Source organism: Saccostrea cucullata, unplaced genomic scaffold (genome assembly GCF_032062105.1).
Source record: "Saccostrea cucullata isolate Sc308-1 unplaced genomic scaffold, CSIRO_AGI_Scuc_v1 ctg649, whole genome shotgun sequence".
NCBI lineage: Eukaryota > Metazoa > Mollusca > Bivalvia > Ostreida > Ostreidae > Saccostrea > Saccostrea cuccullata.
Window position 1 is genome coordinate 54,839 of NW_026919021.1, and position 72,089 is coordinate 126,927.

Sequence of the window (72,089 nt, forward strand, 5' to 3'; positions counted from 1 at the left end):
ATAATTCTTAACACATAGGAGTGAATTGTTTCGAGTTTTACCCCGTACCGTAACCAATTTTTTAAACATATTCTGTCTGTTAAGAATCATATTTTAACATACTGTTTCATAAGTACTGTAAATTTTATGAATATGCAACATGTGTATTCATTAAGACAAGGCCTTTTCTTAGGTTTGATTTTTTAATTTTTTACCTTGACATTAGAGTTTGTCCCACTTTTTTTTTAACTCTTTATCCTTGTCCTGAAGAATGATTAGTACTTAGAATTTCATGTTTCACAAATGAATCCGTAATTGTGACAAGTCCTTTCTTCGGATATCAACTTTTGACCTTGACCTTAAAGTTGGTGCTAGGGCTTTAATATTTTTACCTGTATATTTTTTGTGACATGTCCTTTCCCAGGATATGATTGATTCTAACGCTTTGATCTTGATCTTAATGGAGTTTAACCCACATTTTAAGAACTTCAATCTTGACCATAACTTTTGAACAGTTTATGCTTAAGCTTTCTTATTTCACAGGTATATTCGTTAATACAAGTCCGTTTTGGAAAACAACATTTTTGATCTCTTGACCTTGAACTTGGAGGATACTAGTAATTTGCATTTGAAACTTAACCTTTGTCATTGCCATGGGCTACCATTCAGGCTCATCAGTGTGTCACAAACACGTGTTGTATATCAAGAAATCTTGTGTTAGTTCATGTACAGTTAATGCAAACGGGAAAGTAACTGAGCTTCACATGGATGCTGGACATTCATTTTAAAAATATTTTCTTCTTTTGATTAGATTTACATTTGACTTCTGAAATTTTCAAATACATGTACCGAATGTTTTAATTAGATTTATAATTATAACCTTAATTTCTTATATTTAATAATTTTTTTCACAATCGTATATGACAATAAAAAAATTAAATATTTTTAGAATACAATGTGCTAATTGATGCCCTGAATGGGGAGTGGTGGAGCCTGCTATCATCGAATCTGGGACGAATTCAGTGGTTTATCGTCGATATTTGACAACTCAAGTAAAAACATGACAGTTAACGCATGGCAACGAGTTTTCATTCATTAACGTGCTTGCTGGAGTAAGTGTTTAAGTTGGTGCGTATATTGGTTCGTTGCAATGTTGGAACCATTTCGTTGTTTAAATGAATCAAGAAAGTGAAATCATCAAGAAAACAGCCTACGACTCTGTGATCTATTGTCGAATCTCGTTGCTCTTTATTTTAAATTAAAATCGACCAAAAATAGGTCTTACAGCATGTGGTGATGAAAATGCACAAAGAAATTCGATAGCATCTGCAGCATGGTTTGGGAAACCTTAATATTTATAGACATGACGAAACCATGAGAAACGTATACTTTAGGAAAAAATTTGGCAATCATTCTTACTGGGAAAGAGGCAATACTGTAGCATTATTGCTGAAAGAGTGAAAGGTGAGATAGATTTCATTAAATATTTACATATCATTAGGCTACTTCCCAATTGGCTTTGTTCATAGGAGATCTCAATGAATAACACTTTCAGTTTTTGGTAAGGGTTAAAAATTTCTTAAGACTATTTTGTTAGAGAGCTGGCAGTTGTAGGAAATTTGGATTTCATTTTTTTAACATCTTATGTAGAATCCTTTTTGAAATGATGTCGTTACACGTATTGAATTTTAATCACGACCAGATCGAGTTCGATTCTTGATTTCAGCAGATTCTTTTCTCTATTTGGGTTTGCTATAATTCCTGAATTGACAATCGACATTTTTTTGTTTCTGTGAGATGCGGTCTTTATGGCTGCAGACGCTTATTAAAGATGTTCCTGTGCCTGTCAAGTATTTAGACGGCGAAATATACAGCGAATGGAGAAGACTCAAAGGAGGGGGTGGCTATAATCAGCTGATTGCTGTAATGCGCGTGCCTGTCTGTACGTTTGTCTTTTCTCAGCGCCGGCAGTTTGGGACTTACATTTTACTTAATCCTCTATAGTTCATCTTTACAGATCTAATGGACAGGGAAGAAGAGGTAACTTAGTGAGAAAATAAATTTTCCAGGATTTAAAAATATATATATATATTTCATTGGTATTCCGGATGATGAATGATTGCACAATATTAGAGTGAGCTAAATTTACGTATTATATAATATTTTGGAATATCTCCGTGTTCTGGAACCACTTGTTATCTAGTCCTATCCAATGCTCTTTGCGGTGTATCGGTTCTGAATCGGTGAATGAAAAAAAAAAACTCATATGGAATGTAGAGAAAATTAGGATGCGCGGTACGTGGAAGATCAAAGATTTTCAGTTTCATTTTGTTTATGGAAGGGGATCTCTATGGATTTAATCACACATAGTCTATTGCATCACGTTCAAATCAATGTGTTCTCTGAATCATAATGCAGGATTTAACAAAACGTTATCAAAATAGACAAATAGTCTTATCAGTTCAACGTCAACTCGACTTTCAACACGAGATATAAAACTCATCTTCTTTAAATTTTCTCATTAAGGTATTTTACCTACATATTTTACCTGCTAGCTGGGAAGTGGGAGAGGCGGGTGTCTCTTCATCCGGGAACTGACATTTAAAAGAGAACTTGAACAAGAGGGAGTCGAGAACCGAAAGAAAAAGACAAGACACGACGATTTTACGGTGTAATGTCCCCCAATACTAGGGGGATAAAAAACAGAGGTCTCTTATTTGGGATACAGGGATCAGAGACATGTTTTATGTAAAGGAATCCGACCAAAATTTCCAACTGGAACAGGCATGGGACCATTCGGTTACGGATACTTTATACGAAGACTCATCGCAACTCTAGGCCTACTCCTTATAACATGCGGTAGGTATAACTATATAATTTAACTACTGGAGATTTTCCCTGAAAAAAAAAATTAAATATATTTGAGGAAAAAAAATATAAAATAATTCTTTTATCAAAATAATATCATTCAGTGGATTTTAATTTTCTCTTATTTCATTTTCCAAAATTGTTTAAAATTGAAAAAATTAAGTTTTATAATTCATTTATTTTTTTCTCTCGAGAAATTTGTGTTTATAAAATATTAATTTTACGGTTGTTGTCACATCCTACTTTTACACTGTGTCGCACCGGAAGTGACATATGTCACATTGCTTGCAAAGGAAGTAGATGGTCTTTTACATCGTCGTATTCGGTAAATCTAAATTATTGATTTAACATTTCATGATTCTTATTGCTTGTGAGGTTTTTTTTTTACTTTTGGATTTATTTCTGATAATTTTCAGACAATCTCTCTGCAATAGCATCGAAAAGTTCTCTTTTCTGTAGGCCTAATATAAACCATTCGATCACCTCCTTTGTAATTTAATCAGATCAATTGGTTTTGGATTTTCAATACGTGAATGAGGCTTAAGGGAGTGCATATAAGTCACTTCGATCTTGTTTAATTTTCTTTTAAGTGATGAAAATGGCTTTGGAAGCGTTTCAAGCTACAGACGTTCTGAATTTTTTCAAGGGTTGAACCAAAAAGAAAAGAAAATATAAAAAAGAAGGGAGTCTAAATTGAGAAAAGTTGACACCCTTCTAATCCATGCAATTGGCTAATTCCCAACAAGCCGTCTGGGTCACATAGAATCTTCTTGTGTAATCTTGCCTCTGAATTCTGATTGCCTTGCTTATGTAAATACTGTGTGGTATTCTCACAGCTCAGGTATTTTTTCATCAAATGTTTTAGGAAGTTCAGCACCTATCGGATAAATATGGCTTATAATTGGACATTATGATCTGTACTATGTCAATTAATACCTCTGTTTATATTTCTTATTGATTCCTGTTTCTCTGTATATATCAGTTTTATTTTTCAATAATTAGAAATATGCCCAGAAAATTTAAAACCTTAATGTTATGAGCACTTCATTGTGCACAAAAGAAAAAATTTTAGGCTATTCTATATTTTGAATTTATTTTTGAAATACATAAGAGATCTTCTTTTTTCATAAATTTAGCATTTTTTCCTGCATGAGTCTGTTGAAATTTTTTTCTCTAAAATTTTTGGGGATTGTTTTCAATTGCATATGTAGCAGAGAAACATTAAGCTACAATAATATGCTTAGCCTACATGTAATTTGTTGATCTAAATATATTCTTTTATCTTCAGAGGCATTTCATTAAAATATTACAAACATTTCCTAAGTAAACCGATGAAGAATTCATGCAATTTTCATTTTATGACACCTACATGGGTTAAAGGAATATTCATATCTCAAGTTTGTAGACCTTATCTTAAGGAAACTTGCATTACACAGAAATGATTTTAGAATTTTACCACCCCTTATTAAATAATCAAATCAACCTCAGAAAGCCAATTTAAACATTACTGAAACATGATTCAACTGTGGTCTGTGTACCCATGTTATAACTTTTGGACACATCAAATGCACTCTTCATCACTTCTTATCAGAACTTATGTGGTAACCCCTGATAAATTGGCCCAGCCTTTGTGTAAGAGTGGTTAATGTTTACTAAGTGGCACTTAAAGTGACCAAGTTCATGCTGACCACCCTTTGTTATCTGTTATCTCAGATTTTATTTGTCATGTTTATGCAATTTCTGTCCACCAGATGAGTGCATACAATAACTAAAAGCCTAAGTTAATATATTGTCATTGAAGTTGTATTATATATTGCCTAAGATATCAATAAATGCAAAAATTAAATAAAATTTGAATATATTGTATAGACCTTTTGCATTAATTTGGAGTCGAATTGTTATATAACCTGAGTTGGGATTTCATTCTTCCAGTCGGTTTTCCCTGTCTGTGTTTATCGGTTATCTGGATGGACTTGCCAAGGATGCATGAATGCTTTGTTTTTAATACATATTTTTGTTGAACTTTCGCTTGGCACTCTGCATTAAAATGACATTGAAGAACTAAACCCGGTTTCATACAAATGCTAATTTAAACATAAACAAGTGATATGTAGTTCATGAGGGAATTTTTTGTCTGATGTATTAAACTTGTTTTAAGCCAGGTTCGACAAACAAATCATTATTATCTTTAGCTTTATCAAATAAATGGTTATAATATTGGCAAATGGCAATAGTATTAAATATAAATATTATTCTGAAATACATTGTAATGATATTATATATTTATTATGATAAAAGATGAAACATTTTCTGATTCTGGATTAGATTTCAAGGGAATAAAACAAGGGGAGATCTTTTAGAAACTTTATTTTTGCACTCTGAAACTATGATAATTAATAATGCTCAAAGACAGACTATTAATGATTCCTGCATGAAATACCCAGGTCTTATCTTGGCAATAACTCTTGTTGAAGGTTACCTCTTTGTTATAATGGCTTCATACATTGCACCTATTTGTTTCCATGTTGAATTCAAAGACAAATGGTTTTGAACACAGCTAGAAAATTTTGCCAGACAAAGACATATATCTTGATAGATGTTCTTAGCTTGCTTAGTTTGTCTTGAAGGTGTATTTACTCCAGATTAGAAGATATAAACTCATTAGAATTGGACAGAGAAAAATTACGAAAAGATTATTAGAATTAAGGAAGTTAAATTGGAAGTAAAGCAAAGAGAGAAATTTTACACAAAATGTTGTTACAAAAATATCATTCATGATTAGGTAATCATGCACTAGGGTGATACGAATTTAAAATAACTTTAATATTGCTACAGGTCCTCCTGTAGAATTTAATTAAATGAATGTCTAGATGAGGGAAATACCAATGTCTGTAGAAAGAATTATATTAAAGCTAGGAACTGCTGATTTCACTGCACTTTGGCAGAAGGAAGTGAAATTTATAACAGGTCGTTAGTTATCTGGATCAGTCTGGAAGTTTGCAGGAAGTTAATTTATTGCAATGTGATTCATTAAGAAAATTAACTACAGAGGCCCTCCCCTCTCGCCAAATGCTGACTCAGATTCCAAAACGCAGGTATTTGCTACAGTGTGTATATATAATATGTGTGTAAATGTTTCTCTGGCTCTCAACGACCGACCTCTCACTTCAAAAGAAAATGAGAAGATTCCTGTTTGTTCGGAAGACTTTGGAACATTACATCATACCACAGTACGCTTCTGTATTTAGCTGATGGAGAGAATTTTTTTTATAACAAAAAGCCATGTATTTAGTCTGAAAGTTCATCTTTGTTGAGCGAAAGTTAAAATGCCAGGTTTGTTGGTCTTTTAATGGGGTGGTATTTCACATGGCGATTATATCAACTCTTATTGGCAACCTGTTAGTCTGCGATGTGTTTCCTCTTACATCACAGGAAAGATAATGCTCTCTGATTTATTCTTGCACATTTAAACTTCTGAAGCACTTGCTCTACAGTGCATCAACATGATCATTTCGAAATTGCTTCTTTGAGATGTAGAGTAAATTCACAGCCTCTGTTCCTGTATTAGCTCATCCTTTAAGACAATTGTGAAACTTTGAATCATTACTGCCTTCCTGTGCCAAATTTTTTTATGGGCTGTGAGTAATTTCCAATTCATTAATTAAGGGGGGAGGAAGAAATTTATTCTATATGTACACATAATTACATAAGTTAATTATTTTACGATGAAGGCATGACTAAGGCATGTCTTTTCAGTGATGCAGTATATATTATCCATGATCCAAATCCTGCACATAAATTCATTGAAAGACATTGTCTGACTACAACATTCTAGGATGTACTGTATCATTCATTCTTGAAATGTGAAGAATATATGGGGGAAGAGAGAATAATGCATGTTGATGCATGCTATCTGCAGATGCAACTAGTTCTGTCCATAAAACTTATTCATGAGGTTGATCAATTCTACTTACTGAGCTTTGATATCAAGTTTGCTTCTCCTCTGTTGAGAGAAGAAAATCTATGCAAGGATAATCTCTCCAATTTTGCCTCCTCTTCTTACCTTAATTAACAAAGTAAGGTCAAGGTGAAATAGAATATAATGGATTAAAGTAGTTTACCATTAACATTGTCAAAGTTCATCAATATAACCAAGGCATCTTCACTGCTCCTCATCAGCATAGGCTTGGCAGTGTTCGTTTAATTTTCACTAATTAAGGTCATGATCCTTGTTTTCCTCAGATAAATGAAATCTAGCGTAAATCTAATATGCCTGTGGGAGGCAACAGAGAAATTGTTTATTGTCTGGACTTGAAGTTTTGAGAAATTAGATTATACTGAGCAAGGTGTAGGGGATTAACATATAAATTGATTCATCATTTGAAATTGAGTTTGCTGTTGATACAGATCTATATACGCTAAATATTCGTATCTGAAAAATTGAATATACTTTAAGTATTATAAACTTTATTTTATTTTTTCCTCCATTGTTTATTTGTGAGTGATCTTTTGTTTCAGTTGGTAACTTTTTGCTTGTTCTGATCATGAACAACTTATCAAACTTGCCATGGTGCTAAAGATCCAGACTTTCCAAACAAAAATTGAATTCAGGAAAGTTGAATTTAAATTGGGGTCATCTGCAATCTCTTCTCTTCCATACTTTTCAAGCACAATATATACCTTTTTTTATAATTTGAACTGGTTAGGTCAAAGTCAATTCATTCCATGCATTACAGCTAAGGACACTACTTGAAACACTACTGTCGAATAATGCTCACATTTATTATAGGCATATCTATTAAGGTACATGTGCACTTCCTCTCAAATACCTTTGAATTTGAAATTTAATGAAACTTTCACATGTTTCATCTTTATAGAAAGAACATATTGCCATTGTACACCTAGTAAATCTCATTATAAAAGTTTAGCCTAAATTTATTTTTAATTTTATATTTTTTTTGATACAAACATTTTTTGGGTTTTCATGTCACAGCAAACATGGATTTTTTCCATTATAACTAAATGGAGGCTTGGAAAATGTTAGTAATATTTCAATATAATTACTAAGGACAAAACACATCAGTACAGGCTCACAGTGAAAACAAATTTCTAGTTTCAGTTGGTAATTTTTTGTTTAAACTTCTGAAAAATATAACAACTTATCAAACTTGCCATGGTATTTCCTCATAAAATTCACCTGGCTTGGTATATTTTTTTAAAGTTTGCATTACACTTTTCCAAAACAAAAATTGAATTCAGGCCAAAAGTTGAATTTAAATTGGGGTCATTTAACCAAACTTGGTACAAAGCATCTCTTCTCTTCCAAGGTAGATTTTCAGAAAAGACAAAAATAGGGTGGGGTCAATATATATCTTTTCTTTATTATTGGAACTGGTTAGATATTAAATTGTAAAATTCATTCCATGCATTAGGAATGCAAATTTTTAAGGAAATATATAGAACAAATCTTTAAAAATCTTCTTCTCAAGATAATGCTCACATTTATTACATGTATATCTAAAATATTAAAATTTGGTACATGTGTACATGTATAGGAAATATACTAAAGAACTGTATCACCTAAGCAAATATGTGGCCCATGGGCCTCTTGTTTTTATTGAAATATCACTAATATTTTCCAAGTTTATTTCATTTTTACGGTAGTATATTTAGGACACGCAATTATTTTTTTTTTAAATACCAGAAAAAAGTTATCTTGTGAAAACGACATAATTATCTTGTGAAAACGAGATATTATCTTGTGAAAACGAGAAATTATCTTGTGAAAACGAGATATTATCTTGTGAAAACGTGATATTTGCTTGTGAAAACGAGATATTATCTTGTGAAAACGAGAAATTATCTTGTGAAAACGAGAAATTATCTTGTGAAAAAATATATCTTGTGAAAACGAGATAATGGTAAATCTCATCTCAGAAAAAATGCTAAGAATTATCCTCTTTTCTAAACTTGTGACATGATATAAAGTCTGTTCCAAAGAAAAAGTTTGTTTGTATCATCATCTGTCCTTAAATAGTTTTTAATTTCTTATTATCTTTTTATTGCAGCTTGTCAATTCTTTATTGTACTACATTTCAGTTAGTTATGTGCTATCTTAGAAGTTAATTCAAGGGTAAGAGACTATAGCTAGCTCTGTCTCCCAATCTACTATTCAAGGTCTTTGATGTAGCCTTATTCTAGGTTAATAAGTGTTTCAGGTTGAAAATAGGAAATCAAAGCAGTTGTCTAAGTGTAATGAGTTCTTCCTATTACTATTACAATGACAAACACTTAGACTAGGATTTTTTATCTGCTTATGATTCTGTCTTGGAATTAGCTAATGCGCTGTTTGCTGAACATTTTCATCTGCGGATAAATAGCATGCATCCACCATTAATCCTTCATTCCAAGATAAAGAATATAATCTTCAAGTAAAGTTTGGCTGTCTGCCTTTTCTTAAATAATAATTTCACACTTTGACTGGTATCAAGACAAGACTTTTTATTAAGGCAGATATCAGTGTATTTGGTAATAGAGAAGAAAGAAATTGTGAAATGATCCGGTGTGATTATTCAAGATGTATCACTATTCCTAGATAGGTATAACTGATACAGGCACATTCAAATCCTGTGAAGTTATGATTTTCTTTTCTGCTTATCTTCACATTTATTTTTATATCTAGACAAGACTAAGTTCTTAACATTTTTATAAGAAGTCAGACATGACTGAAAAGTGAACTATTGCAATTTTTTTTTCAATGAATGCAGAAAAAACTTTTGGCTAACAAATGATTTCTGTGTTATGAAAACTATTGAGTGAATTATGATAATCTATCAAATTGATGTTTCCTTTCTTGGTAATGCTTTTTTGTGATGTTGTAATTGTTTTCTCCAAGTGTTTCCGCTAACAAGTTTTTTGCTAGAGTTTGTTTCTTGAAGCATAAGGCCACAGCCAATATGTTGATGGGTCATCATAGTTAAGTGGTCTGATTTCTTGTCAAAATGGTGCCAAGCATGAAGATCTTGGCCTACCCATCCTTCAGCATCTTCAACAACTACCAAAAAAAAACTTGAGAAAAGGAGCAATTATTGTCTGTGTTCGGATTCCTATACACCTTAATTAATAGTTTTGTTCATTAATTGAAAATTGATGCCTGCAAAAAGGCCTTAGGTGTGAAGTGGGAAATATGATCATAGAAAAAAGTCATTAACAATGAAGTAAAGGGATAAGAAAACTGATGTTCTGTTTTTATCATATTCCCCATCTTAACAGTGTATAAATAAATTGAATCTTTCCTACGATAAACAAACCTAGAATATTATTTGTTTTGACATCTCAGAGCATGTTAAACCAGGGCTTTGTATATGTGAAAATGTGATCAAATATGATATACATTCATACAATGTTGTATTTTGCCAATATTTCATTTGATTATTTATATACAAGAGGAAATCCTTGCTCTTTCTGATCTGTGAACACTAACAGTGAGCTGTCTAGGGTAGTATTGTGTACATAAAATTTGCAGTTTTTTGTGAATTTGTACAGAAGAAAATTATCAGGAAAAAAAAGAAACATAGATAAAAGCAATTAATTGTTCAAAGTGTTGGAATGCATAATTATTTGTTTTCTAAAAACAATTTTATTTAATCCAAAGTTTTTTTCCCAATGAATAATTTTGATACTGAGGTCTGTGGCATTTGCTTTTAATGCAATTATCGAGTTTTTGTTCTGAATAGTTGTGTTGTGTCCATTATAAAAATGAGTGTGTCCTGATAAGGTCCCTGGATTGGAATTTGAGCTTTTGATAACTAAATAGTCAAACTGCTGTCTTTTTCTCTTTGATTAATGATTATTTCAAAAGATTTTTTTCTTTCTTCTTGAAAGTCATCAGAAAACCGTGCTCAAAATTAAAGTAAATTTGTTTTTACATCCATAATTTGCAAACTGAAATTTTTTTTAATGCTCTCAAGTATTTTACATTAAATGCAAAAATCATACCAGAACCATTTTCCCTTTCCTTCTCTATTCAAGTGGCTATGTAAAAAGTAAGTTCCTCTAGTAGTTGTGAATGAACATAGGCATCAATAAGGTCAAGGAAGACCTCATAAGTTGAATGCATGAAGCACTCACCTTACAGTAAAGCCCAACTGATTATTAGCTCTCTGAACCAGATTAACATGCTTAAGAGAGATTAACATGCCTTTAGCATGTGTTTTCCTGCAACGGGAAGAGCTATTCATTTCCCAAACAATTACTTGAATCACAGTTTAATGAGCCCTAATGTGTCTGGGAATCTCACGGTGGGAATGATGCTTTCATCAGATACATGGCAAGGATTACAGGGGAGGATTAGCAGTGATTAACAGACTGGGGATTATCTGTTGATATATGCTGCGGTAAATTGACTGCATTGTTTATTGTCATTGCTTTGTGATCTCTGTGTGTTATCCTGCCCAACATTGCACACTAAGGTCACATACAGATATATGATATAATATGCCAAAAGTTCATCGACTCTTTAGTTTGTAACCAACTTTTGGATCAGCATTTTTTTTTAAACATTTAGTTACATACAATGTATTTTCTTTGAAAAAGAGATTTGTGGGTTAAATGTAATAAATTATAAAGAACAAATGTATTTTAATGCAATTTTATTTGCTACTTTTTGGTTGGCCTCTTGACTAAATTTGCTGAAGTTTGATCTTTCTTAACTTTATTATTTTGATATCATGTGCAAAACATATTTCTTAAGTGGAAGATATAAATGAAGATCTCTTTTTTAAGAGGTTTATTTTGCATCCAGCTACTATTTTACATCAGGTCAATTAACTAATAATTTACTCGGTACAATATTATTTGATAAGAAATTGACCTTTAGAAATCTAGACATTACTTCTCTGTGTTGGGTGCCAATTAAGTTGGTGAGAAATTCTGAATGAATAAACACTTCTTGGAAATCCAGCATTAATAAACAAATGTGGGAAGTGTTTTGTGGCAATTGGGCATTGCATGAGAAAATAAAGAATAAATAAAGAAGGTCAGTCACTGCTCTTGAAATTGAGAAGATTTTATCTTGAAATAATTACATTTGTATGTCTCAACCAGTGACCTTGAATAATTGCAAGATCAAACCCAGACAGATACTGTAGAATCTGGTTTTATTGGAGAAAAGGATGTTACTTTTTCCATATGGCATGACCATGATTTTCTTTAATTGTGACCTATTCTAAGAGGTTTTTTGTGACATTAAAAGTTTCTAAAATAAAAACCACTGATAAATCGAATACCTTGATGACATTTAAAATGTTAAGCATTTTGCCTAATTGCTTATTTCTGCAATAAAAGACTAAATAAACAAGGCTCCAAATCTGCTTCCTGATTATGTAACTCCCAGATCTTGGGTTGATAATGGGAAAGATACTGCAGAAGTTGTCTGTCTAGACTGTAAAATATGCTTGAGATGCCCTGCAGAGAATGTGAAGACCTCAAAAATGTTGACAAGTGAAGGGAGTTTGGAAATTTTCAACTACCAAGGTGGCTTTAACAGGTGGTGGTTGATCTTGCAGTATAGACAGCCTTAATATAAAGACTTTTTTTTAATTAAAACTTATTTATTGGCCATCTGTAAGGTAACAATAACAAGTTTTGTCACATAAATAACATGTTTGTTAGTCTTTCACTTAGCTGGCCAGGGTGTAATTAAAAGAAAATGACAATTAAATTTCAATGTTATGTAGACTTTACACCTATGACAAGGTTTGGTTTGGTTAGAATAAATGGAATTATGAGAAATGCACATTAAGCATAAATTTTGAGAAACCTGACAAAAAGCATGATCTAACATGATGCTTCATGCCATCTCAGACCATTTATCATGCAGAAGGAAAGCAAATGAAATATCCCATCAATAATATCTTTGCACTTGATCACTGGGCTTTAATCATACATACAGGATTCTTTGTAGGAGTTTCTATATACTGACATAGGAGGATGATTCATCCAGGGGGGAAGGTATCAGGGTTTTGGACTGGAAATATAAGAATTCTTTATATATGTACATGTACACTGGTATTTAGTGAATGGTAATTGAGGTTGAGGTTTTTTATTGCTCCATCAAATTCAGTGCAAGTTAGTCCTTTTAGGATTGGAACTGGTTTGTATTCTGATATTATATGTTGCTTTTTTATGATTCATATTCTTCAAAATTGAATCATTGAAATGATAGAAGTTCAATTCGGGTAAAAGGAGTACACTTTAGATGTCCTTGATATATGTTGAAGTGAACTTACGAACACACTCATTGGTATACATTTCCCCCTATCAGTCTTGTTTGCATGATTCATATTCTTAAAAACAATCAATAGTAATACTCTAGTTAACAGGTTTGGCATCTGCTGCAGCAAGTATAGAAGAAGCACCATGGTCATTACGGTCAGAATGCTTTGATGTTTGAAAAGAAGACAGCTTTTGTCACTAGACTTCCCATCAAAGCTGATATTCTGTACAATTTCTGCTAAAAATCCCCCATCAAGTAAATTAATGCAGTCAAACTGGTCAGCTTTAGTTTAAAATCATTATCCTGGCCTCTTCACCTGACCTAGTTTCCTCTCTTTTTAAATGCATATTCCACATCTACATACTGACTGACTGAGCCCGGTTTGCTTTTCTAGTTTCTACTGAAAAAGTGACAGATTGCAGAAAACAGTATATAATTAAAAACCATAGATTCCAACATTTATGAAATATGAAAATAACAAACAGTTACCATTCTCAAAGGTCTATTTCAGTTACAAATTATAAACAGACCCAACACAGACCTCTGAAAGCAGAGGTGGGATCAAGTGCAATGGATGAGTAGGCATCCCCACTCAAATGGTCAAAGCAATTTGAAGGAAAGAATTGAAAGTCAACATTTCACTTATTGATAAATTGTATTCACAAACGTAAGGTCATGTCAACCATGAAATCAGCAAAGTGTTGATGTAAATAAGATTGTTGATGTCCTTGCTACATCAACTTACTAGTCAATATCCTGCCTCATATTAGAAATTTTTTTTACAGTACATAGAACAATCTCCATTTTGTGGACAATCTGTATACAGGGAAACGTTTTATTCATTCAGTGTTTAACATATCTTAATTACACAACATAATTTCTTAAACAGATGTTGATGTACATAATGGGGCAAAATTGTTTGCAAGTGCAAAAATGCAAAAATAACACAGGGCGAAAATAATCCTGTATACAGTAGACTGTTGATGTTGCTGTACATAAGGAATCTTTAACATGTAGCCATTAATTCAATCACAAATATTAAAAAAAGATATTGATATAAATGGTGTATGTGTATTTTTTCAGATTGTGTGGATTCCACTAGAGATGTTCTGGACCTTATTTCAAATCTTCAGAGTCGCACTGGATTTACAAACATCACGGGGCAAAATAATCGCACAACAGCCATTTATTTGCAAGGTGAGATAAAAAACAAGAAATGGACATACAACATATTGACAGAAGTTGAATCTGCATGAAGTGGAAAACAGTCTTTGTTTGATTAGTAGGGAAGGGTTGTAACTTGTAAGAGACAAATGGTTTGAATGGGGTTTTACACACATTCTTTGTTGTTTTACATCACTTCAAGGGATTTAACAAAAAATCTCCACCAGGAAGAACATGGTTGTACTAAATTTGACCCTTAAAACACTGAAATATATGGTTACTGAATTCATAAGATTTTCATTAAGTACAGAAGATATAGTGTCAGAATGCAATATTGTGCACTGCACACACTTAAATAGTGAGAAAATCTGTTATGAAAAATGAAGATGAGATGAAATCTTGTGCATTATTCAGGCACCAAAACGCATATTAAAATTCATTTTTAGGTTATGTAGAGTCTGTAGTTTATTTTAAACTTGCAGAATAACCAAAAATAACTTGATATTTATCTCACATTCTATTTTTTGATAATAATTTTGTAGTTGCTCGAAGTTTAGATTTTGTGAATTCTTGAGTACAGAGTTTTTGCAGCTATTCCTAAAGATTATAGTCATCAAATTTATGCAGTTTCTAGGGTACTAGAATTAGCATACTGTTTAAGACCTCTTGAACTATTTTAGTCATCTTGGAAAATAAAAGGTGTATTTGTGTATTGTTGTAAATGTCTCAATACTATTGCACAACTCAGAGTTTACAAATGTGTGCAACAAGAACTGTCAATGTATTATTCCAATATTTTTTAAGTAATATGCAGTGTTAACAGTCAGTTTCCCTAGTGTCAACTTCAGTTAAAATTTGCTTGTTGTGTGAAAGGATAAAGAATGATTTAAAAACTTATAACATGCTTAGCATTTGAATCTGAAGTGTTATGTTAGGGAATACCAGTAAGCACCACAACTGTATTTTCTATGGAATGTTCTCAAAAAGAGAAATTTTTTAACCTTCACTCTTCTATAACATAAAAGATGGTATGAATTTTAAAACAAAACAAAAAACTCCTAAACAAATGAACAAACAATCAAACAAAAAACTCAACAAATGAATTTTTTTTCACAATCAAGAAAACTGAAAGACTGAATATAAAATAAAAAATTTTCTTTAGAAAAAAAAAGGATCAAGTTCTTTCAAGAATACAAGTGCTTTCATTTTAATTGAACACCAAAATGTACATTGTTTGGCATAATTTAATTTTAAAAAATTAACCTGTTGTTTTTACAACAAATGTGCAATCATATGTGGTTTACAAAAGTCACATCTCTAAAACACAAGGACTGTAAATTCGAAATAAACAATTATGAAGAGGAGAAATTGAAATAAAAAACAATTTCTTTTAAATTAGCATTACACTGAGTGTAAAAGGAATGTGATCAAGAAATAAAAGAAAAATGAATAGCTAGTGTTTTAGACCAAAGAAATTGAAATTGATGAAAATTTCCAGGTACATTCTATAACTTCTACTTCTTTAGATGGGGGTCAGTTTTAGGTGCAATACTGGGACCCACTTCCTGCGAGTTCATGTGAGTTCACCACAGCAAGTCTGGTATTACTTTACATGCTCGACTCAGCGGGCAGCTTCCCTTAGAGTATGTCCCTAAGGAGCTAGGTATTTAACAAGGGGCTATGAGATCTGCAAACAGCTGAATACATGCTTGTAGCAGCTGAAAGACTTTTTTGTTCAGGGGAGTTGTGAATGAAGAAAATTCTTTGCATTATTATTCTACATTCGAAGTTTTTCCCTAATCAGTTGACATAAATAAAAAAAACCTGAAGTCTTGCCCCTGAAATACTTATGCAAGAAGTGTGTATATACAGATATACACAGATAGCTTTCTTTCATAGATTACTAGAGATTGGGAACACGACTTCACTTGTATAGTCCTATTCTATCCTATTGCCTGCTTTTTCAAAGGGTTCAAGTTTCATTCACCATTGAATTATGGAATTGGATTGTATGAGAACATCAATTTCATAATTTAGATGATAATGAATAGGAAAATTATATTCATTTGGTCTGAATAAAAATAAGGATGAAATCATTTGATTTTTGGAATGGGGGTATCCTGTACCAATGATAAAATCTTTCTTTGATCTATAAAAGATGATCTTAATATATTCAGTTACCTATATATTTACCAGCTCAAAATGGCCTATGCTAAGGCATCAGAAAAGGATTCTTGGAAGCAGATATTTTCGATTGAAGTCATTATCTAGTTTATGAATGAATGTCCAAGGCAATTAAACTCTGAGCCTGCCTACGAGCAGGTCCCGCTGTTAGCTTATTATCAGCTTGTATCCCATTTCTTTCATTCATTCATACTTTAAAGATTAGCAGAGAATTTTTAACTCCACTTTTTTGGTTGGTGCTGAGGTTAGAATTTCAGGCAGAAGGAGCAAGTTGCTGATTATGCAGATGGCAAGAAATTCATTCATAAATTGAGAACACACTCCAGCCTTTTTCATTAATCTTTTGATATGCATCATACAGTTACCATTAGTTGGCATGTTCTGCCAATGTTTTTCTTCAATTAGACAAACTAGTCTGACTGGGTGATTATTGTTACAACATTGATGATTCTGGCAGAGCTATTGTTTGAGCCTTCATCAATATGGAGGATGGAAGGCCTGAACTCTCAAAGCAGACAAGTTGTAATATCAAAGAAAGCAAAATGCATTGAAAGGAATGTTGAAAAAAGCTTTTTTGAGAGTACATAATGTTGAAGTTTAAATATATGATAGGTCCAAAGATGGAGTGCAAAAAAGGAAGCATGGGTACTATTGAGTTTATGACCTAAAATCCAATTGAAATCACGGATGAAAATTTCTCCCAAGTAAAAATCCTTTTCAGAAATTGTCATACAACATGAAATGGTTGTGACAACCCTCCTTCCAAGAGAATTCATGCAAATTTCAGGAACACATACTAGGAAAACTGACAACAAAATAACTTTGTAATTATCACCCATCTACAATTTCTAAACATCTTTCATTGTGTGGACATAGTGTCGTCAGATTGGTTATTTCTTGTTCCTCAGTTGATAAGATCTTAATGATGTTAATTGCTGGTAACACATTGTTGTCTGGGATGGTTCCCTTTGGGATTGGTTGGACAAGGTTACGTATGCCAGACACTACATTTCACCTCATGCTAGTGACTGATACATGTCCATTCAATAAAAAAACATGCAACATGCTTCCAACATGCACTTTCTGTGATTGCCATTGAAAACAATCCCGGACGAGACAGAGAATTTTGCTATGTCTCAAGGACATAGCAAGCATTGTTGGAAAAAGTCCCCAATTGTAGAGGAATGCGCCTCACACATGCAGCGTCTTTGCTGATTCCTTTAACTGTGATGGTGTCTGACAGATGCTCTGATAGAACACTGATGTAGGTGGCAATTCTGCACCTGCACACAACAACATGCTGTAGAGATGTCCTGATATTGCTCTCAGAAATATCCCTAGATCTGCAAAAAGTGATGTGACCTGCTCACTCACTGGGTTAGAGAAAAATTTGCTACTGTGACTGCTGTACTCTGCTGATGACAAGAAAAGCTTGTTTTATCTAAGGAATTGTATACATTATTGTACAATACATGACATTGTATGTTGGCATTGTTCTTTCATTTTTGTTGTATCAGAATAGAAATCTGAAGTAGAATAAGAGATAAGGGCACCAGAAAAAAAAGATCATTTGAAAATTTTTTTTTTTAGCTCACCTGAGCCGAAGGCTCAAGTGAGCTTTTCTGATCACATTTTTTCTGTAGTCCGTCTGTCCGTCCGTTTGTCTAGCTGTCTGTCTGTCTGTAAACTTTTCACATTTTCGACTTCTTCTCAAGAACCGCTGGGCCAATTTCAACCAAACTTGCCACAAAGCATCCTTGGGTGAAGGGGATTCAAGTTTGTTCAAATGAAGGGCCACGCCCTCATTCAAGGGGAGATAATTGGGAATTAATAAAAATTTTGTGGCATGTGTTAAAAATCTTCTTCTCAAGAACCACTGTGCCAGGAAGGATGAAACTTATATGGAAGCATCCTCAGGTAGTGTAGATTCAAGTTTGTTCAAATCATGACCCCCGGGGGTAGGGCGGGGCCACAATGGCCGACCAAAGTTTTACATAGAAATATATAGGAAAAATTCATTAAAAATCTTCTTCTCAAGAATAACAAAGCCAAAATTGATCATATTTATATGGAAGCATCCTCAGGTAGTGTAGATTCAATTTTGTTCAAATCATGACCCCCGGGGGTAGGGCGGGGTCACAATGGCCGACCAAAGTTTTACATAGAAATATATAGGAAAATTCTTTAAAAATCTTCTTCTCAAGAACCACTGTGCCAGGAAAGATGAAACTTATATGGAAGCATCCTCAGGTAGTGTAGATTCAAGTTTGTTCAAATCATGACCCCCGGGGGTAAGGTACCAAAGTTTTACATAGAAATATATAGGAAAATTCTTTTAAAATCTTCTTCTCAAGAACCACTGTGCCAGGAAAGATGAAACTTACATGGAAGCATCCTCAGGTAGTGTAGATTCAAGTTTGTTCAAATCATGACCCCCGGGGGTAGGGCGGGGCCACAATGGCCGACCAAAATTTTACATAGAAATATATAGGAAAATTCTTTTAAAATCTTCTTCTCAAGAACCACTGTGCCAGGAAAGATGAAACTTACATGGAAGCATCCTCAGGTAGTGTAGATTCAAGTTTGTTCAAATCATGACCCCCGGGGGTAGGGCGGGGCCACAATGGCCGACCAAAATTTTACATAGAAATATATAGGAAAATTCTTTAAAAATTTCTTTTCAAGAACCACTGTGCCAGGAAGGATGAAACTTATATGGAAACATCCTACGGTAGTGTAGATTAAAGTTTGTTCAAATCATGACCCCCAGGGGTAGGGCATGGCCAAAATGGCCAACCAAAGTTTTACATAGAATTATATAGGAAAATTCTTTAAAAATCTTCTTCTCAAGAATAGCAAAGCCAAGATTGGTCATGGGACTACTTTTGGATTTAAACTTTTCAATAATAAACCAATTTCTACTTTTTCCTAGCCACAGTGCTCAGGTGAGCGATGTGGCCCATGGGCCTCTTGTTTTTTCATCTTTTAAATGTCTTTAGATCTTTACCTTTTTAAATGATATACGTTAAATGACAATGAGACTTTATTAAATATTTTATATTAACCCCCCCCCCCCCCCTCCCCCGCAAAAAAAAATGTTGCATCTTCTATGAAGTTGCTCTAGTTGCTAATTGTGTACATATACATGTAAATTGTTTTATATATAGTATCACATTTATCTTTATCTCATGATAAGCTTTCATGAATGACTTTATTGATGCTCATAATAACAAGATCTGAGAATTCGTCTCTATAAAGTAAACAACTTCCAGAGATGTACATTGGATACCAGATCTCTCTAGGAAGGGCTAGTTTCCTTGGTTATGCATTTTTGTGGTTTTTGCCTTAATTAGAGCATTTGGTTGACACCCAAAAGGTATTGCCAGCAGAAAGGAAAGCATTGCAGCATTATAAACACACTGCAGGTGTCGAACCACAGGGAAGACTCTTATAGAAAGGGGGCCTTGTTGTTTCCTAATATTCACAAATTATCTGCTCATTATCTTCAGTGATTCTGACATTACCTTTGATATTCCTGTCCCGGGTTGCTTGTATCAAATTTGTTTTTGGAACCTTGAGTTGTTTGTCTCAGTGCTAGGTGGTTGCAGTTCAGGTCAGTTACGCTTAGTGTCCAAAGCAGTCTTCAGATATTCTGATAATTGAGAGAAAGAATGGAGAGGATAGAATGAGAGAGAGAGAGAGAGAAGTGAAAGAGAGAAAGAGCTCAGTAGATGGAAAGATAGAGAAGTTAAGATATTGGGTTTTTTCTATTTATACCTCTGGTAGTCTTTCTTTATGAGGAAGAATATTTTTAACAAACAGCACGATTACACAGTGACACTACTTCTTAGTTCTAGAAGAAATAAAAAAAATTATATACTGAAAGGGGTAGGGTTGGTTGAAGTGGTAGACAAGTTCTTTTGCCATGGCTCTATGATTTTTGCCCCATTGACGTAACATTTGATAACACGTACTCTTTATTTTTTCGGCATTTATCACAGAGACCTCCGCAGGTTAAGCAGTTCCATCTCTGTTTCTTGTCAGATCAAAGCCGGAATGAACCATCAACCCTACCATAACCTTTATTCCTGGTATTCTGTTCTGTCCCATCATATATATCATGTAGAAGGTCCCTCAGCTGCAACACGAAATAAGAAGTATTGGAGCTAACACAGTTTATATTACAGCAAGCTCTTCATTGTCAAAATGGTGTCCCTCTTGATGTGTACCGCCATAGTGTAGGAGGTTTATCAGGAAAATATTTACCCATTTACACCCTTTCGTACTTATTATTTTTCCTAGAGGGAGTTATTTCCCCTGAATTGAAGTCATATTTTTTTCTATATTTTCTTCTTGATTTAATACAAATATATAATTTATATCCTGTGTGTTAAAGTTCTGATTTATAATAGACTTCAACCTTTATCAAAGTCATGTGAACTTTAATATACAAGTAGGCACAAAATTCAATTCATGATATTTTTTCTTTGATAATCAAAATATCTCTGAGAGATATTCTTTTATTTTGGCTTATCAAAATTGATATCAAATTTTATTTTGTGTAAAATTAATGTTGGGGCATGATGAAGTATGTAGAGAAGAGATAAGGCATTTATGTTCAAGGAGCAGATTCCCCAATCCCCTGCTCCTGTGAGCAGCCAGTGTTGTATTGAGAAGGGTCCAAAAATAGTGCTAAAGATAACAGCCCATTATTATCTACATATTGGCTGATTAAGCAAGTTTAGGGGGGGAGAGGGTGCAGGAAACGGTGGAATGATATCCATACCTACACTGTAAATATGCAAGGAGGGTGGGCAGGGGGATCAAATTTCTAGTATAAGTCTTGTATATGAGGTATAAATGATTTTCAGTCAATTAGATATTGGTTTAGCCATTGCTGAGGACAAAAGGGGAAAAAAAATAAGTTTCACTTTAGAAGTCATTTACATTAGAAGTCAGATAAAATTAATATATTTGAAGTATTTGAAGGTTGGACACATGAACATTTGTAAAGGGATGCAGTTTGTAGGACTATGGGGCGACATAATCAAAGACTGCATTCTAGTAAAGAATTCAAAATACATATTATATGGAAATAAAAGATCAACATAAATTATAATGTTCAAAAATATGACATGAAGATTTCTAGACTGTTGAATGCATGTACTGGATATGAAATTAATTGCTATATCATTAATTAAACTTATAAGAATGTTACACCTGTTAAAATGATGTATTATTGACATAATTCTTCTCTATTTTCAGATTCCAGTAGGAACGTAGCAGTTTCAGATTACTTGTTGAGGAAAGCTTTAAGGATTTTTAAAGACAGTAGTGAATTAACTTTTCTAGCAACCATGAAGCAAGAAATCGGAAACTCTGGTAGCATTTTAGCTTTTTCTTCAGATATTTACAGGTATGTGTAAATTCTAACTAAAAAAAATTAATTGGGGGGGGGGGTGTGCTAGACATGCTTGAGATACATGTAGTTATTGATTAAATCATTCATTGTTATCACATTTTTGATCAAATTAAGTTAAACATGCACTTTATAAGCATAAAAATTAAAAGAGGAAAAGCAATTAACAGATTTTTTTTCAAAATTTGTTCAGGCATTGCCCCATAGCAGTTCAACCTCCTTCAAGTTGGTCTTTTAATAATAATAATCTTTTCTAGTATTACTTTGAAGGAGTTGAGTACAACTATCTTTCTTCTGATCAACATTGAAGCCGAGGGACCCCTTCGCCTTGTCTGTTAGATTATAGATGTATATTCCCACTCTGGTAGAGTCACTAATTGAGAGTTGGGGGTTTCTTGTATAGGAGGTTAATTTATGTCAGACAGCTTAGTAGGAGATCTACTGTTTCTGTGGCGTTTTGTGTGATAAATTTAATGATAGGTTTTTGTCTTTTAATAGTCTTGGATTCGTGGTACACTGTACTGATATAAATCAAGAGATTATGTGACGTTGAGTTTTTCATGCTCATCTCAATTTTTTTTTTCAAATTTCAGAGGTTCTTCTTGAAGTTTTTGATTAGATTGAAATGGTTTTCAAATGGAAAAATGTTTTTGTTCTTTTTGCCTGTACAACATGATTTCTTTGGAAAAAAAAATTTCAAAAATTGCACTTTCTTCAATAAATTTGAAATTTAAAATAAACATTTTAAATGGGTTTTTTTTAAATGAAGAATTGGCAATTTCTTCAGTGAAATTTAAATTTAAAACAGAGATGTACTTGGAATAGTTATGTCTTTGTGTGTTCAAAATGGTTTTAAAATGGACTGGATTTTTTTTACAAAAATCTTCTTTTTTTTTACGTTCATTTTTGTTTTTATCCTGATATTTTTTTTTACGTCTCGGAAAAAGCACTATTAAAACGTCTTTGTGATCTACAAAAGAGAAGAAGGTTGTAAATAAATTTTACAGTAAAAAATGAAAAAAAATTTGCAATTTCCACCTTACAGATACAAGTATGAATTTGAAATTTAAAATTCCACTTGGGATGACATTTGCAGCTAATTAATAAACTATATTTTCTAAATGTCAATCCCGAAACAAGAGTAGTGTGGAGTCAGTTATTTTCCTCAGAAACAGTTTGCCTAAAAAGAACTGATGTGGAATAGCTAAAAGAGTTTTGCTTTAATTTTCCTGTTTGATGTGTGTTCCAGTAATTAAGGACATCTAAAAAAAAAACAGAGCACTTCCAAAAAATAAATTTTTTAAGGATGGCCCGGCCTCCAAACATATGACTGGATTATCAACCGTCAAGGTCACCTGTGTTAATTTCCATTGCCCCAAAAATGTGGCTTAAGCATAAAAATAGGCTTGCCTTTCGCTTTTTCTCGACACCAAAATAAAATTTAATCACTGGACAACTCTGTGGGTGAGCTTGAAAGATAAAAACTGGCGGATTTTTTTCTTTCTTTTTATTCCCTGTTCTTATTTATAGGTTATTTTAACACTAGTTGCTGTAAAATTTATGGAAGACAAAGAGCACAATCTTTTTTAAAGAAGAACTCACAATTTTTATGGCGAAAAAAAGATACAGAACAGGTCATATCTCTTTGTCTGTTCTAACTTTCAGGTCAGGTAAAGGTGTGCCTTCCATTTGATGGGGAGCCAGACTTGTAAAGCATTTTTTCCATCTTATATGTTTTCTAATTGCTAATCTTGTATAACGATAAGAACTCCTATATATATAGCTTTTGGAACGGAACTGCGCCGACACTGTGATCAACCTGCGGTCAGGGTGTTCGGAGGCGTGATTTTATCTGACTTGATTGTTTTTCCTGGCAATTGATACTTTTCCTAGCCAAACTGAATATCGGTGATTGTTAAAGCAGACTGGAGGTGTGCGAGGGGTATTCAATGAGATTTGTGTCTCTGCCAAGTCAACTTAATCATTCTAATCAAATAAACAGGAATACAGCCAAAGAAACAAATTCGTACCTTTGATAAAGCATTTAAACAAGCAAATTCCTACATATCTGCAACATCAGCTGCTTTATTTTTTTTCCCTATTTGCTTCTTTGACATAAAGTAATGGAAGGATGGTTCAAGACAATTATTCTTCTCTTCAAGTTTGCAGGTTTAGTCATTTATTTAAAGTTGAAATCTTTAATCAACAAATCAAAATGAAGGGAGGTGTTTTCATGTATTAAAAAGATTTAACAAGAAAATTCATGATTTGCTTTAAGTTCTGAACGAACAATATGATAAAATAAAAGTCTATGAAAAGTCGCATTCTGTGCTTTAGTTGCTTCTTGAGAGAGGAACCAAGGTCATTTACCATTTTTTAATTCGGCTGTTAATGGTTCAACTTTGCCACCAAAGCACTTCCGGAGTTGTAGACATTTTCCACTCTGAATCAAATTATAAAAGCTAAGCTTCTCTGCCTTTTGAAGGATCTCCATTCAGAAAACATGTAAGCCAGTTTCACGGTGCAGTTTTGATTGGTGGTGTGGCTTTCAAGACTGACTTTCTGGTTGGTCCTTTGCTTTTTTTCAGACGGTGATGGTGAATGGGATGAAATTTGACAAGGGGTTCCCTGCTGTTTTGTGTACCATAATTGCTGGCACACGACAGGCTCTTCAAGTGCAAAAAAAAAAAAAAATGTACAACAGTAAAATAGCACAGCTGTCACATTACAGTGTTACAGTGCCATAAATTCTACAAGTCAGCAAAAAATGGTTTTGTGGTCTACCACACCCTTATCTTTACTTTTAATTTCTGATAATAAGAGGATGTTAATGATGAAACATATCGATACTCATTTATCTGTTAATAAATGTCTTATTAAGAAAAAAAATAACGGAACATTAAACTTCCCCCCCCCCCAGGTATTTAAAAAACTTGAATGCATTTAAAATAATTTTAATGCTTAAAAATCTACAAAACCATCCATTCGTTGTTAAGGGTTGTGACTTGCATTTCTTTTTTCAATGTGACTTCAGAAGGAGGTTAACTTGCAATTTGATCTAAAAATTATCAAATCCCATGCACCTTTCATTGACGAAGGGTTTTGTCCTAAGCTTGTATTTTTAAAAGTGGATGACTTCAGACAGGGTTACTTGCATTTCTTTCAAATACCAAACACTAACCAATATTTTTTAATCATTGTTTAAATATTTGAAATAATGCTATGTGATTGTTCTGATTTTTTTGCATAAAAAGAGATTTTCATTATTTACAGGTTTTTTGAGATTGAAAGTAGTGGCCAACAAGATGAAATTCGTGTGCACTACAGACATGACCAACACCATTATGTTTTAACATTCCCATACAGCCTAGCTGACAATAAGTGGCACAAACTGGCTGTCACCGTGACAACCAATCATGTGACCATATTTGTGGACTGTTTGAAAGTTTACGAACATGATATACAAATTGTGGATCGTGTTCCACCGTCGTCAGATATTCAGTTATTTGTGGGTCAGCAAAGCAGACAACATGCATTATTCAGGGTAAGTAAAATAACCTTATTATAAAAAAATTCTTTGGCAAGATAATCAAACATCTATTTTCTTTTTTAATAAAATCTTGACATGAGATTTTTCTATGAGAAGAACTTCATTCACAGAAATAAATGCAGTAGCCAATATGTAGGATACAGTCACCAAAGCAAACAAAACAAAGCAGATTCATGTGAAAACTGTTATGTTTTTATCAAAGCACAGAGAAAATATAGAAGGAATGACAATAGGAAACATGTGTAGTTGGTCAATGGTTCATGGTTTCATATTGCTGTATCTAATTAATGTAATTAACTCATAAGTTATAGATATTGCTGAGTATCAATGCAAGTACAGACTACTATAGGAATAGGAATTGGCCTTGAGAAGAGATCAGGGAAGGGTATACCAAATAATTTTGGTTTAAGCTAGCTTATAACATGGATACATTTACTGGAAAAAGATTAGCTAGTATGGTTGTCTGAATTTTTTCTCATGAACAATGAAGACATTTAAATAGAGAAAGAAATGCTTGAAACCTCCAAGTCTTATTTTCGAATTTGTCAGGTGGTCTTTTTTTCTCTCTCGAAAATAAACTAAGTTCACCACATTTCGATGTAAAAAGTGCTAGGTTTTTTAGATTAATTTATGGAGAGTATGGTAGATGATGATGATTTGAATTCTTCACTGTTAAGTGTTCAAGATTTGTGAAGTGTGAAGGAAGATTGTCGGGATCACCCTAAAACATGATGCAAATATCTGTCTGGAAAAAAATACATAAACTTCCAAAACGCTCTCGCTCTTCATTCAGAATCACATTTATTTGCCAAGCAGTGGCAATATTTCAAATTGTCTTCGACATAAAACAATCTATTTTTTAACCCGCTCGGGTGATACATCTTAAGACAAGCAAGATATGCAGGAGATCTTTTAAAATATGTTGTTTACTGCCTTAGGGCTTAGTTTAAGGTTGTACTAAGAGCAGACATTGCGTTTTCTAGAAACCATTAACAATTGATGGAATTAGGGAAAAAAAAACTTTCCAGGGTGTTTTGTTCATAATTATTGATTGTTAGCTGCTTTCCCCTATTTTTGTATCTCATTGAGGAGAACATTTTTTTCTATGCTCAAGGAGGATTTTGAGCAAGTGGTGTTGTGCCCAAATCAGAAACATATCCGTAATTGTTATAAAGCCATTGCTTATTCTCAAAATAGTGAAGGCTCGTCAATGTTAGTCCTATTTTTGTTACAATAAAACTTACCATTATGATATATGTATGCATTTTGTAACAGTTTCTAAAGGTTGTTCTGATCATTTATAATATTAGTTTAAGAGAAATAAGTGTATAAATTTCAAAAAGACTTTAAGTTTTTCCTTTTTGTATATGCTACACTGTAATTATCCCTTATATTCTATGGTGATACATTATAGCAAAATCTTTTTTAATAAATGTCATATATTTTTTAAAAATTGCATGATATTCAAAAATAATCTGTATTTGTAAAAAAAAATTAATCATATGCAATGGAATTCACATTCTTCAGTTGGTAGATTTTAGAATGTCCTAACACAGATTAGTTGAACTTTGGTATCTTAAGCATCAACTATCTCAGATACAATGGATAATGTCACAGTCATTTGCAAGTCCTAACCCCAATTTAGCCCTAAATTTCTCCAACCCTTGGATACCTTTAGATTTTTCCTGTGCCCCATTGAGTTTAAAATAACAAGGTTTCATTTACTTTCATATGTTTTAGAAGACTCTGTTCTGTTTTGCAGGGGGGATTACAAGATGTACAAATTGTCACACAAGCTCACGGATATGTTTTACAATGCCCAGTTCAAGAAACAGGTTTGTAAATTAAAAAGTTAGAGCATTGCCCAATTCCCACTTTAAGCATTTGTCCTCAAAATATATATTAATTATGATATTTGTAAATCACCTATTTTATTGAACAAAAACTTCACATATGTTAATTTCTAAACAAGAAAATTGTGTAAAGTTTGATACTTAATTTTAGATGGTTCATCCATTTTATTTCTTTTTTTCAGATTGTCCAACATGTTCACAGTATCAGGCATTAGAAGAACAGGTTAAATTAATGTATTCCTTAAACCAAAATCTTTTATTAAAGGTAGGGTTGAGGTGAACAAATCCCCTTGCCTGCATGTCCCTGTTGTTTATACATTCAACAATGGGTTTTGTTCAGTTTGAACCATAATAACCTCTCTAATTTGGAAGGAGAATATTACCTCCATCTTCAAAAGAGCTCCAGTCATTATTGGTCTCCTTAATCCTTGGTTATTTGGTTTCTTCTATATTTATGAATGTGTTTTCTTTGCATTATATCATATATACATTTTCAAATATGATTTTATCATACTGTAAATGTATGTTTTCAATTCTAAAAGAAAAGTAAATTTATTAATTCATATTAGTAAAGTTTGATGTACAGTGCATAACAATATTTGGAGAAAAATTAACTTGTGTAACATTTGTGTAACAGGCAAAATCTCTACCTTATGCTGAAAATGGAAAAAAAATATCATTTACAGTGCTTTTATTTTTAAAATAAAATGCATTTTTATGATCTGCTTTCCCAATGGAAAGTGGTCATTTTCATGCATCAATACATTTATGTTGCAAATTGTGGTTACCACTATATATAGTATACCGCAGATTTTCAGCTTTTGTCTTGTGTTGTTGATGTACAAACTTCTTTCCAATTTCATAAAAGTCATCTTAATAATATATTTAAAATTTATATATTACAAGTGGATTACAGTTACATTACATTTTATTTCACTTCCTGACAAAAGATATCTCACTGTTTTTAGCTCCAGAGAGCAGAGAAAAGGATCAAAGAACTAGAGCAGTGTGAATGTCACAAAGGCTGTCGCTACAACGGGACATCAAAAAAGGAGGGAGAGGTGTGGCACCCCGACCAGTGTACGCTCTGTGACTGTAAGGTGAGCTCATTAAAGGTTCTGTGACTGTAAGGTGAGCTCATTATAGGTTCTGTGACTGTAAGGTGAGCTCATTAAAGGTTCTGTGACTGTAAGGTGAGCTCATTAAAGGTTCTGTGACTGTAAGGTGAGCTCAATAAAGGTTCTGTGACTGTAAGGTGAGCTCAATAAAAGGTTTTTTGACTGTAAGGTGAGCTCAATAAAGGTTCTGTGACTGTAAGGTGAGCTCAATAAAGGTTCTGTGACTGTAAAGTGAGCTCAGTTAAGGTTCTGTGACTGTAAGTTGAGCTCAATATAGGTTCTATGACTGTAAGGTGAGCTCAGTAAAGGTTTTGTGACTAAGGCATTCTCAGGGTTCTATGACTGTAAGGTGAGCTCAGTATAGGTTCTGTGACTACGGCATTCTCAAGGTTATATGACTAGAAGGTGAGCTCAAGAAAGGCTCTGTGACTGTTAGTTGAGCTCAATAAGGCATTGCAGAAAAGGTGGTAATGTTTGCTCTGTACTGTAAGATGAGCTCAATTTATATTCTGTTACTGTTGATGAACTCAATAAAGGCTATTTCACTGTCAAGTGAGTTCAATCAAGGACTTTAGAAAAAGTTTGAAGAGACACTTTAAGACTGAAAGCTGGAATAAAAGGGTTGTAGAAAAGGTGAAAAGGTTTTATTTTTGTACTGAATGGTTTACTATTCTTCATAAATCTTGCTCACACTTCAAGTATTTAAGATGTTATTTGTAGAAGCTGATACGCATTTAATCATAGATTTAGTTCAATGATCCCATTCAGATTCTGTATTACTCTCTTTTCCAAAATGAACATGCCCCTTTTCTCTTTCTACAATGGTGTAATGGTTCAGGGATGGAAATACTTTGATCTGAAAAAGTTGGTAAAAGATTTCTGTATTGGACAGAGCCTTGGTTCGCTGACCGATAAAAGAAATGTAAACAAATGATGTTTTGGCAAATTTCTGTGTGTTTAGAGATATTATGTATTTTGTTCGAAAATCACCTCTTTGACACCTGTTGAATTGGGGCCAGAAAAATAAAAGTGCTAGTTTTTTTGCCTGCTTAGTGTAAATGTATTGAAAAAAAAATTGTTTTACATCTGGAAATATAAAAAAAAAATTGTAGTAATTTTGAGAGTATATATTTAAATTCCAGAATGCATCAAGAAATAGATTTGCACTAAATTACATCAGGAAAAATGAAGTCAATAAGCTTCATTTAGATTCTTCAGACAGTTCCTCTGCTTAGAATTTGTTTTTACCTTCCATTGGAACCTTTTTGTCCTTTAAAAAAAAATCCTGGTTTTATTTTCCAGTCATATTTATAGACTGAATGAAAACTTTTGAGTCATCAATGATTCCAAAAAAAAACTTATATGACAAGAATGGGGTCAATTTAGTTCATCTTAGTTTTTGCTTTTCAGAGAATGCACAATACAACATTAAAGCATTATTTTGTATGCTTCTTTTGGCAATTTGTATCTTGTGCTGCTATGTTTATACAGTGAAAACTGTCTAATCTGACACCTGAATAATCCGACACACTGTGAATTCCGACGTTAAATTTCTTTCCCATTTTAGTATTTACCTTGTTTTTAAAAACTATGCAATCCGACACCCTGTCTATTCCGAAACAAAATTTGTCTCCAAGTGCATGTCAGATTTATAAGACAGGTTTCTTGTACATTTACATGTAAATGCACATCTGATTTTATATTTCAGAATGGGACTGTACAATGCAGGAAGCTAGATTGCCCCCCTGCCCTCTGTGATCACCCCGTGTACAGAGAGGGACAGTGCTGCCCTCTATGTATGAGTAAGTACAAGTGTCCTCAGAGTTCCTTACCATGTATAAAGGGAGAAACAATCTTGTAACATATTAAGTTACACTTAAGAATTTTTGCTGTTGTACTATTGATAAATTCTGATTTGATTATATGGGTGTACAAAGCGAACATAATCTTTTTAAATTGAGTGAAAAATGACAAATATGAATTCCCAAGCTTTGATTTTTTACAAGAGTAAGGATTTTATGACCATCCTGGAACTGTGGGAGATTAAAAATCTTTGTTCCCTGTTTTTGATGAGCAGCTTTTCAAAGATCTCTTCAAACAGGACATGTTGAGGGAATTAAGGAAAAATTGAATCAAGGAAGGCATTTTTAGTCTCTAGGATATGAAGTGTGTCAAAATAAATTACTCTGAAGTTTCATTTTGTTATCTTCCGAATATAAACACCATTTTATTATCGTTTCTTGTTCAGCGAAGAGTGACAAATCCTGGCAGCTTTTTATTCAAAGAATGAGGAAAAAAATGATAAAAATAGAGAATTTATATTAAGGACTTTAGGAAAAATATTTTATGCAATGCTCATGCACTGTTCCTCATGATATGAAATGTTATTAATGAAAAATATAAGCGGAAAACATGCATCATATTTAGGATGATTTTGCAAAGTATACATACATCAAAAATATTCTTTACTATTCAGATTATTACATAATGGTACAAACTTTTGAGGAAAAAAAATGATATAATTTATCAAATATATTTTATGCTTCGTATAAAGTTTACGACTTTTCTTGCACGTCCTTATCGAGTTTTTGACATCTGCTCTTGGAGCAGCCATACTAAAATTTGAGTGTGTTCACATAGATTTTAACCTTCCCAATAGGTTTTCATCATTATATACCTACCTTTACCACCCACAGTTGTGTAATATATAGAGGGAAAATGATGGGCATTCGGAGGATTCATATATTTTCAGTTTACAACAGTTTTAGCTGTCAGTAAAATTACATTTTATGTCGATGTTATGAAGGAGAGGTCGTAATGTATAATTCCAGTATCTTTTGTTCTTTCTGGGGAGCACTTGTAAAAAAAGCACAGTGAAAGGAGTGAAAAGGCAGGAAATGATTTTGAATTGTGGGTGAAGAGTAATGGTGTTTTGTACAATAATAATGGCCATAAAATCATGTTTTGGTGAATAATTTATTTCTTGAGAGAAAAGCTGCTATATTCTGTCAAAAAATAAGATGTATAGCTGCGAATAACAAAATATCACCAAGCAAGATATATTTTCTGAATTCAAATTATTCATGGGTTGCTTAAGAATCGATTTTATGGGAAGAGCTGATTTTAAATACACTAAAAGAAATTGGAAAAACAGAGAAGATAAGTGCAAGTTAATGACAAAATCCAGTGCAGCTGTAGAAATAGTACAAAGAAGGCTTAGAATATTCTTTGCAAGCTTGAATTATAATACTAGTACTAGGCCAATCAACCCTCTTTAAACATAAAATCCGTTAATTTTTCTATTGCCAAATCTTTTTATTAAAAAATTCCTTCATCAGCTCCTAACTCAACAAGGTGGTATGTATAATAGTAAAGTGTATAATCATAACTAGCAGTAAGGTATATTGCTACAACACGTAGGTAAGGGAGGCGGGCGAGCTGCAGCTGTGATCGGTCTGACGTCACTAGACGCTTATCTATTGTGTGTTCCATTCATAGCCCTATACACGACGCACCTGTACAGACGAATCACGCTGCCAAGTCTGTCAATGTGCAACAAATATAACAGTGCATTTAGCAGTACATTTGCAGAAATACCTTAAAATTGGAAAAATATTAATAAAAGGTTTCAAATAGGTCAATAAAGAGTCTAGACACATTAGCCTTGTTTCTTTATATGTTTAGCTCTTTTAAGACTTGATTATGGTTATTGGTTGAAAGGAAAGCAAATTACAGACAGATATTTTGCTACTTTTTGTCAGAAATAAATTTAATAGGTACAATTTGAATTGATGTATTTACTTTTTGCAGCCAACTGTTACTTTAATGGGAAATATTACCATCATGGAGAGAGTGTCAGTCCGAAAGTCTGTGTCACCTGCACATGTAATGTAAGTATAGTTATCTTGTGCATGTGATGAAAATGTGTTTAATCTGTACATATGATGTAAGTCTGTGTTACCTGTACATGTAATGTAATGTATGTCACCTGTACATGTAATACACCTGTAGATTTAATGTATGTCACCTGTACATGTTATACACCTGAAGATAAAATGTATGTCACCTGTACATGTATGTATGTCACCTGTAGATGTAATGTATGTCACCTGTACATGTTATACACCTGTAGATGTAATGTATGTCACCTGTAGATGTAATGTATGTCACCTGTACATGTTATACACTTGTAGATGTAATGTATGTCACCTGTAGATGTAATGTATGTCACCTGTAGATGTAATGTATGTCACCTGTAGATGTAATGTATGTCACCTGTACATGTAGTGTATGTCACCTGTACATGTTATACACCTGTACATGTAATGTATGTCACCTGTACATGTTATGCACCTGTAGATGTAATGTATGTCACCTGTAGATGTAATGTATGTCACCTGTACATGTTATACACCTGTACACATTTGTATGTCACCTGTACATGTTTGTATGTCATCTGTACATGTTATGCACCTGTAGATGTAATGTATGTCACCCCTAGATGTAATGTATGTCACCAGTAGATGTTATACACCTGTACATGTTATACACCTGTACATGTAATGTGTGTCACCTGTACATGTTATACACCTGTACATGTAATGTATGTCACCTGTAGATGTAATGTATGTCACCTGTACATGTATGCATGTCACCTATATATGTAATGTATTTCACCTGTAGATGTTATGCATGTCACAGAATGTAATGTAAGGCTGTGTTGCTTGTACTTGTAATATAAGTGTTTTTAACCTTTAATGTACTGTAACTGTTTGATACCTGTACATGTAAATTTTTATTGCCTGTAAGTTTTTAGTACCATATATCTATGTATATGAAGTGTATACCTGTCACCTTTTCCTATAATGTAAGTTTTTGTTGTCTGTAGACATTATGTTATAGTTTCTCAACTTTGCAAACAGAAATTATACCCTATATCTAAGGTAACTGTTAAATTTAAAGAATTATTCGGACGTACTCAGGATTATGAATGAAAAGTGAGGGCAAGACGTCATAGAGTAATACTAGATGGTAAATATCCAGCTAATTGGTTGTTACAGTATTTTAGATATGTTTGAATGTATTTACGTAAATACTGTAATAAAAATAAAAATTCAAAGGAAACAATCTAATCAGAATACATTTCCTGTGCTTTCTTATATTTTTTATGTGGTTTTGAAGATTTGAAAAATTAATTATCATCTTTTGATCTCCAGTTCCATTATGACGTAATTATTAATTAATAAAATTTTGAAATTTATGAAGAAACATGGAAATATTTTATCCAGGGAAAAGGAAACCTGTTGGAAACAAACAGCTGTTCTGGACACCTTTTGTGAAAGATGTTGAAGTCGTTTGATAATTTTCATCTCTAGTATATCTTCTTTTCTAATTAGAAAATTGCCTGTGAAGTGATATTAAAAGGGGAATTACTTTTTACATATACTTATGTGATAATAAAGAAAGCCAGGTGTTGTATATGAAAATAAACACATCTTTGCTTTTCGTTCTTATGTAAGTAAAAGAATATGAAAGTGAAGTTAGCTTTGTGTGGTGAAAACAACAAGCTGAAAAAACATAAATTATGATATTTAAAGAATTTCCTCTCTGTTCCTTCAAACCTAAATCATTGATATTGTAAGAGTACCTTGTATCTCAATGTATAGATAAACAGATTATAGCTCTTCAATCAAAGATGGATTTCCTCTTTTTCCAAGTGAAATAAAAAGAAATTCCTCGATTCTAAATTTTCTAACAATAAGGAGGAACATGGTGATATGTGCTTTGTTGATACAAAGAGCTACTTTCAGATTCAAAAGACCATGTGGCACAGTGACATACACATTTGTGGAAGGAATGCTTTTATATGTGTACTCTGAGTGAAGAATTATGTAATACAAGCCAAAACCTCCTTAAAGAGGGTTAAGGGCCCGTTATTCTGGGCTTTCTTTGTTTTGTGATTCAGTTATATCTTTTATTTGAATTTCTGTATTTTGGTAAAAGATTTAAACATACTAGTATCTGTTATAAGAATCATAAATAGAAATCTCAGTTTATATCAAGCCATGCCATCATGCATTATTAGATGAATATATGTCTTAAATCTATTTATTTTATTGGAGAGACAAAACAATTAAGCCAGCTATTTAACCAATTTATTACATGTATTTTCTGCTCACAATGTTTACATTAATTTATGAACGATGAACATTTTAATCATTTTTCATTCATACATATTATAGTCCTCTTCTTTATAACTTCCTCCTTGACTCTTGTGTGTTTGGAGATAAAAAAAAGATTCATAAGTTTAAATGTCATGAACTTTCGCTCTTCTTTAAAAAAAATTTTCCTTCTTATTTAGGATGGCAATATGGAGTGTGAGAGGATGGACCCAGAGGTCAGTTGTCCCAATTTAAATTGTCCGGAAGAGAAAAGACTACACATTGAGGGGGAGTGCTGCCCAGTGTGTGAGGGTAAGTCCAAGTGATGGGGATCTAAAAATAACCATTCAGAGGGTATATGGCTGGAAAGGGGATAGGCCTTAAATTTGTTCTCTTCAGACTATAAACCTTTTTTTTAGTATATTCTCTTCAGGCTATAAACCTTTTTTTTAATATGTTCTCTTCAGGCTATAAACCTTTTTTTTTAAAAAAAAAAAGGGGTGGGTGGGAGGGATGGGGGTCTGTTGAAGAAAAGTCCAGTATGCAATGTACCATTGAGTTGACATTGAGACATTCTTAGATATCTTCAAGTACTTTACTGGAAGACATTTTCTATGCTGAGTCTTTGCTTTATATCAAGTAATATATTGGTAGACTGAATATGAAACATGCAATTTGAATTTCTCAGGCAGTTGCAATCCAGTATTCTTGCATTAGTCACAACTGCTTATTTATTCATTTTCTCTAGCAAAATTTGCAATTCCTGTCAGATTTGATAAACATAGACCATTCTTTGACATAGTCATTTTATCAAAAAATCTACCCTTCTTTCCTCAAAGCTTTGTATCTTTTTGTAGTTAGTCATCAAATTTTGATTCAATTTCCTCACCATTATGCATAGAGTGTGACTGTATCTGCAGTTTCTGTGTGCATTTTGAGAGGTTTGGTTATGTCATAGTCTAGACTCTTAGTCTCTTTTGAAATCCCCATTATTCTCTTTGGTCCCTAATGCTGAAAATGACTCACCATCTAGAACTGGAAGGAATTTGATTTGACACTTTGCAGGGCAATATTGCCATAGTTAATAGATCCTTTGGTGGTTTGCTAGATTTTATTATTGTCCATCAGAATTTAGACAAACTTGCTTCGCAAAAGTGATTTACTGACACCGTGAAGATTCTAGCTGTCTAAAAGGTTGAGAGATTATCAGATAGTTGGGGTGTTAATGCATTTCCTTTGAAGATTTTTCTCAGGAGCATGTGAACTTTTTTGCTCCATGGATGAAAAAGTCAGTCAGAGTTCATCAAATTCTAATAACTATTGGAGATGGGTAATCTGTATTGGATTTACAGCTTTTCAGTCAATTGAATTTGTTTGGTGATAAATTCTGACATGGAATGAAAACCAAGAATAATCCTCAGAGCCATGGGCTTTGTTAGTATTTGTATCATATTATACAGTTCACATAGAATGATCCTGCACTTTGATATAATGAAGGTTTTGGCAATAAAGCAAAAAATTTTAACACAGTGACATTAGTATTATTATTTGTTAATTAAATGATTTTCTGTTAGAAAAAAGTATTAATTTTAATCAAACATAAATTGAAAGTCCATTTTGTCCTTTCCTTCCAGTTAATAAAAATGAAAAATTTTAAGAATTAAAAGGTAAAAACTATAATTAAAATTTACAAATAAACATTTTTCTCCCAAAAAACACTGCAGAAAGTTTTATTTTCAGGAGTACTTTGTATCTTTGTGCTTTCTCTGATCCCCTTCACCCCAATGAACATTTTGCATGTCTATGTGATGGAATCTATATCAGCTAGCATGATACTTAACATCTCGGTTCCTCGTGGGACCAATAAACTGATGTAAGACTGTCTGTAGTCCACACCAAAAGGAAGAGAAATGTGTCATGTTACACAGAGTGAGGGCAGACTGTGTCAAGGAAACGTGACTCATGTCTGCTAAGAAGAAGTCCATAGAAATGGGGATCAATACTTTTGGGGGAATATCGAGGGCTTATTATGCAATCGTTGTCCATTTGTAGCTAGATAGAGCATCCATATTCAAAAAAATCATCAACTACAAAACGATATTTTTCAAATATTTTTCTTTGAATTTCAAAGTACTAGCTTTTAAACATCAAAAAGAAAGGTATTTAAGATGAAGATGGTTTGCACTAGATTACTCGCAGAGAAATCAAATTATGCTCACCAATGCACTGATAGCATATACAATCTCTAACAGGAGAAACATTTTTCTATACATTTGTAGTGCAAATGATTTGTGTATCTCTTGGTACATTGTTGGTAAATCATATTTATTTGCAGATAATCAGCATTTTTACATGAATTAATGTGAACGTAATATTTCTAATTCGGTTTGGTTCTATTCCAATAGGTACAGATTTCTGTGGTCTTGGAAACAATTGCCACTCAAATGCATCCTGCATTAACTTGTCAACCAGGTTTGCCTGTCAGTGTTTACCAGGTTACCGTGGAGACGGTGTCCATTGCAAAGGTAAATTTCGAAACCCAACATACTCAGCAATTTTATTAAAGTAATATTTAAAGAAGTGTTCCATATACAAGAAGTCAAAATTTGAAAATATGGTTTCAACTGTTACATTACATTTTAAAAAAAAAAAAATGTAGGAATTGATGAAAATGAATAAATTAATAATAAAAGTAGATGAAACAAGAGGTGTTGCAGTCTACACAAATACCCTTATTATTTTGATTAAATTCATGAACTTAGCTTTAAGGTTCAGAAAATTTTAATGTGAATCTGACTTGAGATAATAATAAGGAAATTGAAAGCTGTACTATTTTATGATGTCTATGCACTCTACCATGTAAAATATGTTGCACACCACTTCCTATCAATCCAAGTCTGACCTTTCACTGTGTATGATATTAAGTAACAATATTCAGTACAGACACCCAGTAGGATATTTAGAACTGTCTGCCAGAAAGATATAGCATTTTTTATTAAATTACAACAATAAATTTCCTTCACTAAGTTTTTCACACTTTTGTAGCAGCCTCACCTCCCTACAATGCATGCCAAATGGGTAAAATGTGGGTCAGCCTGTTTCTAAGAATAAGATGATTGCCAAAATCACTGGATTTCTTCTGTCTTTGATATACATCCAAGATGTAGAATTTTTAGATTGGTTTTTAACCACACTGAGAATAACCTTGTTTAAAAAAAAGGAAGATGTATTTATAGAATCAAAATTGCTGATGTAATGTTTTGATTGACTTCCAATTCAATCCTTTTCCCCATTATTATCCTTTAATTATCTATAGGAGGGTATACTATATGGCCATTGAAACTCTTCTGTTTGAATGTAGCATGTACAAAAATGCCAAAGGAATAGGAATGGTTTGGGATGGGATTAATATAATTGTGTAATCTAGTTTTGCAAGATGTTTTTTTAAGTGAACAAGTTCTAAATGGGCATTGAAGTTTGGAAAGGCAGTGGTTCCCACTGCAAACCATTCACCTCGGGTTGGATAAGCAATCAAATTTATTACATTACCACAGATAGGTATCTCTTTCTCACCATGGTTTCACTGTCAATGAGAATATTCCCAAACCACTAGAAGAATGAAACTTGCCCCATTGAGTTTTAATAGGGAAATTATCGCTACTAATTTCAGACCCACTGGTAGCAGTTATTTCAAGGAGAAAAGGATATAGGAGTAAGACCAGTCTGAAAGGTGGTTTAGGAGATAAACTGATTTAATTCTGTTGGGAGATGAAAGTCGTCCATATATTATCTCCAGCAAAAAAATTGTGTGCAGAGTTATAATTCAAAAGGGTTTAGATAAAAATGTGTTAATGCTCATTCTTTTTGTGTATTAACACAGGCACAGTGCTGAGTTTTTGGAGATATTAAGATAATTTTTGAAATTGTACATGCGCTTGCAGAGACATTTTAATTTAAGCCAGTTTACTTTCTGGTAATGTGTGACCTTGAAAAGCAACTTCTATAAAAAAATAATTTATTATTGCAGATATATGGGAAGTAAATACGTTATAAAAATATTTCCAATGGTTTTATATTTGTTTCCAATGTTTTACTTTTGAACTCCCCCTCCCACCAAAAACAAGATGCGTTTGTAAAACATTGATGGCCAAATGTGGCAGCTTATGGCAAAGGTTAAAGTTTCTCAAATGGAAGTCAAACTCTTAGGTCAAGAGATCATAAATATTATCCAAAGAAAGGACTTGTCTCAATAAAAATACATGTGGAAATTGAGAGCCTAAGCACCAATAGTTCAAAAATAATATCAAAGTTAAAGATTTTTTTTAAAAGTGGGTCAAACTCCAATGTCAAGGTCAAAAGGTCAGATTTGTTGGTATCCAGGGGAAGGCATTGTTATAAGAAATACACATGTCAAACATAAAAGCTCTAGCTCAACTGTTCAAGAGTTACTGTAGATTCCTTATTTTTTGCGAGTACTTTTTATGGAGAATGGGCTCTTCAACAGCAAATCGCAAGAATAAGAATCTGCGAATGGACAGTTGATCAAGTGTTTTAACATAGATTTCAGCACCATAAAAAAAAGGCGAATAATTTAATTTCGCGTGTGGTGCTTCTCGCGAAATTACGCGATAATTAATTCCACGCGTATATTTAGGAATCTACAGTATATTGCTAAGGTTGATTGTCAAAATTGTTGGTATCCAAAGGTAGATCCTGAAATAAGACATATGAGAGTCCTAGTAAAAAATTTTCAAGAGTCATTGCCAAGGTTACACTTTTTAGAAAGGGGTCAATTTTTAAGGCCAAGGTAAAATGGTCAAAAATATTTATATCCAAAGAAAGGTCCTGTCATAATGAATACACTTGTGAAGTATAAAAGCCATATCACCAACTGTTTAAAAGACATGGCCAGGCTTAAATTTTGATTATTTTCTGTAAAAGTGGGTCAAACTCAAAGTTCAAGGTCAATAGGTCATATATTTTGGTACTCAAAGAAAGATCTTGTGACATGGAATGAACACGTGACACATGAAAGCCAGACCTTCAACTAGTTAAATGTTATTGGGACGGTTAAAGTTCTTGTGCACAAACAGACAGTCAGACAGCTAGACAGACAGACAGATACCCCCAAATCTTACAGGAGAATTAAAAAAACAAATGGGAAAAATAGAAATACATGAGTTGACAGAGTTTTATCATCTGATTTAAGACTAACAACACCAAGTTATATTTCAAGTTCATGTGCTCCTTAAATTTGGTTGCAGTTAATAGGCTTACACAATTACTTATATATTTTTTTTCTTATTTCAGATGTTGATGAATGCCTAACAAAAGGAGGAAAGTATGGTCACCACTGCAATGGTCAAACTATCTGTGAGAACACAATAGGGTCATACCTATGCAAGTGTCCCTCTGGTCATATTCCAGAGGATCCTTATAACTGTACTGGCTCTGGCTATGATTTTTCTAATTCAGCCCCAGGAAGGGAAAGTGATGGAACTTTTTTGCTGACATTTTTTTCCCTAATCCTGGTGATTTTGTGGGTTTCTGGTGTCAGATAATGGTGCAATGTGCCATTAGATCAAAACATTGTTATGACCATGATTCTGAGTATGAGCAGCCATCTTTGTTGGGTGGTTGCACAGAGTGTTCATGTGAATACGAACTGTTCCATCAAGAAAAATTCCATTTTTTAAGCCTATGAAACAGTTGATTTTGATTTAATTAAATGCAGAAGTGAAAGCCTTTTTATACTTTGAAATTGTCTTGCTTGATAGCTAGAAAATTTTGCTAAATTCATGTTTTGGTTGTAAAAATCATATAATTTAATCATTTTGCAGAAAAAATGACTAAAAATTAACTTTTATATTCAGATACATGTACCAGTAGATAAATTATGTTAAAACTTCATGCATATTCCATAATCAAGAAATAGATATTGTGACTGTTAATTGCACTGTTGTTTATTAATTAAGATTTTAAATTTTCATTGATGATTGATGCATTATGTATTATATGTATAATATGGTATGGCTGTTTGATGTTTATGGTTCATTTGTTGGAGAAATGGAAATATTTTTTATTATTACATTTGTGATATATTAAGTGTATGAATGATTTGAGGTTAGATTGATGGCCATTTTTATTAATTGTTGTGATTTGTTAATCATTGTTAGATCTATTTTCATTAAGATGAAATGAGTTCCAGTATTGCAGAACCATTTATTCTCTGCTGCTGTAACACTGCTGTCAAATTGTCCGAGTCTGGTAACATAAGGCAGTGAAAGGAGAAGTCTATACAAATCTCCCAGATACTCAGTAAAACTTCAAGTGAGGAAATAGCTTTACTTCTCCATAAAGCTATTTGCTCATTATGCGAAGTGATAGCTAGTCTAAGAACAGCCTTCTATTAAATTGAGTTATCATGTGATTAAACTGTTTCTCGAACATAGATTATTTTGTATTCCATTTTCTCAATGGTTTTTATTAAACCAGTTTATTTTTTAATCCTTTGCATATCCAGTGCATTGAAAAATGTCCCAAAATACTCTAAGCCTCCATGCATGCATTTGTTGCCAGACTCTGCTATTCTAAGCTATATATCATATATAGTATTTACAAAAGGTGTATCTTGAAAAGATGTGTGAGAGAAAGTTTTCTGACTTTTTTATTACGAATTGAATTTGTTGTTAAATTGCCTTGTTAAAAATGCTTTGTATATGAAAAATGTGATAATTTGTATTAGCAATCTTAGTCGTACATGTGTGAGTTCAAATGCTTGATTAGACACAACAAATTAAGAAAATTGCCATATAACTGAAAAACAAAATGGCCACAAGAAGCAATTAGTCATTTGAAATTGTATTATGATTGTTTGTAGAAAGATTTGGTCAAAAATAAGAATAAAATTCTGCTCCAGCAGTCTTCAAAAATCATTTTCGGTATTTGGTTCCTGAGACATTTAATATTTTGTTGTGTGAGATTAACTAAATTCAGTACCATATTGTTTGATCAGGTTTTTGAACTTGAGGGAAAAAAGTTGTATATACTTCTCTAATGAGTAAATGATTTATTAGATCAAATTTTCTACCTCTGAATTATCTGTAGGATTTATTTCAAATTTATTAAATTCCCATTTCCTACAATTCTTATTTTTTTGTTATTTATCTTTTACAAAGTTGGGATGCTTATCTACTGCAGTGTTATTTTATTTCATTTGATTTTTTTGCTTAAACAAATGAACAATATATTTGTGCCATTATACTTGAAAGCAATTGGAATCTTCAGAATTTCACTTGAACAAACATTATTCCTAAGTATTTCTATGCAATTAAGGTGAAACCTTGAAAAAACATTTCTAAACTGACATTTGAAAGTCATGTTTTAGAAGTTAAGAATCATCAGGGACAGCAAAGGGTTCCAAAAACCCAGAAATGGATGAAATTGTGTAGAAAAGATGGATGAAAGTTTGCACACAAGTTAAGCTAATTGACACCATTTATTTGAATATTGCAAAAAATAGTTTTGTTTTAAGCAGGATAATCAATGGGGTTTGGCATTCTCTGCTAGGAGAATGTGGAGGTATTGGTGAAGTTTAAGGGCTGAAACAGGTGCTAATCATTCTAACAAGTGGGGGACCCAAGTTATTGCAAGTGGAGCTTTTAACTGGATTTTTCATAGACATTTTGTGGTTGAAAGAAAAATGTTGGGATAAGGGGTACCATGAAGAAAGAAATTCTGATGGAGAGAGAAATTTGACTTTGAAATTGGTAAACGTTAGGAAAATGTTACATTTAAATTTTTTCAACACATACATGTAATTTGAAAACAAAAATTATAACATTATATATATATTTCTCATTACTTTATTATAGTATTACATTATTGTTCCAACTTTCACTTTCACTTTGAAAATTTAAAATAAAATTTACATTCATGCAGAGAAATTACTTGCATCATTGTTTTCTTTCAATATTTAGAGTGATTCCTAATTTTGGAGAACATAAAAAATCAAATGTTTCTGATAAAGTTAATTTTCATGTTGGAACTTGCATTTCCCGTCTTTCTGACTGTTTTTCTTTTAATTTTATCTGTATGCATGCATGTGTGTGAGAGAGAATGTAAGAAATGCAAAGAAAAGGTTATAAACAAATTATTCAAATCTGGAGTACATAAAAATTGATAAAAAAATCAAATGATAAACTGTGTTTGAAAACAAACATCAATAAACTCAGTCTAACAAAATGCCATCATTTGCTATGAACCTTGAAAAAAATCCTGCATTTGTTTTTGTGCAGCTTTTAAGTGTTTGCATATTTCTCTGCAACTTCTATTGTGAACAAGTACGTAAGAACGTGATTTTATGTACACAACAAAAGGTGCTAAAAGTGTATAAACATTCATTGCTTTCACAGCAAAGTTGTTTCTTATATCTTCTGTAATGTTTCATCAGAATCCAATTTCCATGTGTCCTTAAATGGTGTCTGTAATTGTCTGTCAGAGTGTCAGAATCTTTTGACTCGCCCTGTAATTAATTGTATGGTAAATATATGTGGAGCACAGGGTATTGTGTAATATAAACATTTATCTTCTATCACAAAAAAGAAACCTAGACTCATAAAACGTGAAATCAATGTCTGATTAGTGTACATCTTTTAAACGTTTTACGTAAGGGGGTGTGTCGGAGCGTTTAGTTGGAGGAAATACCGTGTAATTTGCTGGAGCTTTTCTTTCATTGATGAGATTTTGCAATTATTTGCTAATGCATTCTGTAAGTGAATGAGGCCTTGATCTGTGCATGTTTGACTTCATTGAGAAGTGGTTGCATTCTTATTCTATTGCGCATGATAGGCAATTGGCAACTTCTTTCATTAAGGTGCATAAAATTAACTGAAATTTTTTCAAAGGAATATTTATAAGACGAGGTTCTTTCCCATTGATTGCAAGTTAAGTGCATTATCTCAGATTGTTCAAATATATCAAGTATTGGCCTAGGAATTACAGGTTCTCTATACATTGTAATTAAACATTTGTCGATAAAGTTTAAAACTAAGAGTTGATTTTTTTTTTTTTTAAAAGAAAAAAAAATGTATATTTGAATTTCAAAAAAAGTTTCAACAGGCAACAAGGTTCCTCATTAAAATTGAACTCTACCGCCACCATTTTGTATATGTCTGTTGTATACAGTGACATAAGCGGATTTTCTTTCTGCCAAGATCTCCCAAGTTGCGATGGAAGGGATTTTTGCCGAGAGCCTCAGTGACAACACTAATTGATGTTCACTGTATTTCCTTCTTTAATGCTTCGCTCTCAATATCAGAGTTAAAGTGAACATCTCTAAAGATTGATTGCTTTTTGGAAAGATAATTGTAGTATTTGTAGTTTCCAATCATGCAGAATAGTGATGGAGTTCTCCCCTCGGATCCTTGAAATTGGATACCGGAGGTCAGCCGGTGCACTGTATTGACCAACACACAAGTACATTGATGTTGAATGATCTTATAAGCAGGTAGCTTTTGTATCTTGAATCATAAGGACTTTGCTGGAAATCAATACAGATAATAAAAAAGCTAGTTTATTTCTCTTAAATCTCAGCTAATTGCAAACAATCTTCAGATATAAATTTTGCAGTTAACAGGGGGCAGGTCCAGGATTTGAATTTAGAGGGAGTACTGCTGATTATGACAAGTCAGCTGGGGTGAAGCACCTTAAGTTAGTCCAAGGAACACAAAAGAGTAAAACTTTTTTTATCGGTTTGTAAAATAAATCATTTTTAAATTTTGGTTATTTTTTTATGGTGCTGGTAGGTTCGATCTATAGCATTTAGAATAGGGACTTATCCCTAACAGTCAGAGGAAGGAGTGGTTTCTAGCCGTCAGGTCCATATGGGTTGAATCTTCTAGATTCTAAGTCTGTAGGCCAAAATTAATCTTTTTAGTGGAAAATTTCACTATTTGTTGTCCTCATTATTACTGATTTAGGGACTGATCTCTATAGCAGTCAGAGGAAGGACTTATCTTTTGCAGTCAGAGTATAGGGACTGATCTATATAGCAGTCAGAAGAAGGACTTATCTTTTGCAGTCAGACTATAGGGACTGATCTATATAGCAGTCAGAGGAAGGACTTATCTTTTGCAGTCAGAGTATAGGGACTGATCTATATAGCAGTCAGAGGAAGGACTTATCTTTTTGCAGTCAGAGTATAGGGACTGAACTCTATAGCAGTCAGGGTAAGGATTGATCTGTAGCAGTCAGGGTAGGGATTGATCTGTAGCAGTCAGGGTAGGGATTGGTCTGTAGCAGTCAGGGTAGGGATTGGTCTGTAGCAGTCAGGGTAGGGATTGGTCTGTAGCAGTCAGGGTAGGGATTGATCTGTAGCAGTCAGGGTTAGCAGTCCTATCTGGGATCTAAACAGGGTAGGGATTGATCTGTAGTAGTCAAGGTAGGGATTATAGCAGTCAGAGTAAGGAGTATAGCAGTCAGGGTAGGGATTTAAGTGTAGCAGTCAGGGTAGGGATGATCTCTTGCACAAGTTATAGTAGTAAAGACACAAAAGAGAACCTCCTGTCTGTTAAGGATACAAAAGAGTAAAACTTTTTTTTATCGGTTTATAAAATAAATCATTTCTAAATTTGGTTATTTTTATGGTGCATGATATCTAAAATCCTATGGAATGACTTCTATTAGTACTAATCTTTAGATTTAGAATAAGGATCGATCTAGCATTTAGAATAGGGACTTATCCCTAGCAGTCAGAGGAAGTAGAGTCAGGGAAAGGTTTCTAGCAGTAGCAGTCAGGGTAGGGACTATTCTCTGTAGCAGTCAGGGTAGGGATTCTGTAGCAGTCAGGGTAGGGATTGATCTGTAGCAGTCTAGGGATTTATCTTTTGCAGTCAGGGTAGGGATTGGTCTGTAGCAGTCAGGGTAGGATTGGTCTGTAGCAGTCAGGGTAGGATTGGTCTGTAGCAGTCAGGGTAGGATTGGTCTGTAGCAGTCAGGGTAGGATTGGTCTGTAGCAGTCAGGGTAGGGATTGGTCTGTAGCAGTCAGGGTAGGATTGGTCTGTAGCAGTCAGGGTAGGATTGGTCTATAGCAGTCAGGGTAGGATTGGTCTGTAGCAGTCAGGGTAGAGATTGGTCTCTAGCAGTCAGGGTAGGGATTGGTCTGTAGCAGTCAGGGTAGGGATTGGTCTGTAGCAGTCAGAGTACGGACTGATCTCTAGCAGTCAGGGTAGGAATTGGTCTGTAGCAGTCAGGGTAGGATTGGTCTGTAGCAGTCAGGGTAGGATTGGTCTATAGCAGTCAGGGTAGGATTGGTCTGTAGCAGTTATAATAAGAACTGATCTTCAGCAGTAAGAGTAGGGACAGATCTATAAGAGTGACAGGAGCAAATGCATGATCTCTTGAGTTGGAGAAGGGATTCAGGTCTCTCTGTGCATAAAATACTGCAGGAAATATGTCTTAAAAAGTTAAAAAGAAAGCAAGAGAAAAGAAGGTTGGGTGTATTTTACAGTGTCAACAGATAAACAAGATGGGAGAGATTGTATAATAGTATCCAACAGCATTAAACTTTTTGTTAATTTTTGGCCTGCATTTTGCTTATGAAAATGTACTTATGCATCCTGTGTTCCAGACATATTGATCATTTTTTCTGACAAGAAGGTCTGTTGGTACTTCATCATCTAAGTTTGATTCTGTATGTCAGGTTATTGCTCAAATTGGTTACATCCAAACTAAAAAAAACATATTTTAATGTTCCATGAAATGAAAACAAGAAATGGTCAGCAAATTTTCATTCCAAATGTTGAAAAATGACCATTTGGCTCTCTGTGAAATGAATCATGGTTTCTCCAGGAAATGTGGAGGTCTAGAAGACCTCACAAATGAATTAGTGTGGGGCATGTTGGAATATTGGCTCTAATGACAGACATGGGTGTAGAACTGTATGATGGTTAGGCCAGATGGCTCGCCACAGAGTGTGCCGGAGCTTTAAACCTGAAATATAACACTCTTTGATCTTATTTTGGTGTTGGCTCTTAAAAATATAAACAAATAGTTAAACCCACTGTTTAATTCTTTTGCTATCCCACCTCCAGTCAAGCTTTGCTTAGATAATGCAAGGTGGTTTATTTGCCAGATTTAATCTAGCAATTTTCTGCATGATTTTTTGGCATTTAGGGGCCACTTTTTTTAGAATGTAAAATATATAAAACGTGAGGATTATTCATTCAGAAGATATTTGCATTAATTTTTCAAAAATGCTATTTTCATAACTTTATCAGTTGATGTTATGGTGTCCTTTTTCTCATGCTAACCTGTATAGATAAGGTGTGCACAGAAGTCAGCAGGATTTTCTGCAAGAATTGTTGCCTTTATTGCCCGAATTAATGTGATTTTTATAGAACTAGGATGCATGTTACATAAAAATATTAAGTAATTGGGTGCATTTTTCGAAAAAAAGTTGAGAACTGAGAGTTGATTAAAAGATTTTTTCTTGACTTTTTATGAAATATTTATTTTGATATGGACATGCTTATGGAGGAACTACTGTAAACCAACTTTTTAATTGCGACGACTATATTTCGCGATTAACCGGGTTAAACTAGTTCGTAGAGATAAATTTTCGCGATCAAGCCTTTTTTATCTTTTGTTTACAAAACATAGACTTCAAGGCCCGGTTCGCAGCTAAAAATATTGTCCTAAACATTTTTCGCACGCGAATAAAAGTTGGTTAACAGTAGCTGTCTGTCTTTTTTTTTAATACTGTACATAGCTGCAGAACTGTAGCAACCTGCATGCTTGATGAAATTCTGACAGACGAATTTTCTCAAGTAAAAAGCTACAGTTATACACCTATAATGTACAGTGAAACCGGATTATTAAGAAATTGCTTATAACGAAAAAAAATTAAGTTATAATGAAATATTTTTCTTGGTTATAAGGTAACAAAACTTAATTTGAAATTTCTGATGTATTCATATTTATAAATGAATTTTACTTAAACGTTAAAGTTACTATTTCTGAAGGGTTTTTTTTGTTTTTGTTTTTGTTTGTTTGGTTTTTTTTTCGGTTTTTTTTTTGAAGATTTCAATTAAAAAATTATTTTCAATTGGATTTAAGATCCCAAAGGTAAATCATATCTACCGGTATATTACGAGGTAAGGTTTTTTTTTTTTAACATTGAACGCTTTTGTTTTTGTTTGTTTGTGTGTTTTTTTTGTTTTTTTTGTTTTTTGTTTTTTGTTTTTGGTATAGAATTTAGCATATTATATATAGCAGTTCTTTTTAGAATCAATCAAGAATCATTAAAGAATGCGATAACATAATACCTACTCCATTTCAACATTAAAAAAAACGTTTCAACAAAACAACAGAAAGCTAATAAATTGGTCAAGTCTGGTTGAAAAAGTCATGGGTTCATTGTCTTACGAAAAGACCTAAAAGTATAGAACAAAAAAAGATTTCAAAACTGGTATCACAACATCATAACACTACAATGTAAAGATACACATATTGTAGATCAGAACGAAAACAGTTTTGAAGAAAGTAATCCCCTCATAATTCTGAAATAAAACCCTCTAAGTCCTTTGTCAAACATGCTGCCAATCAACAAATACCCCTTTTCTTTCTTTTTTTTTTTTTAGTTTCCAGGTCTAAATGTGTACAGTGCACTTTACTCCCCATTGAAGTTCACAGCATTGTTAGCCTCTTCTTGTGAATTTGGACAGGTTAAAAACAATCTGTTTCCTTTATCATTCGGGGTTTTATTTTTCTTTGCCACTGCTTTGTGCCATCTGTAAATGATGAAGAATTAATCATGCTAGGGAGATGTAGGGGGGTTTGGTGCTTTGATCTTGAGTTCCGGTACTTCCGGGTTCCTGTTCGGTTCTCTGGGTCATTAACTCAGTTTTTAAGTTGAGACTGACAAGCTCTCGGTGAACCAGGTCTGGTCTTTTCGCTACTGTTTGTGAGATATAGTAATGAGTGAGTTATTGTAGCTTGAAGGAGTCTGAGAGTCAATTCTGCACTTTAACATTATATTTTTATACAAATAATGAAATCAAATTTATTATTTTGAAAGTAAAGAATTACATGTAATTACAAATGAGCACATAGTGAAAACAGATAAAGAATTTAACAGATTAACGTCCGAATTAAGTATAAAATATTAAAAAGTTATTTTAATTCAAAAAGGTTAATTTTGTTCGGTGATAATAACATTATATTTTTATGCAAATAATAAAATCAAATTTATTATTTTGAAAGAAATTCTCAGCTCAGGGTCATATTTTACAGGTCAAGATCAATGAGGATATGATACTAATAATATACCTGTACTTCATTTACATGGCTGGAGCTTGGATATGAATGTTGTTGCTGATGAACAGAGAGGTGTGTCCAAACTTAATGCATGTACATATCTCAAATAAAAATTACAATTATGTCATCTATGAAACATAATGATAGACATGAAGTGTATATGTAATTTTATGAGGAAGGAGACAAAAATATACCCTAGCTTTTTTAAAACATTGGGGTGTTGTTATATAGTATATAGTCCAAGTTCGTTTTTACCAAGACTATGCATGTGCATGGTTAGTATGAATTTACTGTCACTTTTTAAATTAAAGGTTTAAAACTCTTCATAAAGCTGCATATGACGAGTTATATCCCTTTGATTTGAGTAAGAAAAATTATGGAAAACGTCCATGCTAAATATTGTTATTTTCAACTGATATTTTATATGTTAGTTCTAAAAAGTATTGGTAAAATACATATTTCAATTATTGAATCAGATGTATTTGTCCATTGGAATGAATTATATGGTTAACTATATGGTTAACAATGTGGTTTTTATCCCAATTCCACATGTCCCTGCACCAATGGTTGATTCGGGTGATAAATCTGTCTGTTTCATTGATGGTTTCCACCATCGGTTAAGGTGGTAGATCTGTGAACAGGTATTTCCTACAATTGTTTTCCCATCTTGATTTCCAACAGATCACATATGTTACAATTACCTTACATAACAGACTGAAAGGCATCGCGAGGAATGCAGTCAAATGCAAAAGGTTCCTCTCCGCTACCGATTCTTTTTTTTATTTCCTGAACCGGATGGCATAAATCACCGAGCTCTAACAAGTGTTTAGTGTTAGAGAAGGGAAGAAAAATTGTCGACCATTTTTCTTGGAAGATCTAACACTTTTGTTTCTTTTGACAAGGTTATAACCATTAAATCCAGTAGGTTAATTGGTAATACAAGAGAAAAACCTCATTTCACATTTAGAAAAAGTTTCAGACACATTTAGAAAATGAAATTAAAATATTGGTATAAGAAAGAACCAGTTTTTCATATTAAAATATATTATTTATTTCCAAAGAAATTTTCTATTTATAAATTATAGTATTGTTTTAAAAATATGAAGGGCAGCATTTAATTGGCACATAATTTGATATGTTTTTTTCCTGAAATTGTACATGAAAAAGAAAGATTTCTGAAAAAATACATGTACAGGAATTGATTACAATACCCCTTCCCCATTCTCCTTTTCCTCTAGATCCGTCAGCGTGTTCTCGATAAACCCTTACAACAAAAAAATTGAACAAGTGCATGTAAATCCAGATGTCAGGGGCCAGGGGTACTTGACATGTACCTCCCCGTTTTTATGCACGTTCAACGATAAATTTAAAAATTGCACGGTGATTCTTTTTTCTGTGAATGATGCATCTGGATAAGGGATTGACAGAAATATGTTCATTTGATATGCAAAGTTTATCCGTTCTTTTTGAAGTTGGTTGATATATTTGTTAGAAGAGTTTAAAAGTTTTGTTAATTTCCTATATATGGGTCAAATCCAGGTTATCATGCATTCCATCCATAAATTTGAATGAAATATTTATACATAATACTAGTATATATATATTTTTATGTATTTTAATATTTTGAATCATATGAAATATTTCATAATAATAAGCTTTAAGTTAAAAAAAAATTTTAAAAAGTGGTCGTAAAAATATTTTCTATTTTATGATATAGATGAACGTATTGATTTAATTTGATTATCAACATGCATGGATTTTCCATTTGCTTGAACTTAATTTTATAATATTCAGTACATCCTTGAAAAATGATTACGATAATTTCAAGAAACACGGTTAAAAAAACTGATCACCTTCATTTTTTTCTTTAAACAAAAAAAAAAGACGTTTCTCCATTGAAACAGATAAGAAGAATGGATTTCTCTACTTCATTTTCATGTTAAGTTTCATCTTTAAAAAAAACTTAAAGCTTATTATGTATAGGGAGGGGCAGTTTTAAATCTTTCATTGTCTCGAATCCTAATTACTAAAGTGCAAAAAGGCAATATGGATTCAACATCTACAGGGGAAAAAATCAAGAAATGGGGAAAAAATATGTACTTATGGCCTTATTTTTTTTTTATGAAAGTCAGGAATATTCAGTATGATTGACGTGTTGATTATGCAGGGGTTTATGAATCTGGGACATTTAATACATTCGTTTTAAATCTTTTCAAAAAAATTAACGGTATAAATCCGAGCCCATCAGGATAGGTGGGGTGGGGTGGGTTGCAATGAGTGCAGTTACACCAGTTGTAAAAAGAACATTCATTAACATATCATTTATATGACAAAATGCATTATTCATCTGTTTAAAATAACACTGCTACAATTTGTTCATATAAGATGTGAAAAAAAGACCTCATGAATGCATCCGAACACAACAAAATGGTGTCCGTTTTTAAAGGAAATTTTGGCTGAGAGAAGAGGTACCTATCACAGACCCCCCCCCCCCCTTTCCAGAGAACTGACGAGGACTCTGAAGTCAGCGCGCATTTACAGGAATGTCAAGTGAATGTATCTTTATGTCACAGAGTATGATACGAGCTTTTTTTCTATCTTCCAGGAAAGTGTGTTTTAAAATTTGTAATTAGTAATATTTCAATATGCTTAAATTTAATAAACACTTTACCATTTTTGTCAAAGATCTGTGCCATGATAGCAATGTTCTCATTCGGGAATTAATATGAAAACTATTTGAAAAAAATGTTCACTGTAATACTCGATCAGCCCCGTCCCCGCCATTGCAGAATTAGGTTTGACATACCAGACAGTCACTGAGGGCCATTGTATTCAGTTTCTGACAAATGCTAACGGATTTCATAATTTTTGTCATAACCAGATGATTCCGTCATTGTTTATAGGTTACTGTAACTTGTACAAATGAATTAAGTTTATCCTTTAATAAGAACAATTTTTCAATTTATATAATGATGATGCTTGCGTGGTACTGAAGATAGAAATGTTCATTATAATGGAATTTTGAGACAATATCTCTGCTAAAAAATGTAGAAAGAAATTAAAAAAAAAAACTTAGGAAACTAAAACAGACGATATATGCAAAATTCAAGTCTAGATTAATCACCATGCTTACTTAAAAGCTGAAAATATATTATAACAGAAACAGTGCATGATTTTCAATGCTATTGTTATCTTTCTTTTCATTATAAATATATTCAGAGTTATCTCTCTTTTCTTATAAATTGTATTCAGTGTTATCTCACTTTGAAATATTGAAATTCAAATTAACTTTTATTGACAATTACACACAGCCATGAAAACTAATAAACATAAATTATACATGCATATACAAAGTGACAAATGTGAGGTAAACAAAATTCAAAATACTGTAGAGTTTATTCGCATTTTTTATTTCTATGTATTCATTGCATTATAAAACAATATATAAGAGTTATCTCTCCATGCAGTATAAACATTATAAGAGTTATCTTCCTTTGCACACATTAATTCAGTTAAAAAATGGATTATCCTCCCACCCCTACCCCTAAAGTTATAAATAATTAAAAAGTACTTACAATAGTTAACTTTGATTGGAGATAGAATATTATCCATAAGATCTGCTTGTCAAAAATATTTTCAATAATAGGCCAACAAGTGGTAGTTATCAGGAGAAACACAAAATAAAAGATGGTGCTGAAAAAATGAAAAAAAATGCTTCAGGTATGTTTGAGTTTTAAAATACAAGTCCCACCAAAAGAATTGTTTCGGAAAGAAGGAATGTAAATTCATGTCCTGGCAAAAAGGCATATGCAGATCACCTGTAAGAAATTTTCAAATTTTTTGAAAATATTTGTGGAAGCATGGACATGAATGAAAGAACAAAATATAAAATGCATTTACATCCAGATCTAAATAAGGAAAATGCCGAGTTAGCTAAAATCATGGAACAACTCATACTTGACCTATTTACACCATGACATCACAATCTTCACTTCTAAAGCATTTATTATGTTGTTGTGAAAAATTAGCTTCATTAGCTCCAGGGATAAAAAAGAAACTCTTTTGATGGAAGTCAGAGGCACTCACTATGACTTCTAATCTTGCCGAGTGACTAATAGATAATCTCTATGAAGGGTCAGTCTTTCTTAATTATTTCCGCAATCTTCTTCGGAGCAGTCTTTTCATTAAAACAGTTTTTAGATAACTGGGTCACCCCCTTTCATTGATGCCCTTTATAATTAAAAGATATGGTTTAATTAAAGGCTTGAGTGCAATGAATAAAGAAAGACAACCCAATAACTTTGCGTGATGAGCAGTTTTTGTATTAACCTAATTTTATTGCGATACAAAAGAAAACAAGAGGGTCCATGGGCCACATCGCTCACCTGAGTAGCTTTGGCCATGCCGCAAAATCATGACCAGATTTTTCCCTTGTAATACCTATAGTGACCCTGCCCTAAACCCCCGGGGTCATGATTTGAATAATTTAGAATCAACAGTACCCCAGGATTCCAAATAAGTTGAAGCTTTTCTGTCCCACTTGTTTTTGAGAAGATTTTTAAAATATCTCCCTCATATATTTCTGAATGTAAAATTTGGATTCCTGGTCTATTGTGGGGTGTGTGTGTGTGTCATGATTTGTACATTTCATAATTTACACTACTCCGGAATGCTTCCACACACGTTTCAGCTTTTCTAGCGCAGTGGTTCTTGAAAAGAGTTTTTTTTAATGACCCCACCTTATTTTTGTCTTTTCTTGATTATCTTCCCTTTATTAGTAGATTATTCAGGAGATTTAACTGGTCCTTCATTTTTAACAATTTAAACTTCTTTTCACATAGAAATGCTCTGGATACCATAAAATAATATCTCTAAAATACTATAGCATAACTAATAACCCCTCTCTCTCTCTCTCTCTCTCTCTCTCTCTCTGCTTTTTTTGTCTCTGAGATTTTCTTTAAATAGTTTCTCATACATTAAGAGTTATTGCCCTTTGCAGAGCATTTTTGGCTTTTTGCACAACATAAATGGAAATTTACTTTATAATTTATAGATAAATTAAATAAATTAGTTATGTTTAAAACCTATAGAAAGGGGTGTTAACACTAACTGTAAGGTATGGGAATCCATAGGAATCTAAAAAATGAAAAATTTTCTTTATACAAATCCTTCTACACCTTTGCATATAATATTACTTTCAAGCTGCTTGACAAATTTGAAAACCATGGATAAGATTTATTATGAATATAAAAGGTAAAAAATCTCAAATACCAAATTTTTAAAGTCATTCCAAATCAGAAAATTCAGACACAAAGAAAGAGTAATTAAGGGACATGTTCTTATTAGAAATTATTTAAATGGAAAGGAGAACATATGAACATCATTTAAAAGGTAAATTGAATGTTATATATACATGCTCCTATATTATTTAATAGTGGGAAATCAAAGGCTTAATGAAAAATGGGTGATATGGAAAAAAAGATTCAGAACTAATCCTTATAATTCAAAAACTCGATTATGACAATGCCTTCTGTTTTCTACCAGATTGTCAAATTATTATATACCAGTAAAAGTATTAAAGAAGTTTTGTAGGCCTAATTCAGCAATAAATGTAGATGGGATGGCAAAAAACATGCTATCTACGAACCACTATACAAAAAGGTAAATAACTCCTGCAGACTTGAATTTAAAATTGCCAATGCAATACAAATTAAGTAAAAAGATCACAAATGCAATTGTGAAATAAACAGTTAATGTATACCGGCCTACATGTAAGACATACATGTACTACATGCAGCAGTGCATGACCAGATAAGAGTAGTCAAAGATGAGTAAAAAAAAAATTGAAGAATTTATACACTCCAATTACTTATATAGTACATGTAATCAGACACTTGTAATATTACTGCTTGTATCAAGGAAGGTAACTTTTATCTGTGTCTGTAATTTTTTCACAAAAACTGATCTAAATACACTGGAGTTGGAAGCAAGTTGAAGGGGGGGGGGGCTAAATATGCAGTGTATCAAGTTATTAAATATTGTTCAATGACTTATTTCCATATGGCAACGACACAAAGAAAACGCATATTCATGTCACCTGTAAATCTTTATCTAAATCACGTCATGAAGAAAAAATGATGTTGAAATGTTTGTTTTTCGTACGTTAACAACTACTTCTAGCACATACGTAGCATAATTTTTTGAAAGGAGGGCTGACAGAGAATTCTTTTTACTTTATTTCCAAAACTCGAAAATCCTATTTCATGGGGTTAGAGGCATTCCTTTTTTCAATGCCAACTTCTTTCAGTACCAATTTTTTGGGCATAAAATACTATATTTCCCTGATATCACTTTACTGTTAGTAGTAAAAAGTGTGTGTGTGTGGGGGGGGGGGGGGCAATAAGCCTTTCAATGAGCATTGAACATTTTCAATAGTAAAAGTTATGTTGGAGAAAAAGTGTTAGTGTTTGAGAAAAAAAAAATGAAAAAGTTCGACCCCCCTCCTGTTGCTACGTGCCTGAAGTGTAGAAAAAAAAAATAAATCCAACTTACAAAAAATAACTTGACAAGCAAAAAAAAGGGGGATGGTCCTTTTGTCCAAAGATGAAAATTCTATTTCGTGGGGGCAAACATATTTCAAAAATTATGCAAACGATGGTCAGAGGGTCATCTTCATGTATCCGGTTAGTTCATATCTTTCTGTAACACAGGGCTCATGGGTCACATCGCTCACCTGAACACTGTGGCTAGGAAAAATCAAGGGGGGGGGGGTCGAACTTTTTTCATTTTATTTCCCAAACACTACCACTGCTACATGTACCACTGCAACCTGCTTGTTGTAAGTGGGGTGGACTAAACCTACACCCAAATGCATGACTATATTATGTCTATCTCTGCAAAAAAAGGGGGCTACCCCCCCCCCCCCCATTCCGACGCCTATGAAATATCCCTGGATTTCTTTTACAATCCCTACAAGTCTGTACTCGATCTGTATGGGAATCCATAGGAATCTAAAAAATGAAAAATTTTCTTTATACAAATCCTTCTACACCTTTGCATATAATATTACTTTCAAGCTGCTTGACAAATTTGAAAACCATGGATAAGATTTATTATGAATATAAAAGGTAAAAAATCTCAAATACCAAATTTTTAAAGTCATTCTTTTAATTCAAATCAGAAAATTCAGACACAAAGAAAGAGTAATTAAGGGACATGTTCTTATTAGAAATTATTTAAATGGAAAGGAGAAGTTTTCATATGAACATCATTTAAAAGGTAAATTGAATGTTATATGGACATTGGGATTAAATGATGCTGATCTAATGCTTATATACCTAAGTTATAACTATGCTTTACATTATATGCTCCTATATTATTTGATAGTGGGAAATCAAAGGCTTAATGAAAAATGGGTGATATGGAAAAAAAGATTCAGAACTAATCCTTATAATTCAAAAACTCGGTTATGACAATGTACATTGTGTTTGGGGATCAATTATTAATGGGATCGTCTGAAATGACATCTCTTTCAAAATGCTCACACAAAGTCTGGGATTTGTACATGTATTAATTATTTATTTTGTCAAAATCATTGACAAAATCAATTGGTTTATACTCTGAATTTGAAATATTACCTCCTATATACTGATTTATGCTATTAATGGGGAAGAAAATTGATCGTTTTAATTGTAATTTGCTACCCGTGTGAGAGATTGAACCAAAGCATTAATTATTAATTAATAATACTGTAACACATATTCTCATGGATTCTATGTTGATACTCTTTATAAGGCTAAAGCTTGTAGTTCAGGTAATCTACGAACATTATGTAATTCAAGTATCCCTATGAAGTACAATTTCATTTCTCCACAGATTTAAAAAAAAAAACTCATTACGTAGTCTTTTATACCTCAACTAACATTTCACCTCTGTATCAAATCAATAAAGTTCTTGAATGGCAATTTATTATTTCGATAAACAATATTACATGAGAACCCTAAATTATTTAAGTCTTCCTGATATACAGTAAAACTCAGTTATAAAGAAGGCACTAGGACTTCTTATACTTTTTTTTAACCCAGATTCTTTTTATCCATACCAGGAATAAAGTGCTACATGTAAGCCTCCGATTATGCAATTCATAACAAATTACCAAATAGTCCTTATAAATGAACACTTTATAATCAAGTTGTACTGTACATATTAAGCCAAAAGAATGCCATTATCAGACTCGGAGGTCATGACCTTTAAGTAATTTACTGCTCTATGAACAATGAGCGGTAAATTAAATATTCACAAAGGAAGCTAATAGAGAGAAGATGCTGAGTGCTGCTGTGTAACAAGTAACTATCAATAATACAGAAGGAAATGGATGTTACACAATCATTCTTTTCAGAAAAGCGAGCATTAATTAGCAGCATTGAGCAAATTGCTGCTGATTCAAGATCAATGGAGAAATGAAATTTTAGCATATCTATATGAGTCTGAAGATCATACATGTATGTAAGATCTGGAAAGCGAATAGGCATTTTTTTTGGGGGGGGGGGTGGGGTGAAGAGGCAGGGTAGGATATGATTTATCAGGTAAATGTTTCATACATATGCATGCAATGTACATTTGTAGGTTCCATTAAACTGAAGTGAACAATACACTTAACATGGTGTTTGGGAGCTAAAATTCTGTAAAAACAAGACAATATCTTAAAAATGCTAATTTTATAAAAATCTTGAATTGTACATAAGTCAAGATACATGTGTATATATATAATTATTCAAGCATACAGTAAAACCTTAATATTTCAAATATGGTTGCACATGGACAGTGTCAATTGCAAGAATCTACCAATCTCTTTGACAATCTACAATCCAACTATACACACAGTTGATATATTTTACCCATGCATTCTTGGTCTGGTCAATTGCAATGTCATCCATAAAATTTTATTTCTCCTACAAGTGTTTTAGAACAATAGACTCTTGTTGCTTTTAATTAGCTGCAGAACTATAGCTCTCTGAAAAATATATATTGACAGACTGGAGAGCTACAGTGCCACCCATTGAAAAAACTGTATATTTATTGCGCACAAAAACATGCGCTGTTTCTTGGTTTTATCTCCATGTTTTTAAAAGAGAGTCATTTTTAGAACACGATCGACCTCATGCTTACTGATTCTATGTTTGTTGAACTTTTTAAATGTCTGTTTCATTATTTTGTGAATTCAAGTCTTGAATAAATCTCTGTTAGCATATGTTGATAGAGTGAAAAATTAAATTTGTCTTTTTAATCTTTGATTAACTTAAAAATTAAATTGGTGCATAAAGTATGTTTTGAAGTTTGACAAAATAATTAACAATATATGTTGAAGATATTCAAATAACAGTTCTAGAAATTAATATTCAGCTGCATGCTTTTTTTCATCTCAATGTATGGGCAAATGTGGAATATCATGTACTCATAATGTACACTTATTGCTATTTGCAAAAGATGCCATAAAAAGTAATCCTGAACAAAATAGAAAATTTTTAGACGACATAAATATCAAGACACAAAATAAATTCCTTTTAACACCACACATATGTATCCAAAGGAATATATATAAAGATCAAAAGTGAAATAAAAGAGAAATACTTAAGGTACAGGGTTTTAAACTTGGGTAAGTTTTTCACCAGGTGAAATTTAAATCCTATTTGTTATGGCTACCCAATGAATCCCATCTCATTGCTAGGAATACATACAATCAGTGAAAACCTGAAACTAGGGCACCAAGAGTTTAATATACCTTCACAATTTTGATTTACCCGTTAATCCATTTCACGAAAAATTGTTTGAACTTGGATCAGTAATTGGGAAGGTATATACATGTAACTGAAATTTTAATGGCCGTAGTCTTTACTTTTCTGTACCCTATCAGAGTTGCAATTACGTGTTGTGTATTGGTCCTTTGCCAAATATACTGCATTTAAGTGCATACTTCAACATCATAAATCTCAATTGGAGAGTTTCTTTACACTCTATTAGTCTGAATGACAGTCATAATTTTTTATGCATTATATGTACTTCAGCATGCTCTATATGCTGTTGAATGCATGAATGCATTCATTAAGTGAAAAATCAAAAGTTTTTAAATTTAATTCTCCAATTTCCATTTTATCTTGTTCTGCTTTAAACTTTAAAGGTTGAAAATGTGACATGCAATCTGATTCAATAACAGCTTTTAGGAAGTGCATGCATACCCATATATTGAAATTTTATTGCTTTTTTTTCTTTGAAACTTTTTGAATTTTAAATGCTATTAAACATGCAGGCTTTAGCTAGCACCCAGTGTATTTAATAACCAGAATTTGTTAAACTGCATAGTGTTTAACTATGCCTGAGAGTTTTTGAAAATCTTCACAAAGGAACTAATCACTCTCATTGCTAATTACTTTGACTCCCTGATGCAATATTAAATATTCATGAAAAGCCAGTTGCAGATGAATCAGCATGATTGATAAATGTTAATTCTTGAATTTATATGCAATCACAAGTAAATCCTGCTGAAGGATATTAGAAATTTTCTAATAAGATATATGCTTTAATTAACATGAAATAAAAAATATGATTATGGTAGGCTTTCAGGGCCTCCTAGAGATGGTGAAATGCTGCATAATTTAGTAGGCCATATAATAATTGTTGACCGAATCTAGCCTGAAAATGTGTTGTTTGCCATGAAAGTTTGTTCATGGAATCAAAGGGAATACATTCACATAGTTTGCATATACCAGGTGCTGGTAGTATGCATATAATGAAAGGATATTTGAATATCCAATTATTCTTCAGATTACGTAACTTTACATATATTTTCTCTTTTTTGATCAAGTATATAGACTTTGATGGTAAGTGATTAAATTTTTCAAATAGTCATGCATGCACAATTATTTTTAAAAGGCAAAACAAGTCCTCAAATTTTCACAAAAGAATTCAATTTTTGTTATAATTTTCAACATTTGATGTCTCCCATCTTCATCTTTCAAAAAAGTTGCACAACATATTTTAACATCATTACTCATTCTCTCAATATACTGAGTATTCATTGATTTAGTACAAAGAAAACATGAGCCAGATATGTGTTTCAACAATGCATATTTTATTCTGTTAGTTGTTGTTACAGAAACCATGGAAACCGTGGAACCAATCACTGACATTATGCTGCAGTGTCATGTACAGGGGCAGATAACTCTCTAGGTATCATTCTGACTCAAAAATTAACAGAAAGACGGAACATTGAGCAAAAAATACACAACAATCAAGAATTGTCAAGTTCTTTTTTATAGCAGCAACTTAATGGACAATATTAGCACACTGTTTAAGTCTATGCTGGGGGAATTTTAAAAATTCCACGAAAAAAGTCTGTATTCGAAAAAAGATTGACAATTCTCTTACTATTTAAAGGAAGTTAATATAATAGTGAATGCTGATTTATCTATCAATAAATACTGAAGTTTTGGCAAACTGAATTTTTAATTTATAAGCTGGCTATTTTGTTTGCAATTATTTCATTTAACACAACCAGTTATGATACAGTGCAGACATGATCACAAAGAGAGAAATATTGAAGAAAATTAGAAAATAAAGTAGGGGAGATAATTCACTGTTTTTTGTCAACACAAAACTCAAACAAGTGACTTTGTATATAGATATAGAAAAATATAAAACAAAGTTTTTAAAAATGACAATAATACTATATCACATAGAAAACTTTGTACAATGGAAAAAAAATTACATACAAATAATATTTATAATACAATTGACATATATTAAGTCACAATCATACGATGATATAATGCAGATATGGCTTAATAAAGTTAAACACAATTCACTCCTGAGGCTTTTAAGTCCGTGTTCTTTTACACTACTTCAGGCTAAATCTAAACAGCATATAATACTTCAATGTAATTTATTCCCTGTTTGCATCCTAATACTGATCTTATAATTAATACCAGCCTAAGTTCAAATTTTTTAAATAATATTCACAAACTTAAAACAAAATGCTGGTGATTTATTTTATTTTTCAAAAAAATTGGTCAAAAAAAATTTATCACAGCCTTTGAAGATACAAACATACAAAACACAATTCATTTTCTAGATGAAGAATATGAATGTAAAAAAAAAATCACATTTTTTATCTTGTAAACCTGTGCTAAGATAAAAGTAACTAAAATTGTTAAGTATTTTTGATTGGGAAACATATTCCAATTCATAAAAAACTCGGTATATCTTTCAAAATAATCCATAAAAATGATCCTAGAGAAAATGAAATAAGGAATAAATGTCTGTAATCTTTAATCGGCCTGGTCAACGATAAGAGGAGCTAAGTATTGACTGTGACGGATTCCGAAGGAGAATTCAGGCATCTTCTTTTTGTGTGTCCAGACCTGTTGAACAAAAAATTGAAATTAGTTTTTTTTTTTCAAAATATTTCTACAATGCTTTATATTTTTTAGATCTTTGTTAAATTTCCAGCAAATTCTTTGCAACTACCAACTCAATCAATTTTATTTTAAAATTCCAAAGTGATTTTCGTTCTGGTTACCTTACAATCTGTATACTTTCAATTCTATCTTTCTTAACAATATTATGTTAGATATGGATTTTACATTCTGTGGGAAGTTACTTTACTCTCCTTACTATCTATTCTATCTTTCTTAATAACTATTATGTTAACAGAGGTGGATCTTACATTTTGTGGGGAGTGAGCACCGGGTCCTGGCTTGCGAGTGGTATCACCAGGCATGACGTTTCGGCTGGTCATACTGTACAGAGGAGCTTTATCCTTGTAAATGCTGGGATCAGCCGTGTCATAGGTTCCTGGCCCAGGGGTCTGCAAAAAACAAAAGAGATGAAGTTGTATCATTATTTCTCTTAGATGCTAGGAAGAAAAGTGAAAGATTACTATTCTGGGATTTTTTTTGGTAATGGTGGTTTCATTTGTGACAGGCATTATAAAATCTATATTTTGTTTGCTGTAAAGATGGGTGATTTTATATTAACTCAGCAGGGTTCTATAGAAAATATCAATATGGAAAACATACTCTTTCATTTTATACTCAGTAAATCTTAATGGATACGATTAAAGTTTAGATTATTAGATTTCTTCAAGAATAGAGGGAAGACTAGACATCGTTTATTGAAGTAGCAAAGGTGAGACTTGAGACTGTTTATTGACCACTTTTAGTGATTTACTTCTCTCAAGTAGGCAACTACCTTTTGTTTACAAAATATGGAGAAAGTAAACAAACTTTCACTTAGACACATTAGTACTTTAAATATATTCAAACATAGACTCTTAAGAATATAAGTAAATTTAATTTCTGAAGTGCCTGTTTATCACTGACCAAACCCAAATAAGGGTGATATAAGGTAAAACTGACCACATAAAATTTTACCCCATTTAGTCCTAAAAATACTTTAATGACATTAAAAAGATGCTTTCATTAAGGAGCAAAGGGGACAATGTTGAGAAGGGGGTATAACTCTGAAAAGGTCTATTGTATTAAACTGGGTTAGGACCCCTACTTCAAATTAAAGGGGTATGGCCCCCTACTTTAAATTGGAGAGGGGTAAGGGCCCTTACCTTGGCGAGATCCTCATGAAATCCTCCCTGCTTTTGCCTGCCAGACATGGAGAAGATGGGGGCCTGAGGTTTACCACTTTCCTTGGTGGTTCCCAACATTGGAGTCAGTGTGTAGTTGTTGGGAGCTAAAATAAGATGATTACAACTTAGAATTTCAAATTTCTTTTAAAGACTTGTCCAATTTCTACAAGACTGGTGTTTTTATAGATAAAAACTGTTATCTTTCAAATTGGACATTAGAAGATTAGTGTATTGATCTGGATTGAAATCAGATTACCCATTAAAACCAAACAAACCTTTTTTTTTGCCTTTATTTGATATGGTTAATGGCAACATAGCTATGATAAATAGGCATCTTATGATCTCAGTGGGACTCCATTCCACAGGAGACAAATTACTTTTATTGACATTCAAGTCAACAGAGCCAATAATAGAACATAACCTGGAGTGGTTCGATTCACAAAATCAATGACTACAAACCAAATCAAGAATCCATCATGCTATATTACCTGGGGTTAATGCGTTCAATTTTCCTATAGGTACAAATAACCCCCAAACCATTTTGACAACAATAAAAAATGGAAGTGTTTTTGTGTGTGTATATTGACAGTATCTGAGATAAATATACATGACTCTCTTTCACCTACAGCATCTTTTATCCATTGTGACTCGAGTGATACAGATTAGCAAGATTACCTGCAAGTTGTCCCCCCTTCCTCATCCAAAGACCCCCCTCCTTCCAAAAAAATGATAATATAACATAAAGTTCAGCCTATCCTGAATATTTAATTTCAAAACAGGTTCCTGCATGTAACATCTAATTTTCTTCCCTGACAAATTTTGATTTCACCACCATAACTACCATAAAAGTGCCAGTTTACATTATAACCCCCCTATAGAATCTTACCAGGTGTGTTGTCTGTCCTCCTGTTCCTGTGACGAGTTCCGAAGCTGTAGGCGGGGTGGCGGAAGTGAGCTGTCGGTCCCGAGCCCTCGGGGCTGTAGGCACCAGGGCCAGGCACTTTAAACATGGTTCCGTCCTTTTGGCGGCTGTACAGGGAGTAGTGAGGGGTTCCATCGTTTCCGTCCCTGTAGACCTTGGGGTTGGGGTAATAGCAGGGGCCAGGGCTGCAGTCATCCCTGAATTTTCCGTGGCGAACACCGAAAGGATAAGAAGCAGCTTTGTTGTGAACACTACGGGGATCGTGGGATTTTTGTCCGACTAGACCTGGGAGTCCGTAACAGGGGCCGGGGCTGCTGTACATAGCAGCGATGGGGCCACGGGGTTTTGTATAATTGTACACCATGGTTACTAAATTCAAAATCTACACTGACTCACTGATACCTACAATGCAAAAAAAAATTGAAAATTAATTTAATACTTTAAAACATGTTATTGTAAATGTTATTTTGTCTTTGATGGTACATATTTATGACAAACTCATGTATGGTCTTGAATAAATTCATCAAATCCTTCAAGTTGTTAATTTAAAACCAATTGCTCTAAGTATCTTTCTTATCACTATGAAAATTTTGACATTTAAGATGTCAAATTACATTAGACATAAAAAAATCTTCAATATTTATGTAAATTGAACTGATTCATTCAACTCAGAATCCAATGCAGGTAATTTAATGGGGTAAAAAATTTCCTCAGGTAAAGAAAAGAACAGTTTCTATGATTAATCAATATTCACACCAGAGAATTCCAAGTAACGGAAATAAAAAATGCATACCTGAGAACCAAAATGAAGCAGTTTTAATCCAATATCATTAAAAATCCCCAAAACTTAAGTTTCCACAAAGAAAAAAAAGTCCCAGGGAAATATCTTATTTCCTCAATCTTCAGTGCCAGAAATATATTTAACTGTTTTGTGTTGGTTATAATGTTTGCACCAATGGCTCCCCAGCAACCAATGGCTAGGCCAATGCAAGTAACGGCTTTGGATTTAAATGGACTGTATTCAAGAAAGAACCTGCACGTCACAGACTTTAAAAACTTAATCAATAACTGATTAAAGCTCTCCACAAAAAAATACAATACAATTTAATATTGATTATCAAGTAAAAATCTTCATAACAATAGCATTTAACAACCAGTGTGTGTATATGATGCAAAGTAAATCTGTTAAGAATTAATTTTGATATTTTTGCATGTGCCATATTAAATTTAAATTGTTATTAATAAATTACTTAAGGCACTGTCAATTTTTTAAAGAAATTAAATTCTCATCTAATGCTTTAATTTAATTAAATTTTACATATAATAAATTGATGAAATTTAAAATTCTGGCCAATTGTAATAAAAAAAATTTAACTTTCAAGTTGAAGAGGACTGTCAAAATATGCCAACAATTTAAAGCAAATGATATGAAAAAGAAGTTCAGTTACATGTTTTTCAGATAAAAGATAACGTTGTGACATATCCTATTGAAAAAAGACCTTAACATTTGAGAAAGCCAAATACCTATGTCTTGATCTGTTTCTTAGCAAAATTAGGTTACCAATTCAATATGTTCATGTTGGGAGCTCATCGAGAAGAATCAGTTTATCAAATATTCAAGTATTTTATTGTTGTGCACAATATTGCAAGTTCTTTGTTGTTTCACAATTGAAATGATTTACTGGAGTGTGCTTGTGCATGAGTTTCAATAATGTAAGTTTATCACACATCTTTTGTTTTAAGGCTAGGTCAAATGTAATATAGTGTTTTCATTTCTATATTCCTACTTGAATGGAAGGGGGGTAATTAAATAAATTATATTGGATCCCTTGCTATACATTGGATCCCTTGCTATATAAATTAAACAAATTCCTTATACGGATATAATGAATTCAGATTATAGCTTAGTTATTTCAAAGGTCCAAGTGACTTTGTTAAAACCAAATTTTACTGTATAGAGTTTCGGACACAATTACAAAACAGTCTCTTCAATTTATCCTTTAGAAATCCATTAAAATTAATTGTGGATGTCAAGTGGTAACAATTCAAAATATTACGTACAGTGTAGGTACAAATTAAGTATTTGCAGCTGCCCTTGTCCCAGTTTATTTTAACATTTTCACTATAGAATTAAGATACATTATGTATTAAAAATTTTTTCCGGTGATGACCATTTCAATTGAACATTTAAAGAAATGTCTATTTTACATTGCATTCTTCCATTTTGAAAGGATATGTTGAAAGTATTTGTGGACAATTATGTTCTATATCAACTGAAAAATGGCATAAAAATACAGATGATTTGATATACTCTAAATTTTGATCAAATATTTCATTCAACATTCTAATCAATATTTCACAATTATCGTTAACCAATCCAGAGTCATATTTAATACATTACGGAATTTTGATGGGGTCTACTCATGACTATACCTATAGTCAGATATTTGTTGACCAAGGCCAAAAGCAGATTTATTCCAATACATGTGTACTTGAGCAAAGAGCATTGTCTGGTCATTCAGAAGTCGAAAATAACATTGATGAAAATAACCCAGAAGTCATATATATTTCAAACTAAGACTATATTAATCTTGTCTACAACATAATAAATTTTGTAGTGTCAAACAACAAATCATAATTTTAAATCAAAACTTTAACAACTAGTCTTTTTAACAAACTAGAGCACTATTACTGTAACGTTACACAAATAAAACAACTTCATTTTTACACTGTAAACTGTAAGCCTAAGCAAATCTGTGGTTGAACAAGAGGAAAAACTTGAATAAACCTCCAGAATTTTATTTTGAGATGTACTCCCTCAGAGGTATACCCCAGGATAGAGATTGAGTCTGCATCTCAATCATTTATCAATGCAAGAGCATGAAGAATCCTGATCATGAAATGAATTATGTTGAAGCATTCATTGTATGATGTTTAGCTCAAGACTAACTCTAAAGATAAGACTAGTGAATCAACCAATAACAATACTAGTGTACCATTCAAAAGACTCTTAGCTCAGGCCTGACATCCCTATGAGATGCAATGATGTAGCACTAGTATAAACATGAAGAAGACACTGCTGATGACAAATGGTTACACTGACTCTTAAAGTCAGAAAAATACCCCTACTATGTTTGACTATAAATGAAAGTTTCTGAACAACTTTAAAATTGAAGCACTTTATGAATACACAAATACAATAAATGTATCACATTTAGTGACATGTATGATATACTGAGTGGAAATTGATTTTGACCAAGTTAGTGAAAATGTGATTTAGCCCCTTTACTTTAAAATGTTCCTCTATAATATCTATGAAGTCATATATAATTAATGCAAAGCATATAGCGACTCATGCTTGGTTATGGTAGAAGTTTCTTTATGCTGGTTTTAGTAGAAGTTCTTTTACGCAAATGGCACTTAAAATAACACAAATCTAAATGTAATACATTCACAGAATATTGAACATAATATATTCTTATTACAATCCAATATGCTTGCCTGCATTAAAGTGCATGTACACTAATAACCAGAAGTCTCTGTCGAGACTGAAGCTCTACTGGTTTGAACTTATAGCAAAGGAAGAGAAAAGTACTTAAGCAGCTGGGATTTGAAACTAAATAGAATAATGATCGTTGATAAAGTCTCTTTATGTTCTTATGTAACTCCTTGTGTGCCAAGTTATACTGATTTAATCAGACCAAAACTGTAGGAGGAGTAGCATTTTGATTCTCAATTTTACAGACATTTCTATTTTTAGAAAACCACGGCAACACCGTTCATCAAAATTAAAATTCGATATACAGAAATATGTATCTTAGTGTATTCTACTTATGTGCCAAGTTATATTGAAATCAGACCAAAACTGTAGGAGGAGTAGCATTTTGAAACAATTTTACAGATATTTCTATTTTTAGTAACCACGGCAACACCGTTCATCGAAATCAAAAACCGATAAACAGAATTATGTATCTTAGTGTATTCTACTTGTGTGCCAAGTTATAATGAAATCAAACCAAAACTGTAGGAGGAGTAGCATTTTGAAAGAATTTCTCAGAAATTTCTATTTTTAGTAACCACAGCAACACCGTTCATCAAAATCAAAAACCGATACACAGAATTATGTATCTTAGTGTATTCTACTTGTTTGCCAAGTAATACTGAAATCAGACCAAAGCTGTAGGAGGAGTAGCATTTTGAAAGAATTTCACAGAAATTTCTATTTTTAGTAACCACGGCAACACCATTCATCGAGGGAATAAATAAATCGATACACAGAATTATGTAACTTAGTGTAGTCTACTTGTGTGCCAAGTTATAATGAAATCAAACCAAAACTGTAGGAGGAGTAGCATTTTGAAAGAATTTCACAGAAATTTCTATTTTTAGTAACCACGGCAACACCGTTCATCAAAATCAAAAAGCGATATACAGATTTATGTACTTCTTAGTGTAGTCTACTTGTGTGCCAAGTTATACTGAAATCAGACCAAAACTGTAGGAGGAGTAGCGATCAAAAGAATCTCACATGAAATTTCTATTTTTAGTAACCACGGCAACACTTTTCATCGAAATCAAAAACCGAAATACACAGAATTATGTATCTTAGTGTAGTCTACTTGTGTGCCAAGTTATATTGAAATTTCACAAAACTGTAGGAGGAGTAGCATTTTAAAAATGTTTACAGACAGTTAATATAGACAGACAGACAGACAACCACACAAAAGGGGGACGCATTACTTGCATAAAATCTTCTGGTCTCTGACCAGTAGAGCTAAAAATAAACAATTGATAGATTCCATATTTGAATGAAATCAATTAAAGTTGAAAATGATATTTCCTGGATATAATTATTCTAAGACTAGGCAAGCATGTTCCATAAAACTTTGCATTTATAAATGTTTTTCTCATCATATATTGTATATATTTAACAATCCTTGATGACACACAAGTTGCCTTGCATGATTTAATGGATTAAAAAGAATATTAAAGTAAGACATGGGAAATAAACTTCAGACTCTCAATATTAATAACAAGAATTAAAACTAGTCTGTGGAAAATCAAGTTAATTTAGCCAGTTAGCATGTTGGTTATGTGGGATATGAAAGATTTTTATAACACCTGTGACATACATGTTCTCTCTGAGTGTATTAAATTAGCATTTCCAACAATGTAACATCCATTTCAACACCTTCCAAAGTCAGAGTATATACGTTCGATATGAAAGATTCATGCATTCAAAGATTTAACGTGTCTGTTATATTGTAATTTATCATTAAAATAATGAAACATCCTTAGTAATCAAAGATGGAACATTATATTTGACGATGCATAAACAAACTTCTCTGACAATGAAAAAGCAAACTTCTCGAAAAATCTCCACGATATTTTTTTGATATCAGAATCTAAACCGTCCGTGAACAATGATGAATGAGCAATGGACCACAGTGATAAGTTCTGAAAATATGCCCTGGTGACAAACTCACCTCTTGATGGCGGCTGAGTGAGATCCTAAATAAAACAACCCACCTGTCTTATCTTCTTTTTTCGCAAAAGGTTGTCAGACAAACAGACCAACGTCACGGCAGAAGGCACGTGTTGTGTATCGCAAAAAATGATTGGTAGACAGCTAAGCAACGCTTCCCTAGCGACCTGAGGACAAGGGACGTAACCCCAATGCCGGTATTGATTTTAGAGTTACCTGTTCTTTAATGTCAATACATTCGCACTTTTGTCGATAATATTGTAACGTTTCTGAGTTCTTTATTAATCAATTGTCATTGATGCATCATACTTTTCCAGGAATTGGTTTATGTAGGGAATAAATAAATAAATTATACGATGGATAAATATTGAACTATAAGTTTAAAAATGAAATTAAATCGCATGGGCATTTTTGTTTGAAAAAAAATGCATAAAAAAGCCTTAAAGGGAGTAAAAAGAAGGAAAAAATAATGTAGTAAATAAATTCAGCCACCATCTGCATTCTAGTCCATTAGGTAAACATGGTACAGCCGTCAAGCCCTCCACTCCCTTTTAAACAACACGCACCCCCCCCCCCCCCTCTTTACGAGATTTCACGTTAGAACTTTTTCCAGCGTAAGAGGGCTAATTTCCAGGCAGTTTGCGGAAATGTAAATCTCACATGAAATAAACACATTCTCAAAACCCTAAACTGTATCAGATCAAAAGAATCTCTCATGGTTTGTGGTAGAATGGTTTTTATCCAACTCAACAAGTGCCCCCCCCCAACTTTTACTTGAATCAGTTTTTTAACCTTTGAAAAACACAATAATTTTTCATCCACAGTAACCAAGGGAGATTCTTTCTATCACTTAGCTTTGCTTGTACATGCATTACATATTTCACAATCATAGTTTTTCTTATGAATCCACTTTCATACAATTCCAATGTTTCACAGCTGTTAATATATTCACAGTTCAAATGACCAATCCACTACAAAAGGGGGGTAAACTTGTAATAAAATATTTATGTATTTCTGCCCCCTCAAAACTAATCAATCAGTTCATGAAAAGTATATTTCACATGTTGGAAGAATTCAATATTTTTTGAAATACGAAATACACATATCACATCTTTAAAATTACTTCATTTCAATCAACAGTCATGAAATTATTATCTATTCGAATAAAATATAAAATTCATTGGTAAAAATAATAAATAAAACAAAATCAAATCCAAATTTGTTGGCATGTTTACTGTTTAAAATGTAGTAATTTATATACATAGAAAATTGACAGTTAATATCCTGTTGCTAAATTTAAACAAAATTTGACATCTGGCAAGTTGTTCACAGTACATAATTAATAACAAACCAATGTATTTTGATCAATATCTCTTTTTAATATTTATCATTTTGGCACTATTGTTTGATAAATATCATGCATAATATAGTACAAGGAAATATAGACATCAAAGTGCAAAAAAAAAAAAAAATATTGGAAAAGGGAGATCAGGCATCAAGTGAGACAAATAGGAAGAAAAAAATATTATGGGTTGTAAAGAAAGAAATTAAATTAGGGGGATAGTGAGAATAAAAATCATCTACATTCTAAACAATGTGATCGAGACAAAAAAATACATGAGATCAAAAAGAAGGGGTTTGTCAAAAAGAGAAATAAACAAGGATCAGTGTTAATATTTTGGACATTATTATGGTTAAGTAAATATAAATACTGCTTGCTTTTTACAAATATATGTACAATATCACATGTAATAAATAAATTGCACTAGAGACAATGGACCCTGCATCGTTGTAAGCATTCGTTGTGATACAGTCTTATAATAGCACATTTATTGAACCGATTTACAACATTCCGACGAAATGTTTGGCGTACAGCTCGGGGTGACATTTCTGGAACTGTCGTAGGCGCTGTTTCTTTTCTTTGAGCGTAAAGTTCGTGTTGTCCAGGATACTGTTCATCATGGAGACCAGCGCCGTGTTGGTACACTCCGTGGCCTGTTTCTGATACTCGTCTGTTGTGACTTGGCTGCAGTAGGCATTATCTGAAATAACGTAAAAAATAGGTTTAATTTTATCATGCAAACTAACACTGTATGACATCAACATAAAATGAAAAATTTTAAAATCACATTTAGTTTTCTATGCTTCAGAAAATTTGCTATATTTTTAAAATATATACAGGTGCATTGGATCACTTCAACTTGATTCCAAAGTCATTCTTTTTTTAAATCTTAGAAATATCATTTTTTGGAGATTTAATTTTCTTTAAAATTTCATTGATAAAGTAGGTACCATTTTTTATGCATTGAGTGTAATATGATATAATATGCCTAAAATTTTATCTTAATATGTTTAATGTGCCTTAAATATAGCAAGAGAAGAATACAAAACCTACCTCTTACAGGGGAGACTTCTCCTGTCTTCAGATCATTCATACGAGTCACAACTCGATCCTTGATCTCCTTGGGTACAGTGAAGATTCTCTTGAGATTCTTCATCAGGAAGAGGACCAGAACTCGAGCGAGTTTGTGAGCCAGCACTTTGTGTTGAATGATGCAGTCCGTGAAGGTGTCTAGAGCTAGGGTCTCATTGTTCACCTGTTAGAGGAAAACAGAAAATTTTATATTTAATGTGTATATAAGGTTCATCAAACATACGGTATATCACTATGCTAGAAAATAAATTTTCATTTACTTTTAACATATTTCTTGATTCAAAGTGCAAAGAGCAGGAGCAAATTTTTAAAAAAATAATATTATGAAAAAAAATGTCATTATTATTCAAGAAATTTACCTTAGAATCAACAGAGAAATCTGTCATCTCAGCACAAGCAGTCATAAACTTGAGCAGACGTCGCAGCTCCTCCCTGATATGCCATGGCAGAATAATCAGATCCAACTGCAGAGCCTCAATGGCCATTTCATGCTTCTGTTGGATAATGAAATTCAAAATGGCCAAGTGGACCTCGATGAAATTTTCTGGCATCAGGGAATTTGCCTGGGACTTGTAGTGTCCGCTGAGAACATGGAATGCTTGGATCTTGGCTGCAGGGTTATGTCCCCTGACAAAGTCTTTTTCTAGCACTAGTAAACCTTTGGGGAGACACTCGATGCAGTTGAGGGCCGTTCTCATGAAGGGGTCGGTAATGTTGTTGATC

General features: G+C 32.8%; 3 protein-coding genes across 6 annotated transcripts in view; 1 reads left to right on the forward strand and 2 right to left on the reverse strand.

The window, feature by feature from the left end:
- Positions 1-1,125: 1,125 nt before the first annotated feature.
- LOC134277550 (protein kinase C-binding protein NELL2-like) lies at positions 1,126-41,715 on the forward strand. Of its 3 annotated transcripts, none has more exons than XM_062759887.1 (13): positions 1,126-1,443; positions 2,506-2,838; positions 14,207-14,320; positions 21,737-21,887; positions 25,164-25,434; positions 27,203-27,275; positions 27,476-27,516; positions 28,262-28,393; positions 30,120-30,213; positions 32,222-32,301; positions 34,773-34,884; positions 36,978-37,097; positions 39,883-41,715. In XM_062759887.1, exons 2-13 carry the CDS (start codon positions 2,766-2,768, stop codon positions 40,131-40,133), a joined length of 1,512 nt encoding a protein of 503 aa, XP_062615871.1. In that variant the 5' UTR covers positions 1,126-1,443; positions 2,506-2,765; the 3' UTR covers positions 40,134-41,715. The 3 variants fall into 3 exon arrangements, with proteins under 3 accessions (XP_062615871.1, XP_062615874.1, XP_062615865.1); XM_062759890.1 differs by lacking the exon at positions 1,126-1,443 and adding an exon at positions 1,729-2,274; XM_062759881.1 differs by lacking the exon at positions 1,126-1,443 and having other exon boundaries at positions 1,729-2,838.
- An 18,281-nt stretch (positions 41,716-59,996) lies between these two features.
- LOC134277571 (ciliary microtubule associated protein 1A-like) lies at positions 59,997-69,071 on the reverse strand. 2 transcript variants are annotated; one of them, XM_062759905.1, is made up of 5 exons: positions 68,977-69,071; positions 63,412-63,849; positions 62,505-62,629; positions 61,611-61,751; positions 59,997-61,305 (listed from the first exon to the last, which is right to left on the reverse strand). In XM_062759905.1, the coding sequence occupies exons 2-5, from the start codon at positions 63,809-63,811 to the stop codon at positions 61,213-61,215; spliced, it is 759 nt and encodes a 252-aa protein (XP_062615889.1). In that variant the 5' UTR covers positions 63,812-63,849; positions 68,977-69,071; the 3' UTR covers positions 59,997-61,212. The 2 variants fall into 2 exon arrangements, with proteins under 2 accessions (XP_062615889.1, XP_062615883.1); XM_062759899.1 differs by having other exon boundaries at positions 68,934-69,043.
- A 1,075-nt stretch (positions 69,072-70,146) lies between these two features.
- The window catches only part of LOC134277586 (DEP domain-containing protein 7-like), a 7,591-nt gene continuing 5,648 nt past the window's right edge, over positions 70,147-72,089 (reverse strand). Inside the window, exons 5-7 of the mRNA XM_062759915.1 lie at positions 71,726-72,089; positions 71,328-71,529; positions 70,147-70,974 (exon numbers count right to left, since the gene is read on the reverse strand). The exon at positions 71,726-72,089 is cut by the window's right edge and continues 160 nt beyond it. Coding sequence (XP_062615899.1) covers positions 70,775-70,974; positions 71,328-71,529; positions 71,726-72,089 — 766 coding nt within the window. The 3' untranslated portion in view covers positions 70,147-70,774. The remainder of the gene's footprint in view (positions 70,975-71,327; positions 71,530-71,725) is intronic.

Excerpts from the sequence above, each read along its gene's own strand:
- LOC134277550 (XM_062759887.1), top strand. The coding sequence starts at position 2,766 with ATGGGACCATTCGGTTACGGATACTTTATACGAAGACTCATCGCAACT. Across the intron at positions 27,276-27,475 it reads ATGCCCAGTTCAAGAAACAG|ATTGTCCAACATGTTCACAG; the intron begins GTTTGTAAATTA and ends TCTTTTTTTCAG. Across the intron at positions 34,885-36,977 it reads GTGCTGCCCAGTGTGTGAGG|GTACAGATTTCTGTGGTCTT; the intron begins GTAAGTCCAAGT and ends CTATTCCAATAG.
- LOC134277571 (XM_062759905.1), bottom strand. The coding sequence starts at position 63,811 with ATGGTGTACAATTATACAAAACCCCGTGGCCCCATCGCTGCTATGTAC. Across the intron at positions 61,752-62,504 it reads TTCATGAGGATCTCGCCAAG|ACCCCTGGGCCAGGAACCTA; the intron begins GTAAGGGCCCTT and ends TGTTTTTTGCAG. Across the intron at positions 61,306-61,610 it reads GTGCTCACTCCCCACAAAAT|GTCTGGACACACAAAAAGAA; the intron begins GTAAGATCCACC and ends TTTGTTCAACAG.